Here is a 72,089-nt window from a genome sequence, read left to right on the forward strand (position 1 = left end):
TTGGGCTTCGCTGGGCTCCTCTGGATACCCGGTGTTCCCGGGTTGGGGGTGCTGCTCTACCTCTATTTTTTTCCTAGTGGCCACCCCTCTGCACATCTTCATCATCACAGTAAATTCTGGTGCAGCCATCATACAGCTGTCTCTTTCCATTTTGCCATGAGCCTTTGATTTCCTTTTCCGGTTGTTTATCACTTGTGTCCACTCCTGTGCTTCCTTCACTTCCTCCTCCTCCTCCATTGTCTCTGTGTGTTCAGGTGAAGGTTGGGTTAGTTGCTGTTCCCCAGTGGTGGCTACCTTTCCTCCTCCCTGGCCCGACCCTGCTTCTGGGTCTCCTCGTTTCTGTTTTCTTGCTGGGGCATGGTACCTTACTGACCTTGGGTGGGGTGGGGCGGGGGGGTTCACAGTTCCACATCCATGGAGAGAGAGAGAGAGAGAGAGAGAGAGAGAGAGAGAGAGACTCTTCATCAAAGCTTCAGCTAGACTCAAAATGTTAGCTTGCTCTTTCTCCGTGGATGCTATCTGATCTGCTGTGATCTCCAGCTTTTATTATTTTCAGTACAGATTCCAGCATCGAGGGTGATTTGCTCCTATTACTTATTCTGAAAGACCAACAAGTTTTGGGGAGACTAAAGAACATCTTTCACCAAGTTAATGGTCCTCCAGGTGCAGCTGAATTTTGACTCAGTGCAGTGTCCTGTGGAATAGACTGTGTGTGACTGCACACAGCACGTGTGGTCAGGATGCACCTTCTCAGATGAGACAACCATGTGGCAGGTTCAGCTGCAAGCGAGACCACTGTTCAATGAGGTGCCCTTCAAGTGTTTTCTCTATCCTCCTCAACACCTTTAATTTGTGAAGTGCCCATTGAGTCAGAGTGTGCCACAGGTAGAACTCCAGCCATTCTGTTAGTGCCCACATTGAGTATCGCCCTCCCTTTTCCTGCCCCAGAGTGAAAAGTCCCCAGTGTAACCCTACCCACTGCATGGAAGACCCACCCTCATAACCCATTCTCATAACCCCACCCTGTTCTACTCTTCCACTGCCTGTGGACTCAACCATGACAAGCTCCACCTCTATGACCCACCTTCGCTGAATAGGGCCCACCCAACAGAAGCTCCACCCTTAAAGAGGCAAACCCAATGCAATTCCCACCCCCTTAAGTAGACACAACCAATGGAAGCTCCATTATTTAAATAGACATAAAAGCCTATTGCAGGAGTAGGCCATCTGGCCCTTCGAGCCTGCTCCACCATCCAATAAGATCATGGCTGACCATTTCGTGGCCTCAGCTTCACTTACCCACTCCCTCACCATAACCCTTAATTCCTTTACTGTTCCAAAAATTATGTATTAGCTTTAAAAACAAACATTCAATGAGGAAGCCTCAAACACTTCACTGGGCAGGAAATTCCGTAGATTTATAACCCCCTGGGTGAAGAAGGTCCTTCTCAATTCAGCCCTAAATCTATGCCCCCTAATTTTGAGGCCATACCCTCTTGTCCTAGTTTCAACCACCAATGGAAACCTCCTCTCTATTTCTATCTTGTCTATTCCCTTCATAATTTTATAAGTTTCTACAAGATCCCCCCATCATTCTACTAAATCCCAATGAATATGCAGTAAGAGAGTCATGGGGATGTACAACACTGAAATAGACCCTTCAGTCCCATTCATCCAAGCCAACCACATATCCCAACCTAATCTAGTCCCATCTTCCAGCACCCGGCCCATATCCCTCCAAACCCTTCCTATTCATAAACCCATCCAGATGACTTTTAAATGTTGCAATTGTACCAGCCTCCACCACTTCCTCTGGCAGCTCATTCCACACACGCCCCACTTTCTGTGTGAAAAAGCTGCCCCTTAGGTCTCTTTTATATCTTTATCCTCTCACCCTAAACCTATGCCCTCTAGTTCTGGACTCCACCACCCCAGGGAAAAGACTTTGACTATTTACCCTATCCATGCTCCTCATGATTTTATAAACATCTATAAGGTCACCCCTCAGCCTCTGATGCTCCAGGGAAAACAGCCCCAGCCTATTCAACCTCCCCCTATATCTCAAATCCTCCAATCCTGGCAACATCCTTGTAAATCTTTTCTGAACCCTTTCGAGTTTGACAACATCCTTATGATAAGGAGACCAGAACTGCACGCAATATTCCAAAAGTGACCTAACCAATGTCCTGTACAGCCGCAACATGACCTCCCAATCCCTACACTCAATATCAATAAAGGAAAGCATACCAAATGCTGACCACTATGCTGTCTCCCTGCGACTCCACTTTCAAGGAGCTATGAACCTGCACTCCAAGGTCTATTTGTTCAGCGACACTTCCTAGGTCCTTACCATTAAGTGTTTAAGTCCTGCTAAGATTTGCTTTCCCAAAATGCAGCACCTCACATTTATCTAAATTAAACTCTATCTGCCACTCCGCAGCCCATTGGCCCATCTGATCAAGATCCTATTATAATCAGAGATAACATTCTTCGCTGTCCATTACACATCAAATTTTGGTGTCATCTGCAAACTTACTAACTATATCTCTTAAGCTCACATCCAAATCATTTATATATAAATGACAAAATGACAAATGTAATCCCAATCTACTTAGTCTCTCTGTATAAGCCAACCCCCTCAATGCTGAAATCAACCTAGTGAATCTCCTCTGCATCCCTTCTAGTGCCAGTACATCCTTTCTCAAGTAAGGAGACCAAACATATACGCAATACTCCAACACGTGTGCCTTGCTTTCAAACTCAATCCCTTTAGCAATGAAGGACAAAATTTCATTTGCCTTCTTAATTTCCTGTATACCAATGTTCTGTAATTCATGCACAAGGCCTCACATGTCCCCCTCATTGACACTCCAATTGAAGCCCTGACCCTTAAATACACACACAATAGAAACCCCAACCCTCTCTACGGGGGAGTCCTTTCCCTTTCTCTCAGGGATCTGGGGTAGAGGGTGCTGCACGCAGCGGTCCCCTGCAACCACAGATTGCGGTCGTTCATGCACTTCCAGTCCAACTGCTTGTTCTGTGGTGCTGTGGAGTGCATTAACCATGGGGTGTGGGCGCTTGCACTCCCTCTTTAGTTTTCAAGAGAACATCTCCTCTGCTTTTGGCTGTTCTTAAGTCTCACGCACCTGATCTTTGGGCACCTGGTGCCGAGGGGGGAAGGGTAGGTCAGGGGATCTCCTTGTTGATCTGTTCCTGGCTTTCTAAGTCCAGACAGTGGGCCGTGGTGTGGGTCATTATGGCCAATTGCCTGCCTCTCTTCTGCAGTTATGTTTAAATCTGGGTGTCTCTGGAGAAGGAGCACGTGATGTCTACCAACTGCCTTGAACTGTGGGAGAGGTGGACACCGCAGGGAGTGGAGTGCTTTATTTCTCTCCCCAATTCTATTTTGATTTAATCCTTCCCTCGATCACGCATCATTGCCCTTTGATGTGAAGGGCACTGCTTGCCACTGGCCACATTTCCACTCTGTCTGGTGGTGGAAATTGAATAAAGCTTTGTGCATCTTGTGTGTCTCACCTGCTCAAAGCCCTAACTCTTAGATGGACACACTCAAGGGAAGCCCCGCCCCTCGAATGACACAAGGGAAGCCCCGCCCCTTACACGGACGCATTCAATGGAATCCCGTCTTTTAATCGACACCCGCAAGGGAAGCCACGCCCCTTAAATGAACATCGGCAATTGAAGCCCCACCCTTTTAAGTAGACGCACATGCAAGCTCCGCCCTATAAATGGGCCCACCCAATGGAAGCCACGCCCCTTAAACGGACACGAGCAACCGATGGCTCCCGCCCCTTATTGTAGCCACGCCCCCCCCCCCCGTAGGTACCGCCCACTGTGGGAGCCCCGCCCATCCCCGCGTACGGAGCTGGGCTGCGGATACAGCGATGGGGAAACTCCGGGACAAAGTGTCGGAAAAAGCATCCATGGGTCCGCCGCCGGCTGTGGGCGGGGTGCAGGAGAAGGAACAGCGGGGGCCGGACGGCGAGCCGGTGTCCCGGGCCCTGACCCCAAGCAGCAGCCTGGAGTTGGCGGAAGCCCGGAGGAGGCTGCTGGAGATGGAGCAGCGGCAACGCCGGGTCCGGGAGCTGGAGATCAGCTTGCAGCAGCTGCGCGATATCTTGGTTCGGGCCGAGCAGGAAGCCGTGGAACACGGGGAGCTGGTCAACCGGATCCGGAGCGGTGCCCAGCTGGGAGAAATTGGACTCAGCGCCCGCAGCCAGAGCATTAAAACCCGCCTCAAACTCCGAGGACACCGGGCGCCGCTGATGTTGGCCGCTGCCTTCGGACTCCGCGGCTGCGTCCCCTGGACCAGAAAATGAGCTCGAGGGATAGGATGCAGGAGACGGCCCGATCGGCCAGGAGCCGCAGGTCTGTCGTATAATTTCCCGGGTCCTCGTATTGTCAGAATGTATATGAAATTAAAATAAATATTTATTTAATTCAGACTTGAGGGCTTTACTCTATCTGCCTGGGAATGTTTGTATCGTCTTTGACTTTCGTGGGATGGTAGTTTCAGAGCCTTTACTATCAGTTCCTAACCAGTCCTCTCAGGTAGGAAATCTGATATCTCAAACCAGTGTTTAGTTCACAAAAAAAACAGTTATGGCACCAGCCTGCACCTAAACACCCGGATTTACATCACTGCTGTAGAATTTTACCTAACACAGTGTAGTTGAACATGCGCTATGTTCACTTGCATTCCTGCAAATTGCTAGTCAAATGCCAGTCCCTAAAAAAAACACACATCTGCCTAATGTATTTGAGCATCGTCTGCAGTCCTGACAGCCGTAGAGATCAGCAGGATGCTCGATACAACATCTAACTCTGAATAAAATAGGGCCCTCCTCCCCGTAGGATGCTCTTGGTTTCTTAATTGATCCATGACCACTCCCCTTGCACCTATCCAATCTGTCAACATACTAACAAGTCGCATTCTTCATTGTGCTAAGAGACTAATAAAAGACTGTCTATTTCACCGTTCAATGTGTGTTGTCACTTCGAGATGTTTTCATTTCGTGCAATCTGTTCCACAGAGCAGGTGATATTTGCTCTTTCCCCATGGGATTACACTGCAGGTTGTACTGATGTTATCTGATTAGGTTTCAAGGGCCCAACGCTGGAGCTGACACAGCTGTACATAGTAACTGCTGCCTGTAAAACGAACAAATTAATCACAGGAGACCCTGCCATCAGCACTTGCTAACGCTCAGAAAAACGAGATTTTAAAATCGATGTTTCCGATCAAGTCAAAACATGCTCCATCCTAATTAAAAGTATCAAGTATTTTACAGAATCGACTGATGATTCATTGATCTACGAATTAGTGGTTACTCCTAGCGCTCTACTCAATCATCTGAGCAAAACTTGGGCATAAAGAATTGGGTTTAAAAGTAGAAAAGACAGACTTTCAAATTGAGTGTCCTCAATGCCCAAACACTCCATAGCCTGTAAAGAGCTCTTGAAGAGTCCCAGCTATACTATAAAGGAAATACAGCTACCACTAAAGGTTCAACAAAGGGATAAATAACCTGATTATTCTATTTTAATAACTGTTATGAAAGGCCTCTGGACTTTTGTTCTTCTACTAGGAACCACAGAATTTCTTTTTACATTCAACTGAGGAGGTAAGAGGACCTTCCTGTTAGCATCACATCTGCCTTGGAGTGTCAGCCTGGATTTCATACTCTATAGAGTGGGACTTGAAACCATAACTTCCAGCCAACCTGAGATGTGCGCAGATGTCGTAGTTAGAGAGTGCAGCATATTTAGTATTTAATTTCAAGCATTTTACTGCGGTTTGTGTTTTTATTGCACTGATGTACATTGGGAATAACTACAAACTTAAAGCAGCAGCCCCTATACAAGTATGAATTCTTAGCAACCAAACCAAACAGCATTCTGCTAAACTTGCCATTTAATGCTGGCTTTAAACTCATCGCAACCGTGGATTAACAATTTAATTTTTACAGTTAGCAGCTTCCCACGGATGATTCCTCATCAAATCACAGACGAGGATAGGAGCAACAAACTGAGTGAGGTTTAAACACACAATTGGCATTGAGCTCATGGATTGGGTGGGAGGAGTGGGAAGATGATTACTGCACAGCACTATTTAGTACAGTGACTAAACTCATCCACCTACTCCACCCCACTGATCTACTTTTCCATTTAACACACTGACCATAAGGAGTTAGAGCTTCAGACCAAGGTGCTCAAACAATTGCAAACAAGCAACAATCCCACCAAAACCTAAATTATACTTAGAAATATAATTTAACAATGCAGTCACACAACAGCTGATGATGGGAGTAGCTTGTAATAAAATGGCGTTCTGGCAAAATTTCTATTAAGCCTGCTTCTCCACCACAGCCTCTGATCTGGGTTTCGACCTTCATTCTGCTATTGGTCATCCCCTAGTTGAAATCTAACCCTACAGATGCAAGGCAAGATTTTGGGAAATACCTGCATGCAAATACCCAGCAGCTCACTCTCCCAGAAACTGATCACTAACTAGTTTAGATGATCATTTGGCCATTGATAATAACTGCAAGGGTACTCAGATGAACAGCAACTGAACAAATGACGTTCAGTTTTTACTGAACAGGCAAAGGAATTTTTAAACTGAGCTTTGCATACTGCAGCCAATGATGCTATTGTTTTTTCATGAAATCAGCAAATAATTGGCTAGCAAAATAAAAAGATGATCAAATCATTCCAACTGACTGCTATTACACAAATTTGTCTTCAATTGGACATGCCTTAAAAGAAAAGAACTTGGAGCAGAGGAGCCTCTGTATGCAATCGATCTTTGTCCTGGAAGTGAACTGGTCAATGGTGATTAAAATGGCCTCTATAACAGTGTACACACACTTTAAGAGTATCATTCATCACAAATGTCAATGCACAGCACCTCATCCCCATTTTTACTATACACACCGCAGCCTCTTCATACCATGCCCTTTTAAAACAACACCCCTTTAAGCATCCATGCCACCATAAAACATCCTCCCTTGCCACGTCAATAAAACACTCCACTTCCCACATCTGCCTCTTTGTTGGCACTTCCATTCAGATAACATTTCTGCTCACTGACTGGAATCTTCTGAACCTCAGGATCTGAAGCTATATACTGAGAGGCAGCATGCCCTCTCCATTAGATTTCACTAGGCTCCAGCTGTGGAAATGACCGCTTCCTTACCCATTCTGCCAGTCAGTGTGTGCACCCTGTTTCTGTTTGCTAATATTTCTTGGGTCAGTGCTACAACTGAATAGCTGCAGTTTGGTGTTGGTTTCAATTAGTAGCTACTGCAGCAGCTTCCCCTCTCCAACTTTCACACAATGTTACCCAATTTACCCAGAACTGAAACAAACATTCTCTCCTACACAGGCTACAGTTTCTACCTGAATGTCCAACAAAATCGGATACCATTAACAGTAATGAGAATTAAATCAAACATCCCTTCACAAGCTTTACCCATGACATTCCTATTTCTTCTCAAAGCTGACAGCTGAATACTTAAATTAGATTATACATCAACATACAAATCAAAAAGCAGCAGCCAGCAGAAGAAACAAACAATACTTAAATCATCCCCCCCACCCCACCACCATTCTTTCTAAATTAGGTCTGCAAATGGAATATTTGTTCCCAAGTTCTCAAGGGCCTGCAGCTTGGTACTGCAATACTGAGTTTTGGGGACACCCAAGAAAAGTGCATTCCAGGAGAGGGCTGCATCAGATTTGCAAACACTGGAGGCTGTGAAGAAGTTGTTGACAGAATCAGTGCTTCGAAAGCTCAATTTGAAGCAGTGAAAGAGATAAAGTGAACAGACAGCCAAGACTGGGGGGGCTAGATAGTACAAGAGACAGATGGGTGTAGGCACCTTTCCCCAACAACCAATTGCCAGGCTGTTCACATACAATGTTGGGGTACACTTCTCATACTTCACCATGAACAGTCTCTTTGTTGCACGTACATTGTGAATTCATCTCTCGTGCTCACATTCTTATAACCCTTAAATGATGACGCAGCAATCCCCATGTCATGTACAGCTATATATTCTGTATGCATATTGCAAACTGGGCCAAAAGCAGCAGAGGGACTCAAGTATGATAGTGACTAGCAGTCATGACTCTCTCATGTCTGCAATGAAGGCTGCATCAGATTGCCCTGCAGCTAACTGATGACTTAAGAGCTACAAAGGGAGTGCAGTTTACCTCAATATTATTGGCCTTTGCAGAATCCATTACTACAAAAGGGACTGAATGTGATAGAGCAGGAAGCATTTATACAAACTGAAAGCAGCATCTAGACAATTTACAAAATGATCTGCTTATCAAATGAGTCTTTTTCAATCACCAGAAACGTGAGGCCTCCTGTATGCATCCCAGGCCAAGTTAGGCCCAGTTAGCTGTTCCTGAGAGGGTAGCAGCATCACTCTCAGACTTCTGCAGATGGAATAGGGCTCATCCATAAAGGAGTCTGATAGATGTTAGAAAGAATGCAAACCCTGTCATTGCTTCCTAAACAAAGCATTTGGTGCGTAGCTGAGGACAGTGCAGTGTTTTCAGCCACAGACACACTGAAATGAGAGTTGTTCCCTGGTCTGTCCCAAGTACGCTATTGTTGGGACGCTATTTAACTTGGCCGGCACTGCACCTGGCCTTCAGAGTTTTCCTCATCATCTGAAGCCATCCCACTGTTGGTTAGTCCAGTGATCCTGTATCCCATATTTAAGAGCATAACTTCGAGGGGATCTGCGTTCATTCGCCGCTGATTTGCCTGTGAAGCTCCCTCCATATCTTCAATTACTCGCTCATTTTGATCTTCACTCTGTAGAAGAAGAAAAATAAGCATCAGCTCCTCCACCAGACACTAGATTACATCCTCAGTCTAACACTTAGGTTCAGCACGGGAGCAGGATAGTTCAGCATTGGTGACACAATGCAATGCTCCAAGCAAGGTTAATTTGCTGCCATTTTAAGTTTGTTTTATTTTAAAATTGGTTACTGTGCATGACATTAGTCAGTTTATACAACAGCCCCCTCTTTGTTACAACTTCCTTTTCAGAACTTACTGTCTCTTATCTCAATCCTTGATAGTTTAAGCTGTGTGAGAACAATTATCTTCCTTCATTTACCAATTTGAGTTAAAGAATTCCAACAACAAAACCTGACCAGTGACCCAATCACCCATTAACTGACCTACAGTTACACAAAGTTAAAAATCAAAGCTTAGGCTTTATTTCAACAAAGCATATTTAGTGTACTATCTCCCCACAGTTAAAAATCACATAACACCAGGCTATAATCCAACAGATTTATTTGAAAGCACTAGCTTTCAGAGCACGGTTCCTTCATCACGTGGTTGTCCACCTGACGAAGAAATGGCTATAACCTGACGTTGTGCGATTTTTAACTTTGTCCACCCTAGACCAACACCGGCACCTCCAAGTCATACCTCCTCATGGCTTCTCAGAATCCGTACAATGTGGAAACAGGTCATTTGGCCCATCTTATCCATACTGACCCTCCGAACAGCATTCCATTTAGATCTATTCTGTCCCCATAACTCTGCATTTCCCATGGCTAATCCAACTATCTTGCACATCCCTGGACACTATGGGGAAATTTAGCATGGCTAATTCACCCTAACCTCCACACCTTTAGACTGTGGGAGGAAAGTGGAGCACCCAGAGGAAACCCACGCAGACACAGAGAATGTACAAACTCCACACAAACACAGTCACACAAGGGTGGAATAAACCCAGGTCCCTGGTGTTGGGAGGCAGCAGTGCTAACTACTGAATCAACGTGCTGCTCTGCTCTCCTGTTTGTGGATTCCCAATGACACCAGATCTGTTTGGGAGGTTTTTACTGTTTTCATTTCGCCACATTCCAAATAACGTATTGATATGAAACCATTAACATAATAAAGTGTCTCAGTGTGCTTCACAGGAGCATCTCAATGTTATCAAGCCACATGAGACTTCGCAGCAGATAACCAAAAGTTTGACCAAAGAAGTAGGTTTTAAAGGAGTATCTTAAATAAGAAGGGAACAGAGACAACAAGCTTTTAGGAAGGGAATTTAACAGTTTAGGACCTTGGCACGTGTATTCATAACCACCAACAGTGGAGCAATTAAACTTGAGATGGAGGAGATAACTGAGATAAGAAGAGGTAGACCATGGTGGAATTTGAAACCAAGGATCAGAATTTTAAAATGCAAGTGTTATGTAAGTTAGCAAACACATATAATCTGTGCGTGGATCTTGATGCAAGTTAGGGCACAGGCAATATAATTTTGGATGACCGAAGTTTATGGAGAGTAAAATGGTGGGAGGCTGGCTATGAGTGTGTCAAAGCGGTCAAATTTATAGGTAACAAAGGCATGCAGCAATGATATAAAATGGGTCAGGGACAGGTGACAGTACAGAGATGAAAATCAGCAGTCTTTATAATGGCACAGAGATGTGGTTAGGAACTCACCTCAGGACCAAATACAATATCAAGGTTGTGAATAGCCTGGTTCAGCTTCAGATAATTACCAGGAAGAGAGATGAAGTTATTGTTAGGAAGTACAGTATGTAGTAGGGACCAGAACAAAGGTTTCAGTCTTCCCAAAGTTTAGTTGGAGGATTCTTCTGCTTATCCAGTACAATTTACAAGCCAATTTATATAACGCATTGTACAGCAACTTGGGAAGACCAATCATTTTGAATTTTGTTTCTATATAATATGTAGAAACTATAATAAAGGCACAATAAGCTCAACTAATGTATGCCTGTGATTACACACACACACACACACACATACGTATGTATCTCTGAGATAGCTTCACATTCCTTTCATATTCACATTTATCTAACTCCCTATAATCTATTGATGCTATTTGCCTCAACCATGCAATAGCAAGTTCCACATTTTAACTACTGTGTAAAGGAATTTATTCCTGTCTTATATTTATGATTCATAATTTTGGATTCCCCTTTAATTATAAATTCTATCATAACCATCCAAAGAACTGATTGGTGTTAGTTGGGTTAGTGTTGGATCAGCAGCTAGCTCTTGTTCCCTCCTATTTGGACGATCACTACAGGGTCTATCGTCACACTCAGAGGTCATACTTCTGGTCGTGGACTCCAGAGGCGAACCACAGGATCAATACCACTTGTTGCAAGGAAGCAGTGTTTTGGGTGAGGCTGCAGACAATTTACAATCGACTCATCACCCTGAAGAACACGAACAAGGTTTGTTGTCTCTTTCTCCCAGATGAAGAAGGATCCATCATCAGAACCGCTGACAATGTATTGGCCGTTACTGAAAAGGTAAGAAAAATTCATGCCAGGAACGTGTCACAAAACTCAAACAATTTTAACCAGTTAACTAGACTACCCTTTAAGTATGCTCATCCCTTTTATTCACCAAGGACCATCATATCCCAGGGCGGACTGAGTTTCAGACAGTGAACCAGAGTGTTTACTGTCACTATTCTAGTACTAAGACCAATGAGTGTTTTCAATGACTGAGTCAAAGATGAACAATTAGCAGCCAATGAATTGTGAAGCAAAGTGCAGCCTATAACATCAGAATAATGCTCAATTCAGAGGCCCACCCAGACAACTATGATGTTCATACAAAATCACGAGTACAGTATCAGCAGACTCCATGGAAGGCTGTATGTCTAAAAGGAGATTACAGAGATATAAAGCATTAAAGTTTTGGGGAGCTTATATATAAGATTGAGAATTTTGATCCAATGTATGTCACGTATAGGTGATGAGTAAACAGGATGTGGAGAGTTTGGATACAGAGTTCTGAACGAGTTCAAGTTCGAGTGCAGGGTAGTATGCCAAACAGATTTGGAGGTATCAAAGGCACGAGTTAGAGTACAACAGCATCCTCTGGGAAGGAGGATAAGAATATTACTAAGTAACCTCAGAAATGCATCCCTTCCCTAATATTTACTCAGTTTGGACCTTTACCTACAAGTAGGGATATAGTAGGCTCGGAATACAATTTCAATCCTTTCAAGTCACTTTTTTGCTGCAGTAGATTCAAAACTTGATTTCCGTATACACTCCAAATGGTTTAAGAGTCTGAAACAACACCTTACTGCCTGAGAGTAAATTAGGAAATTACCTCCCGAAGAAGTTGGCTTCTTTAATATCTGTGGTGGTATTACAGTGGCCACAATACCGTGACTTGTAATCATAACCTCGTTCCCTCAGAATCACTTCATCATCGGAGATGGAATCTTTCCTGCTGCTTGATCGGATACGGATTGGGGTGGTTGTTCCTGCCTTCTTCTCATCAGCTGTAAAACCAGGGAAATAAAACAGGAACTCAATTCAAACAATGGTTACATAAGATAAACTTACTAAAATTGAAGTTGCCATTGCCCTCTCTCCAGGGCTGGTACTGTCAAGGTACTTAAGCTAATCAAAATGGACCTTTCATTCATGTTGAAGGTATAGCTAATAACAGGGGGTTAACAGCTACAAACTGCCCATGTCTCCATGAATCCAATTGTACCAGCTCCTATTCAGTATCAATGGAGGAGGGGCTGTGGAGTTAAGTCACTCGCAACAGAGTTTATAGGCTGCTCTCCCAGCCCAGTCTTGTACTTCCCTGGTCTATCCCTATCACCCTTCTTGAATGATGGTGCCACATTTGCTACCCTCCAATCCTCTGGCCAAGTGGAACTTTGCTTTCCAATATTTTAGATTTAAAATCCTGTCCTCCTACCATCGGAGCGCTTCCACTCTCGTACTTCATGCAACTTTTCCCCCTCTGACCCTGGGGTTCATGCAATTTACTGCTGTCTCTGATCCCTCACCCCTTTACTGGTTGATTGAGAAAGGTACTGTTGCACTGTCTGCTGGAACACCTTCCTGTTCTCTAATTCACTATCCATCTTTAAAAATGATCTCAAAACTCATAATTCCAGATTTCTCCTAGCATGTTAGATGACCTCAACTACCTCTTTCTGTGGTGTGGATAGGATATATTAAAGGCTTCATTAAATAAATTGTATTGTTGTCTGGCAAACTCTGATAGATCACGAAAAATCAGAAGCAGTGCAATTTAGAAACACAGGAGGCAATACATTTAGAAAGATAATTTGAGATTTTAAAGGAGCGGAGGAGTCTAGAGGGTAAGATTAGACTAGATGGGATATTAAAGGTTATGGGGTGCAGGCACAGAAGTGAGATTAGAAAAGGCTGAATAAAACACTGAATAAAAATTATGAATGGACTATTTGTATGCTGGAACAGTGCAGTTCCACAAAGTTTAATTACATTTTAGCAATTTCAATAAATTCTAGATGTCTGAGCACCCCATCACACAGCTAGCAGCTGGTAACTGGTGCCAGTAAATCCAAATTAGGAGAGCTTGTGCTGGCACTCCCACTATATCTTTCTCCACACAGGGATTTTATTTTTACAAATACAGTCTTACACTCTTAGTTAGATTATTTTATCCTCTAATGTACACAAATAAAGTTGAAGAACAAAAAGACATTGTCAAAACTCACAGTTGTCAGTCTTTGCAAAGAGCACAGCCTTGATATCTCGGTCCAACGCATCACAGGCGCTGCTGTGGGCTTGTTCAGGAAAGCGGCCCTTAAAGTCATCGAGGCACTCCAGAGCCTCAGTAACATACTTTAACTCAAATAAACAACGTGCTAGACGGAAGTGGGCCTTCAGGTGGGAGGGATTCAAAGAAATTGCTTTCAAGCAATCTCTAAGGGCATCATAATGGTCTCCATCCCTGAAGACAACAGAAATTGGACACTCTAATCAATAAACCAGAGGTCATGCTGTCAAAATTACTGAGCAGCTAGCCTATCTTTATAATGAATAGAAGATCAATATAGATCAGATCTAATAACTGAAAATACCAAACAAACAGAAGTACATTTAAGAGAACACAAGTGATCTTAAATATTTTGCTGTTAAAATTCTCATGCAGTGAATGTGAGATCCGAGTACATCGAATCAACCACAAACGAAGACATTTCAATTTTTAAACTTCTGACTCTAGATGGGTACATGAATAGGAAGGGTTTAGAGGGATATGGGCCAAGTGCTAGCAAATGGGGCTGGATTAGTTTAAGATATCTGGTCAGCCTTGACGAGCTGGACCGAAGGGTCTGTTTCCGTGCCGTACATCTCAACTTGGGTGCTGACTGCCAAATGTCATTAATAAATGGCAGTCTTTAAAAATACCATTCCATTGTTTGCAACTGACTGACTGCAGAGTAGAAATGATTTTCTGACATTATTACATTACCACCAGGCTGTTATGCATTGAACCACATGACTAAAAGTTTTTATTTCACTTTATTTTTCAGAATATTGGGTGATTTGGTAAGATTACATAAATTGCTCAAGTGGTTTGCTAATCAACGGCATTATCAGTCAGCAATGTCGTATGGGATAGAGTTACACATGGGCAAGGCTGGCCAGATTCCCTCTTTTGAGGAATATTGGTGAACAGGTTGGAATTTTACAAACAAAATCCAACAATTTTCCTGACACTAACTCTCAGATTAAAACAGATTTACTAAAAGTAAATTTTAGCTTTTCCATGGTAGGATTTGAACTCTGGCATCATAACCATTATCAATCATCTTAGGCAGCCAGCATCTGCTCACATAAATGTAAGCTACAGGTCTCAGTCAGAGACTATTGTTAACAAATGAACTCAAAAAAAAATTAAACTTCAAATCAAAAGCTTAATGTTGCTTTTTAAACAAAGTGATACGCAATAGTCTAAGGGTTTTAAAATTCACCCCCCAAGGTTAAGAATGTTTTAAATCGTATGAGATGGCAGTTATATTAAATTCTGGGGGATGAGGAGTTATTTTACAAAACAAGACCCAGGCTGTGACTCTGCTGAGGATACTAATGAAATACAGCTTCTACTTGCACTCAGTGTCCATAAATCTCTGGTCTATTTAGCACCTTCTTAACTCTGTCCTTCTGCTCAAGCTTTGTGGAAAGAACCTAGAGGACAGCATGGCCAAGCACGATCATTCATGAACTCTAACACTTCTGTGGCCTTCGACTGTGTCAATTAAGATGGACTACGGACAACCTCCTTAAAATTTGTCCAACTTCAAACTTATCACCAAACTCTGCCTAATCCACGATGAGATTCAAACTGTGATCCTCCCAAATGGAACAAGCTTAAACCCCATCTGAGTGAAGACTGGGGTCAGACAAAGTTGCGTTATCACAGAAATAGAACAATACAGCACAAGAATGAGCCGTTCAGCCCACAACAAGTGTTATAAAGCTGCAACTTGACATCCTGACTCTTGTACTCAATTACCCCGCTAATAAAGGCAAGCATGAAATACATCTTCTTTACCAACTTATATACTTGTGTGGTCACTTTCATGGAGTTATGCACATGACACCCAAGATTCCTCTGTACATCAGTGCTGTTCAGGGTCCTGCCATTAACTGTATGAGAGATCAAATTTTCAGGAAAAGCAAAGCGCAGCACCTCACACTTACACTACCTGCCTTTTCTCTACCCATATCTGCAACAGATCTGTATCCTGCTGTATCTTTTGGCAACCTTCTACTCTATCCACTGATCTTTGTGTCGTCTGCAAACTTACTAACCTACCCATCGACATTTTCATCCAAGTTATTCATATCTATTGCAAACAGCAGAGGTCCCAATATGGATCCCAGCAGAATACCACTAGTCACGGACCTCCAGCCGGAAAGACACCCTTCAACCACTACCCTCTGCCTTCTACCGGCAAGCCAATTCTGAATGCAATCAGCCAAGTCACTGTGGATCCCATGCATGTTAATCTTCTGGATGTGCCTACCATGAAGGAGCTTACTAAAAATCCACATAGACAATGTCCATTGCTCTACTCTCATCGTCACCTCTTGAAAAATTAAATCAAGTTAGTAAGACATGACCTGCCCTGCATGAAGCCATGCTGACTGTCCTAATTAGACCATATTTTTCCAAATGCGCATCAATCCTACCCTAAGAATTCTCTCCAATAGTTTCCCAATCATCGATGTAAGACTCATCAGTCTGTAGTTTCCTGAATTATCCCCATTTCCCTTCTTGAACAGAGGAAACATTAGCTACTTGCCAGTCCTCCAGGACCTCTCCAATGGCCAGTGAGGATACAAAGATCTTGGTCAAGGCCCTAGCAATCTCCTCTCTTGCCTCTCTCAATAACCTGAGTAGATACCATCAGGGTCTGGGTACCTATCCACCTTAATGCTCTTCAAGAGATCCAACACTACTTTTTGCTTGATCCCAAAATGCCCTTGCATATTAGCAGGCTCCACACTAATCTCACTATCCTCTGTATCCTTCTCCTGGGTGAATACCGAAACAAATTACTTATCTAGGATCTCACCCACATTCTCCGCCTCCAAGCACAAGTTCCCTCCTTTATCCTGGAGTAGTACTACATTCTCCCTAGTTATCCTCTTGGTTTTATAATGTATGTATAGAATGCCTTAGGATTCTCTTTCACCTTACTTGCTAAGGTCTTTTCATGGTCCCTTCTTGCTTTCCCAAGACGTTGCTTAAGTTCTTTCCTGTTTTCTTCATATTCCTCATGGCCCAGTCCAATTTTAGCTTCATAAACCTTACATATGCTTCTTTTACCCTTCTGACTAAATGCACAACCTCCCTTGTTATCCAAGGGTCCCTCACCTTGCCATCCTTGTCTTTCATCATTATTGGAAGATGCCAGTCCTGAACTCTCATAACTAGGTCTTTAAACAACTCCCATGTGTCAAATGTAGACTTGCCCAATAACAGGTCCTCCCAATTAACACTCCCTAACCTCTGTCTAATACTGATATAGTTTGCCATTCCCCCAATTTACTACCTCTCCACAAGCTCTTGACTTATTCTTACTCATAGCTTTCTTTAAAAACGTAAGGAGTTGTGATCACTCTTTCCAAAATGCTCTCCCACTGAAAGGTCAGTCACCTAGCCAGACTCGTTAGCCAACACAAGGTCCAGTATGGCCCCTCCTCTAGTTGGATGATCCATGTACTGTGTCATCTTCTTGTATGCACTTAAATTCTGCCCCATCTAAGCCTCTTCCTCTCAGAGGGTCCTAGTCAATATTGGCAAAGTTAAAGTCACCCATTATGGCAACCTTGTTATTGTATCAACCCTCTTCTCTGCCTCCCTCACTATAATCAAAATATTAAACATGAAAAAAAGAGGGCAGACAAAGATGAGCTATTTCCACTGGTTGTGGATTCCAAAACTTAGGGAGCATAGTCGGAGAATTGGGGCAGACCTTTAGGAGAGATGTTAGAAAGCACTTCTGTGCACAAAGAGTGGGAGACGTTTGGAACTCTTTTTCGTAAATGGCAATGAATGCAGGACCAGTTAATTTTAAACCTTTGAAATTTTTTTTTGTTAAACAAAGGTATTAAGGGATACGGTCTGAAGGCAGGTATATGAAGTTACGCCACAGATCAGCCATGATTTCACTGAATAGTGAAACAGGCTTGAACGGTTGAATGGCCTTATTCCGTTCCCGTATAATATTTCAAATCATCTCCAGCAAATAACCAACAAGTCTGGAAATAATCTACACAGCAGATGGGAATCTTTTGAATTCACACTGCCTTCAATCTAAAACTAAAATCATTGCAGCTCCACTAGGCAGGTGACATCTTCTCCAAAGTATGCAAGAAAATAGACCTTTCACTTAAAGCTTAGAAACAGGGCCTCTTCCAACCAGTTCCCATAACACTTTCTCCCATTTATCAAGATCAGAGTTAAAATCCTTGAAAACATGCATTGTTTTCCATATTACTCAGCAAATGCAGACAAAGATGGAGGAGGTGAACTTCATCAATGTGCCAGGTTAGCCTTCAACCAACTTGGGAAAAGGGTATTTGGGGACCAGGATCTTAAGTTTGAGACCAAGCTCACAGTTTATTGGACATCAGTGCTTCCCCCACTTGTACAGGTTTTAGAGACAAGGACAACCAATAGCAGGCACTGCTGGAGACGTACCACTAGCACTGCCTTCACAAGATTCTCCAATTCACATGGCAAGAAAGACAGTCGACAGCCTTATGTGTCCAGTGTCAAGATCATTTAAAACCAGCTCCACAGAGCAGGACATGTGATTTGTATGCCTGACAGCAGACTATTGAAGTAATTGTTCTCCTCCAAATTCAGACATGCAAGATGAGTCTCAGGATGACAACAGTACTTTAAGGATGCCCTCAAAATATCCCTGAAGCAATCAAACATCTCCAGCAACTGGTTTCCTATGTCTCCAAGCACCACCCGACCCAGATGTGGCGAGTCTGCAAAGTGTGAACTGGTCTTATTTGCTGTCTCAGAATTCAAAAAAACTGAAATGGAAATAAATCATCCTCAATCCTGAAGGGCTTCCCAAGAAGATTACATCACTCTCTACCATCCTGCCACATTGATGCCTACCTTCCAAAGTCCAAATAGTTACTCCTTACTTTGACTCATCGCTTGAAATCCTTCCCAAAGGTTACTCCTATTTTCACTTGGGCCCAAAGTTTTGCCAGGTTGAAATTGAACAAAACTCACTTTCATATTTGCAGAATTCCACTTTGTGTAAATATTAAACAGGTAAAAGTGCAGTCATGACAGTTTTAGTAAAAGCATGTCAGAAAAGAAAACACAACAGACGTGTATTGTCAATTTTGCCACTCCAGTTACAAGAGACAGCTCTGTTACTAGCGCAAGAATGATCCTTACCACTTGCGCTTCATGAAGGCTGCTGCTCGGTTGCCATAAAGCATGGGGTTCCCAGGTGCTTGCTGAATGGCTTTGCTGTAAAGTTGGATGGCCTGTGTCCATTGTTGTCGGGAGAAAGCGTCATTTGCTTGTTGTTTCAGCCTCTCTAAGTGAAGTGGCAATTCATAGGGAACACTGCAAGAAGAAAATAAATGAATTGCAGAACTGACAAGTGTTGTGCAAGTGTGTTAAAAAATGTCCACAGTTGGCATTAGTCATACCTGACACACACTTTTCAAAAGTCAGTTGCTTGTTGCTTTAAGGATGTCAGAAACAGATTGACCTTTCCTGAACCTCCCCATCAGGTATAGGCACCAGCAGCTCAGACCAGTCAACCTGAATGCTACATGGGTCCAGTGATCACCAGATTGAGAAGAGTGACAAAATATCAATGTGATGGGGCAGAGCTCTACTGCGGACCGAGACTAGTAGAACAAGTTTTCCTTAAAGGATATGTCTCTTCTACTCAGTATAGCAAGCTGTTGTTCTCTGTGGAATTGAAATGTGACCATATGTACAGCAAAGTGACCCATTGCCCAGAATTAAAAAGGACACCGATGAAACAATTGGTTCATACACACACTGAAACCTACTAGCCCTCCAACTAATAGAATAATCACCATCACAAAATAGCCATAATATCTGTTTTATTGTAGAAAGTAAATAGCAAGAAGTAGGGGACAGCTTTCATTGAGCTGACAAAACTCTATTCCAAAACTCTCTTCATATTGTTTTGGACTATTCTAGACCACTCAAAACATTCTTAAGCAGGCAGCTCAGACCACAACTTTGCAATTTGTTTCAGTTAGTGCACAGTGAAAGTTTCCCCGATTAAGTTAGCTAGGTTGACTACTAGATTTTAAAACAGACAAAAATTTATTCACAAAATTACACAATGAAACACACAAAAAAAAGAACCCTTACAGAACTTAGCCTATCCAGCCAGACTTAAATTATGATGTTCTGAATATACACAACAGTCCCAATAAGCAAACTCCCTTTAAAAACCAATATAAATGGAACACATGTTTACAGGTTGAAGTTAGAAGGAGAGAGAGAGAGAGATATTCCACACAGCTCACTGTTGAACTTCTCACCAGGTCAGACTGAACTAAAACTACTCAGCTCAGCTAGCTAGAGCGCTGACCACTCCCCTTTCATTATACAGGTCACATCTAAAACATGAGCGAATTGGCCTGGAGTCACATCTGTTTACATATAAACAAAAGGCCTCTCAAAATCCTTTTCATTTCTGTACCAAGCCAGACTGATCGGAGCCTGACCCAGTTTATTGCCTCTCTGGGGAAAAGAAAGTCAAGGACAGAGTCTCCTTGAGCCAAGGAACAGCTTTTAGAGAAAAAAAAGGACTAGCTTTGTGACAATGTGATCATGTGCCCCATCCATTATAATAAATCTCTTGTGCAACATCTAAGGCCTTGAAATACTTCCTAAAATGTATAGCCAGAAATGGCCTTAATATAACAAATGTGTCCTAACCAATGTTTTAAAGACTTAGGATATATTTTTATATATTTTAAGACTTTTTGTAGTATCTGTGTCTGCCTAATAAAAAGAAGCAACCCTTTTTAAAGCAACTTGTCCTGTCATCTTCAAAAATAAGCGCCTTTCCACCCTCAAATATCTCTCTCTGCTTCCACCACCTTTGAAACTGCACCATTTAATTCAGTGTTTCTACCAAAACGCATCATTTCACACCTATTTACATTTCATTTACAATGTGTTAACCCATTTCGTCAGTCTATCTACCTTCTCTTAATGGCTGTTATTAACCTCATTGCTTACGACATTTCTGAATTTGGGTTGTCTCTAAATTTAGCCCAGCTCCAGACAATTAACTTACACATCAAAAAAAAATGCACTGCCTCTAGTGCTGATCTCTGTGTAGATCACTGTTCCTTGCACACAATGGAGCCACATCCATTATTTAATCCTATAAAATGTGCCTTTATTTGTCAGTTGATATGAAATAGATTTCAGACTTGCTCTTCAATCAGGCATTAATGCTTGAATTTCCAGAATAATCAGGTTCAAACAGGATAAGTCAGGAAATGAGGAAGATTAAAATACAGCCATTATCAAATGATACTGAAACTGGCAGCAACAGGAGTAGAGTATTCAGTCCCTCCACTGTCCGACTGAGAAACTGTAAGATGGACAACACTGTTGCTATGATTACTCTGCCCCCATCCCATATCACTTCTCCCCATCCAGAAATATTAGATCTGGGATTCACTTGGGAAATGACCACAGCCCTGACAGTATTTCAACGACCAGCATCCTGAAACACAATAACCTGAACACTGCTTCAACAGTCTTTAGATTATAAAACCATGTGCAACTTTAACACATCCTACTTATAAACCTTACTTCCAAGGTCACAATTGATGTATTCTATGTCAAAGTCCAATACTAAAATGCCCAATGACAACATTTATATAAAAGCAAAACACTGCTGATACTGGAAATCTGAAATAAACACAAAATTGCATGGTAAAACTCAGCAGGTCTAGTATCATTTCTGGAGACATAAATAGTGAATATTCCAAGTCTAGGATGACTCTTCTTCAGAACAGTTCTGAAGTAGTCATACTGGTGTCTCCACAGATGTTGCCAGACTTCAAGGTCATACCATGCATTTTCAGTGTTTGACAACATTTACACGGTTGTAAAACCTCCTCACTCTTACTATACCAACTTCTCAGACCCCGCTGAACCATCTGAACTCAAACTTCTTTCAGAAACTGTTTATAAAATCATAATTTCTCTCCCTTAGTAACAAGGTTTTACAGACAAAAATTAAAACTATGTAGAAAAATATTAAAATTTAGTATGACAAAATGAACCTATTGAATTGCCTACATTTGTTGGGTAGTACAGAATGAGAATGGCTGAAAAAATACATTTTGTCAAATTTTTTTTTTATCTTGTGCTCAACAAGACCACGAAGAACCAGCCTGCACTTGCAACATAGCATCCAACATTAGATGCGATTTGGCAATTGGATAATATTTGTTGGATAATCCCAACTGTGCAAAGAACTACACAAATAACCAATTTAGAACTGTCAGTCAGGCTTACAGCATGGCACACAAGTGGTAATTTTCTTCACAAACATATGTATGTACACGCCCTATATTGGTTTTAACTCAACAAAATAAGTGACAGCCAAGCGCGCTGGTTCATTGTCCAGACCAATGTCTTGACTAGAATCAATTTCTGGTTTTAATTTTAAATAAAGCTTGACATTCTCCATGGCAACACTTCTACCAATCAGCATCCACTTACCAATCAACATTCTCCTCATACCATATAAATGTTGGGTTTCCTCTTTTTTGGTATTCTTGCAAATTGTCCTAATGAGTACAAGTCGAAAAGCTTCGAAAAAATGTGAATTGCCTATGTTTTAACTTCATTGATGTTTTGTTTTACTTCATGGTTTCAAGTGTCTTCAAAAGTGTGAATAATAAAGTTCAATAACCGATCTCAGCCTTCAACCGCTTCGAAGATTGGAAAATTCAGCAGTGTGCCTTCTGAAGTAAGGCTATTCCTTGGTGTTCTGGGGAAATATTTATTCATCAAATGAACATCACTAATGACTGCTGTTTCATTTCTCATTCCTGTTTTCCAGAACTTGTCATCCATTACTTTCTGCAAAGTTTCCTACATCACAATAGTGACTTTACTTCAGAAAGTACTCATTATAGGATATCAAGGTTTCAGTCACTACCATATAAATGCAAGTCTTTACTTCTTGCTTTTATGTAAGGAGGTGATTTTTTCCTGCTTATCCAAAAGACCTTAACAATTCAGTCTGCAGTTTGTTTAAGCTGTCCTTCAAGTGTGGCCCATATAAAATACCAACAGCTTCTCTACGGAGAGATGGTTGCCATTTAAAATACCTGGAATTGGAAAGAACTGAGGCCTTCCTGATGAAGGGCTTATGCTCGAAACGTCGAATTCTCTATTCCTGAGATGCTGCCTAACCTGCTGTGCTTTGACCAGCAACACATTTGCAGCTTCTTACTTTATAACATGCCAAAAGTAATTTACTAAGATTGGATTTACTTTCATCACTTTTTCTTGCTTTTCCCGATATAGGTTACCTAAATCTCGGGGTGCTGGGAGCAATTTCAAAGCTTGCAGATAACACAAAAGTTGGAAAAATTGCAATGTGTGAGGACAACAGTGCAGAACTCAAAAGGACACTGACAAACAGGAGTGGGTGGGTAATTGGCAGAGGAGATCAAATGCAGAGATATGTGAAGTGATGTACTTTGTACCTGGGTGTATATTAACACAGATCATTCAAAGTATTTGGGGGGGGCAAATAAAGAAAACAGTAAATAAAGCGCACACTGTCCTCAGCTTTATTAATAGGGGCATAGAGTACAAATGCAAGGAAGTGATATTGAATTTGTACAAGACACTTGTTAAACCTCAGCTGGAGTAATGTGGTGCCCACAAGGGTACACATTATAGAAAAGATGCAAATACATTGGAGAGTGCAAAAGTGATTTACAAAAACAGTTCCAGGAATGAGAGATTTAGTTAGAAGTACAGACTGAAGAAGTTGGGACTGTTTTCCTTTGGAGAACAGATGGCTCACAGGAGGTTTGATAGGTTATCAGAATGGCTTCAAGAGATGTGCAAAAGAAGCAAGGATGAGGTGAGAAAAATGATTTTCACTCTGTCAGTAATTAAGGTATGGAATGTATGACCTGGAAGTGTGGTAAAAGGAGATTCAATTGAAGCATTCAAAAGGACATTGGATGATTATTTGGACAGAAATAGTGTGTAAGGTTACAGGGAGAAAGGAGATTGGCACTTGGTAATATTGCATGTTTAAAGAGCCATTGCAGGCACAATGACCTCCTTCTACATTGTAACAGTCTGTAATTCAATGAAATACCCATAGTCAGAGTTGATGCAGATTAGCCATAACTGGGATTAAACAAAGAAGCAGGTGGAAGGGTTTTATTCCTAAAACCCAAAACTCTAACTGGTGAGCTATGGAGCGTTTAGAGTAAGAAAGTCATAGAGATGTACAGCATGGAAACAGACCCTTCGGTTCAACCTGTCCATTAAATACTATTAAATGTGTGGCAATTTAATCACTTTCATATGAGACAAGCAGTTAAATGCACTCATTGCTTTATTGCAGGACTATAATGTATTTTTAAACAATCTTAAGACATGTCATGGAGCAGGTGGGACTTGAACTCTGGCCTTCTGGTTCTGAGGAACAGACATTACTACTATACTACAAGAGGCCTGGCACATTAATATTGACAGACATTGGCTCCTGTACCTTCTCTACAAGGCTTATAGCCTTACCCCATATCCTGATTATGCCAACTCTGCCTCTTCAAAGCTGTGGAATCTCAATGTCAGCTAGACTTCAGGACTCCATTCCACAATACTCCACTTCTGGATTTAAGGGTCCCTTTTATCAGCATTGTTCAGCTGGTAGCACTCATCTCTAAGTAAGAAGAGTGGGGAATTCAAGTAATTTCTGGCTTCAGATGATATTCCACTACTTCAGTTAGAAGTGCTGTGTTTCAGATGAGAAGTTAAGTCAAAGCAGAATAAAAGTATGAAAATAGATTCTCTCAGGTGGATGCATTACACTGATTTTAAAAGAAGCAAAAGGAACTTGTATGCTGATGACAATATTTATCCATCAAAATGTTAAATACGTCATTATTATCTTACTGTTTTTTTGGGGAGGGGGGTAGGGGTGAGAAAAGAGTGGGAAGAGGAAGGGAAGAGCAAGGGAAGACAGCATGCTTACTGTGTGAAAAAAATAGACATTCCTGTTTCCAATTTTACAACAGTGAACATCATAGTGTCATAGAGATGTACAGCATGGAAACAGACCCTTCGGTCCAACCTGTCCATGCCGACCAGATATCCCAACCCAATCTAGTCCCATCTGCCAGCACCTGGCCCATATCTCTCCAAACCCTTTCTATTCATATACCCATCCAAATGCCTTTTAAATGTTGCAATTGTACCAGCCTCCACCACACCCTTTGGCAGCTCATTCCATACACATACCACCCTCTGTGTGAAAAGGTTGCCCCTTAGGTCTCTTTTATATCTTTCCCCTCTCATCCTAAACCTATGCCCTCTAGTTCTGGACTCCCCGACCCCAGGGAATAGACTTGGTCTAACTATCCTATCCATGCCCCTCAAAGTTCTGTAAATCTCTATAAGGTCACCCCTCAGCCTCAGACGCTCCAGGGAAAACAGGCCCAGCCTTCAGCCTCTCCCTGTAGCTCAGATACTCCAATCCTGGCAACATCCTTGCAAATCTTTTCTGAACCCTTTCAAGTTTCACATCTTTCCTATAGGAAGGAGAGCAGAATTGCACGCAATATTCCAACAGTGGCCTAACCAATGTCCTGTACAGCCGCAACATGACCTCCCAACTCCTGTACTCAATACTCTAACCAATAAAGGAAAGCATACTAAACGCCTTCTTCACTATCCTATCTACCTGCAACTCAACTTTCAAAGAGCTATGAACCTGCACTCTAAGGTCTCTTTGTTCAGCAACACTCCCTAGGACCTTACCATTAAGTGTATAAGTCCTGCTAAGATTTGTTTTCCCAAAATGCAGCACCTCGCATTTATCTGAATTAAACTCCAGCTGCCACTTCTCAGCCCATGGCCCATCTGGTCAAGATCCCGTTGTAATCGGAGGTAACCCTCTTCATTGTCCACTACACCTCCAATTTTGGTGTCATCTGCAAACTTACTAACTGTCCCTCTTATGCTTGCATCCAAATCATTTATGTAAATGACAAAAAGTAGAGGACCCAGCACCGATCCTTGTGGCACTCCACTGGTCACAGGCCTCCAGTCTGAAATACAACCCTCCACCACCACCCTTTGTCTTCTACCTTTGAGCCAGTTCTGTATCCAAATGGCTAGTTCTCCCTGTACTCCGGGAGATCTAACCTTGCTAATCAGTCTCCCATGGGGAACCTTCTTGAACGCCTTACTGAAGTCCATATAGATCACATCTACTGCTCTGCCCTGATCAATCTTCTTTGTTACTTCTTCAAAAATGTATTTGAAAAAAAGCACAATGTTGGCTGTAAACTGTTGCGGGGCACTGAGGAAAGAATAGGGATAGTAAGAACAAAAATGTGGTGTTTTTTTGCATGATTGTTAGATTATATTTCAAGTGTCCTCTAATCCCAGGACTGTTCCACTGGCCCAGATTCAACACTTGCCGGTTTTCAAACCAGGTACAGTGCTGCCAGGATTAGTGTGTATCCAGTCTCAACCCACTGTCCAAGTAGAATGTTCTCTTACCTGCTTTGTGGCCATGCTTCTGACAGCCTGAAGCCATTACTGTGGAGATGGATTCCATTTGTAACTCCATTTGTTATTGATTTTCCGTTCTGTAAATCTGCAAGGTGAAACATCACTATTATTAGATTCCCTACAGTGTGGAAACAGGCCTTTCGGCCCAACAAGGCCACACTAACCTTCCGAAGACTAACCCACCCAAACCCATTTCCCTCTGACTAATCCACCTAACACAATGGGCAATTTAGCATGGCAAATTCACCTGACCTGCACATCTTTGTTGTCTGTGGAAAGAAACCCACGTAGACATTGGGAGAATGTGCAAACTCCACAGGTCGCCCAAGGCTAGAATTGAACCCAGGTCCCTGGTGCTGTGAGGCAGCAGTGCTAGCCACTGTGTCACCCCTGGCTGGACTGTAGTTTCACAGCAAGTGCACAAGTCTATAAATATGGCAACTTAGTAGGATGGTTTCTCCCCACATAGAACCCACTCAGTTCAACATGTTGGAGCAGTCTTTTTTCATTTTCCTGCTCTTTCCTATATGCATTAATGTGCCCCTTCCATGATTTTTCAATTGCCACTTAAATGAAGTTGTAAAATGCTGCAGAAGAGAGTTTCTTTAAGAGGAGTAAAAAACAAAATAAAAATAAACCTCAGCAGGTCTGTTAGCAGCTGTTTGGAGAGGAACGGGGTTAATATTTCAGGTGTGACTTTACATCAGAAGCAGTATTTCAGTGTTTTCTGTTATATTGCTACTTCTAAACAGAAAAAAAATGGCCTTCAATAACTTTGATGTTCCACGCATGAACAGATCAGTGGTTAGTAATGCTAATCCTGCAAAGGGAGGGAGTGATTAAAAGAAATTGTGGAGGGGGGATTCAAGATGGCGGCGACCCAGCAAGTCTGAGTCTACAGTGCTCCTCCCAAGACTTGGGCAAAGTGGGTCACCCACCCCCACCGCACTCACCAAATCATTTAAAATAGCTATTTAATCTAATTAGTTGTTTAGTATTGAATTTAAACAATTTAATCTTCAGTAAAAATGACTAAAGGGAAGGGAGCCCGCAGCTCTCAGCAAGCAGGAACCCCTCCCCCACCCTCTCCAGCTGCAGCAGAGGCATCCGCAGCCGACCTGGGGGACTTACCTATGGTGGCGAGCCTTGTGGAAATCATCTCTAAACTGGATGCGAAGATTGACGCTTTTATTGAAGAATCCCGAAGTCGATGGGACTCACTCTTGGCCCGCGCGGCAAAAGCACGACCGAGACATTAAGGAAATTGAGCGCCGAGTCGGAGGGGCGGAGCTAAAGGCTGTGACCTCCGAGACTACAGCACAATCGGCCGTGGATTGGGTCCGGACTCTTGAACAGCGAGTCCGGACCTTAGAGAACCACATTGACAACATCAAGAATCGAGATCGTCGAAAAAATATTCATTTGCTGGGCCTTCCCGAATGGGAAGAAGGCAGCCAGCTTACAGCGTTTCTCGAACAGTGACTCCACAGCTTTTAAACCTGGAGGCTGGATCAGGCCAGGTAAGGGTAGGGTGGGCCTACTGGGTTGCAAAACGTGGGCCAGGCTCGAACCAGCGTCCCCGCCCGGTCCTGTTCTGACTGCAGAGCTATAAGGAGAGGCAGATACTCCTAGAAGCCTCTAGAAATCTTGGTAAAGATCCCCAAGCCATGATCTATAAAGGTTCCAAGATCATGTTATTCCAGGACTTTTCCCCAGCTCTGGTCCAAAAGAGGAAGGCATTCGATGAGGCGAAGAAGTGCTTAAGGGACTTAAATATTCAGTACTTCTTACACTACCCAGCGACGCTACACTTTAACCATGAAGGATCTGTGTATAACTTCGGATCGCCGGAAAAGGCTAAGGAATTTTTGGACTCTCTCAGATAAATTGTAAGAGATAATTGGTTTGCCTTCCCCCCCCCACACCGGTTTATATCCCCCCCTTTTCTTTTTTTACCTTACTGTTTAATATTATCTTGGGGGGTGGGGACAGGGATTTACTTATTTGTTCTCTACTTAATGATTTTCTCCCCCCCCCTTGGTTTAGGCCGGGGGGTCTAGTTAACGTTGATGGGGGGAGGTGCTTACCTTATTCTATTTTACCTCTGTCTATGGGAACAGGGTTGTTTTCCCTTGTTATTTTGTATTATTATATTTAATTATTACTTGTTGAGGTTGTAATTTTATAGTTATATATGTTTAATCATGGTATTAACATTACCAAATATATCCAGGTGTTGGTCTGGTTGGGAGGGTGGGGGTAGGGTGCTCACTGTTAACTCTAGCTCTGTAGTATATTTGAATATTCCTCATTCTATTGAGGAGCACCTGGGTCAAGGGTGGGGCACTGGTTGGGAGAGGATACGATGAACCTTTGAAAAGGAAGTGTTACCCCCTGGGAACAAGGGGAAAAAAAAATCTCCATTTAAATACGTTTTTTAATTCAGAAATAGTTTTTTTTAGAGAGCCTTTATTTTTGTGAATTTTATATGCGCTATGCTCGGGATGTTCTGGATAGGTTTTCCTCTCCCGAGGGGTCTCGGATTTGCCCGGACGATTATGGTTGATCGGTCGGTTAAGTGGTGCACCTGGAATGTCAAGGGGAGTAATTCGCCAGTCAAAAGGAAGAAAATATTATCAAATCTCAAGAAAGAAAGGGTTGATATAGCTCTCCTACAGCAGACAACGCTTGCTGGATGAACAACGCTTGAAATTGCGACAGGGTGGATTTGATCAGGCCTTTTTTTCTTCTTTTAGCTCAAAAAGCAGGGGAGTTGTTATTCTTATTCGGAAGAATTTCCCTCTGAAAATCCTAAAACAGATAAAAGACGAATCTGGACGATATATTCTGATTAAAGCCCTTATAAATGGAGAGGAATATGGGATTTTAAATTTGTATTGCCTTCCCCCCGGCACACCCTTTAACGGAAGCCTTCTCAAAATTGATGGCTCTCGGTGCCCGTCATACAATTATAGGGGTAGACTTTAGTTGTATTATGGATCCAGAAATAGATAGGATTCCCAAGAGTACTGCAGGAATATCTCCCAAATCTAGACAATTGGTGGATTTGAACAAAGAATTAGGATTAGTAGATGTATGGAGATGTCTTCATCCACAGGGCAGAAATTTTTCTTTTTACTCCAATCCACATAAATGTCACACCAGAATTGATATGTTCTTTGCCCCCTCGATTTTTAAAATTCCATATCATCCTGTAAATAGGTAGTATAGCAATTTCTGAACACGCTGCTGTATATATGGAAATCAAGGCGAGGAACAATGGGACATCCCCTCGGCATTGGCGTATGGACCCCTTCCTGATGAAAGATAGTAAATTTGTAAAGTACTTCTCTCAAGAATTTAAAACTTTTTTCGAAATTAATTTAGGTACGGCTAGCAACCCATCAATGATGTGGGAGACCATCAAAGTTTACATGCGAGGTTTGATCATCTCCTACTCAGCAACCCAGAAAAAATTAAAGGGAGAACAACAGCGTCTGCTCAAAGTTCGCTTAAAAACAGCTGAAACAGCATACGCTGATAGACCTTCTATTATCAAATTGCAAAGGATTACGGCCCTTAGGACAGTTCTAAACACCACGCTTACCCAAACGGCTAAGAGGGAAATATTATTTGCAAAACAAAGGTTATATGAATTTGGTGATAAACTGGGTACATACTTAGCATTTCTTGCAAAGAAATAAAAAGGCCCCTCAAACTATCACATCTATCAAGGGAAGTACGGGTATTTTGACTCATGATCATAAAAGGATTCAGGCAATCTTTAGAAAATTTTATTCTGATTTATATAAATCGCAGGATTGTGAAGACAGGACTAGGAGGATGCAATCATTTTTTAAAAATTTGACCTTTCTGGACCTAACTCCGGAACAGGTATCGGTCTTAAATGCTCCCCTAATAGTCCAAGAAATACTTGACACAATCAGGCAACTTCAGAGCGGTAAGGCACCTGGCCCAGATGGCTTTCAAGCTGAATTCTATAAAGTATTTACAGGAATTTTGGCTGGTCCACTTATGGACATGTATACAGTCAGGGCTTCATTGAAAGAGGCAAATATATCTCTTATCCTTAAAAAAGGAAAGGACCCAGAAGATTGCGCGTCATACAGACCAATATCCTTGCTAAATGTAGATTTTAAAATCCTTTCTAAAACATTAGCATTGATACTAGAAAAGGTATTGCCACATATCATAAAAGAGGAACAGACGGGGTTTATTAAGGGCCATAGATCATCCAATAATATTAGAAGGGTTTTGAATATGATTCAAGCCTGCCGTCCGGGAAAGATACCAGAAGTAGTCGTCTCATTAGAAGCAGAAACGGCGTTCGATAGGGTTGAATGGTCATATTTGTTTTACACATTGGAACGGTTTGGCGTTGGAAAGGTGTTAATCAAATGGGTCTCAACATTGTATCGTGATCCCAAAGCAGTTGTGGTTACCAATGGACTAGGCTTGGATAGCTTCAGTGTGGGTAGGGGCTGCCGTCAGGGATGTCCTCTCTCGCCATTGTTATTTACGCTAATAATTGAACCACTAGCAGAAGCTATACGGGCTGATCCTAATATAACAGCCCCGAGGATTGGTACAGGTAAACATAAAATTACCCTCTATGCAGATTAATCTTTTATTTTCAGACAAGAGGAAAATCATTACCGATCACTGTAAAAACCCTATAATACTAAACACAATTAAAGCTTGGAATATAATGCGGCAAAATGAGGGCAACTCACATAAAACATCCCCCTATGCTCCGATAGTGGGAGCATGGGGATTTCAACCAGGGTTTACAGATGCCACTTTTAAACTCTGGAGATCCAGGGGTATCTCATGTTTAGGGGACTTATTTAAAGAAGGGGTCCTGATATCTTTTGAACAGCTGCATCAGAAATTTGGATTACCTAATGGAGACCTCTTTCCATACTTCCAAATTCGAGATTATATACAGAAGAAGACTATGTTATTAGATACTCTTTATAAATCATATAGAGAATGTAGAGTGCTACAACCAATGGGGGTATCTTCTATCAGTACTATTTATCATTTATTACATGAAGTAGTATTGGGAGATATGGACAATCGGCTTAAAACATGGGATCAGGATTTGGGACTAGAAATCTCTACAGAAACATGGAATGACATTTGGGAAAACGCCAGAAGAATCACCATCTGCAACAGAACTCAGGCTATCCAGCTGAAGATACTTCGTAGGGCCCATATAATACCGGATTGATTGATAAAATTTAAGGCAGGAACATCTCCAATGTGTCCCAAATGTAAAATAGAGGTGGGCACTCTTGTACATTGCTTATGGGCCTGTCATAAGATCCGTAATACTGGACTAAAGTAGCAAGTACCCTGACAGAAATTTTAGGAATGGAAATTAAAGTGGATCCTGTATCTCTCCTTTTGGACTTTTTGAATTTACCCTCCCTGGATATGCACAGGAAGAGATTATTTTCTATTCTCTCTTTCTGTGCAAGGAAAAATACTTTGGTAAACTGGGTGGCTGAGGGCCCCCCTGGACTTTCAAATTGGCACAGATTAATTATGGAATGTATTCCCCTTGACTTCCTTACAAATATGGTGCACCAAAAGACCGAATTATTTCATAAAATATGGCAACCCTTCTTGAATTATATAAATACAGATATTTCGGCTATCTTAACAAGGGCTTTTATTTAATTGAGATTGCGAACCTGGCTGGTCCGGGGCCCCTTGGGAGAGGAATCCTGCATGAATACTGGTTTTGTTACATTTGATGTTAACACATTCCGAGCATGTATCTCACTATTCAATTTCTGTGTTATCTGTTGATTTTTTTCTCTTAGTTGAATAATGTAAGAGACTTAATTATACACTCTGGTTAGTTGTAGGTTAGATTAGTAGTTAGTGGAGTTCTGTGTTTTCCTCTCTCGGTATTTTTCTTTTGTTAAATTTTGGTTATTATTTATTTAAGATTTAATTGTATATCAATGTTTGTACTTGAGATTTGTTTATTTTTGTAAACTTGTAAAAATGTTAAATTTCCAATAAAAATATCTATAAAAAAATTGTGGCCAATTTCAAGAAAATCTGATGAAGTTTCTCTACAAATTGTAAAGTCAATTAAGTCGCAAAATGTTGTAGCTATCCAGATCAGAACTACCTTTCATATTCTAAATGTCCTCTGTCACGATCTCCTAAAGCATATTCAATATTTGTTACATTTGCCAGTATCCTTTTTCAGGCCAGCAAAGTGAAAGGAGATAACTAAATCTTTGGTAGCTAACCCATCTTTTTGCCAATGTTTATAGAGTCAGTCAGTCAGAGATATACAGCACAGAAACAGGCCCTTCGGTCCAACTCTTCCATGCTAACCAGATATCCTAATCTTATCCAGTTCTATTTGCCAGCATTTGACCATACCCCTTTAAACCCTTCCTATTCATATACCTATCAGATGACTTTTAAATGCTGTAATTGTACTGGCTTCCACCACTTCCTCTGACAGCTCATTCCATAAATACATCAGCCTCTGTGTGAAAAGGTTTCCCCTTAGGATCCTTTTAAATCTTTCCCTTCTCACCTTAAACCTATGTCCTCTAGTTTTGGACTCCACTACCCCAGGGAAAAGACATTCACTCTATCCATGCCCCTCATGATTTTCTAAACTTCTATAACCTCACCCCTCAGCCTTTGATGCTCCAGGGAAAATAGCCCCAGTCAATTTAGCCTCTCCCTACACCTTCCAATTCTGGCAATGTCCTTGTAAATCTTTTCTGAATCCTTTCAAGTTTTGCAACATGTTTCTTATAGCAGGGAGAACAGAACTGAATGCAGTATTCCAAAAGTGGCCTAACCAATATCCTGTATAGCCATAACATGACCTTCCAACTCCTACACTCAATGCACTGACCAATAGAGACAAATACACAAAACACCTACTTCACTGTCCTATCTATCCACGACTCCAAGGAACTATGAGCTTGTACACCAAGGTCTCTTTGTTCAGTAACACTGCTCAGGACCTTACCATTAAGTGCATAAGTCCTGCCCTGATTAGCCTTTCCAAAATTTAGCACCTCACGTTTATTTAAATTAAACTCCATCTGCCATTCCTCAGCTCATCTGATCAAGGTCCTTGCTGTATGCCTAGTAGCCTTCCTCGCTGTCCACTACATCACCAATTTTGGTGTCATCTACAAATTTACTAACCATACCTATGTTCATATCCAAATCATTTGTATAAATGTCAAAAAGCAGTGGTCACAGCACCAATCTTGTGGCACACTGCTGATCATAGGCCTCCAATTTGAAAAGCAACCCTCCCCCATCACCCTCTGTCTTCTAACTTTGAACGAGTTCTGTATCCAAATTACTAGTTCTCCCTGCATTCCTTATGACTTAACCTTGTTAACCAATCTACCATGAGGAACTTTGTCGAACACCTTACCAAAGTCCAAATAGATCACATCCACCGCTCTGCCTTCATTGATCCTCTTCATTATTTATTTAAAAACCTTAACCAAGTGAGATTTCCCACACAAAGCCAGGTTGATTTCCCCAATTAGTCCTAGTCTTTCCAAACACATGTAAATCCTGCTCCTCAGGAACCCGTCCAACAACTTGCCCACAACTGATGTCAGGCTCACCACTCTATAGTTCTTGGAGTTTTCCTTGCTACCTTTCTTAAATAGTAGCATCATGTTAATCAATCCCCAGTCTTCTGGAACTCACCTGTGGCAATTGATGATATAAACATCTCAGCAAGGGGCCCAGTAATCACTTCCCGAGCTTCCCACAAAGTTCAAGGGTACAGCTGATCAGGTTTCAGGAATTTATCCACTTTTATGTGTTTTAAGACTAGCACCTCCTCCTTTGTAATGTGGACATTTTTCAAGATGTCGTTATTCATTTTCCGAAGTTCTCTAGCTTCCATATCCTTCTCCACAGTAAACACAGATGCAAACTGCTCATTCAGTATCGTCATCACCTGCAATTCCACACTACACGACCTTGCTGATGTTTAAGGGGCCCTATTCTCTCCCTGGTTACCCTTTTATCCTTAGTGTATTTGTCGAATCACTTTGGAGTCTCCTTAACCGTATTTGCCAAAACTACCTTCTATCCCCTTTTTGCCCGCCTGATCTCCCTCTTCAGTGGACTCCAACTGTAGAACATAGAACAATACATCACAATGTTGTGCCAAGCATTTATCTTTATTTAAGATCAGAGTTGAGAGTGTGTTGCTTGAAAGGAACAGGTCAGGCAGCATTCAAGGAGCAGGAGAATCAACGTTTCGGGCCAGAGCCCTTCAGCAGAAACTATTCCTTAATTTAAGATCAACCTAACCCACACATCCATGAATTTACTGCCGTCCATGTGCTTGCCCAGTAGTCGCTTAATTGTCCCCAATGTCTCGGACTCTACTACCACGGCTGGCAGTGCATTCCATACACCCACCACTTTCTGCGTAACCTCTGACATCTCCCCTAAACCTTCCTCCAATTACCTTAAAATTATGACCCCTAGTGACAGACATTTCTGCCCTGGGGAAAATGCTATCTACTCTATCTATGCCTCTCATTACTTTGCATACCTCTATCAAGTCACCTATCTTCCTTCATTTCTCAAGTGTGAAAAGCCCGAGCTCAACTCCACCGCTCTTCATAAGACAATCCCTCCAATCCAGACAGCATCCTGGTAAATCTCCTCTGCACCCTCTCTAAATCACCTACATCCTTCTTAATAATGAGGTGACCAGAACTGGACACAATATCCCAAGTGTGGTCTAACCAGGATTTTATAGAGCTGAAGCAAAACCAAAGCACCATACGTCATCTTATCAACTCTATCAACTTGGGGGGCAACTTTGAGGGATCTATGTACATGGACTCCAAGATCCCCCTCTTCCTTCACACTGCCAAGAATCCTGTCTTTAACCCTGAATTCAGCATTCAAATTTGACCTTCCAAAATGAATCACTTTACACTTATCAAATTTGAACTCCATCTGCCACTTCTCAGCCCACATTTCTGTTGTGCCTTTCCTGTAGAACAACTGGTCTCAATTTATACTTCACTTACTAACCCACCCTTGCTCTTCTTCATCAAAGTCATTTACAAAAACTACAAACAGCAGAGGCCCAAGAACAGATCCCTGCTGGGCACCACTGGTGACCGAACTCCAGGCGGAATACTTTCCATACCTCTTAACTTTCTGAATGAGCCTACCATAAGGAACCTTATCAAATGCCTTATGAAATCCACATACACCACATCCACTGCTCGACCTTCATCAACTTGTCTCGCCACATCCTCAAAGAACTCAATAAGGCTCGTGAGGCATGATCTGCCTCTCACAAAGCCATGCTGACTATCTTTAATCAAACTATGTTTTTCCAAATAGTCATAAAACCTATCTCTCAGAATCCTTTCCAGTACCTTGTTTACCACTGATGCAAGACTGAGTGGTCTGTAATTCCCAGGGATTTCCCTATTCCCTTTCTTGAACAGGGGAACATTCGGCTCCCTCCAATCAGCCAGTACTACTCAGTGGAGTGAGGATGCAAAGATCATAGCCTGGTCCAGCTCTGCGAATTTATCTATCTTGATGCTTCCCAGAATTTCCAGCACATCCACTTCCTTAATATCAATCTGTACCAGCCTATTAACCTGGTCCACAGTGTTCTCACTATCAACAAGGTCCCTCTCTCTAGTGAATACTGAAGCAAACAAAAACTTATTCAAGGTCTCCCATATCTCTTCAGACTCCAGGCACAAGTTCCCTCCACTATCCCTAATGAGCCCTACTCTCTCTGACCATTCTCTTATTCCTCTTGTATGTGTAGATTGCTTTTGGGTTTTCCCTAATGTTTCCCACCAAGGCTTTTTCATGCTCCCCCCTAGCTCTCCTCAGTCCATTTTTGAGTTCTTTCCGAACTACCTTGTAATCCTCTAAAGCTGTACTAGATCCTTGCTTCCTCAACTTTAAGCAAACTTCCTTTTTCCTCTTGACAAGAAGCTCCTCTTCTCTTGTCATCCTAGGCTCCTTCACCTTACTATTATTTGCCTGATTAACTGGGACAAAGTTATCCAACACAATGCGTGGTCCTTAAAGAGCCTTTACATTTTGTTGTGCCTTTCCCACAGAACAACTGTTCCCAATTTATACTCCACAGCTCCTGTCTAACGGCAGTATAATTTCCCCTTCCCCAATTAAATAACTTCCCATACTGTCTGCTCCAATCCCTCCCCATGGCTATGGTAAAGGTGAGGCAGTTGTGGTCACTGTCACCAAAATGCTCTCCCACCGAGAGATCTGACAGCTGGCCTGGCTTGTTGCCTTGCACCAAATCCAATATGGCCTTCCCTCTAGTCGGTGTTTCTACATATGGAGTCAAGAATCCCTCCTGGACACCTGACAAATCTGTACTCAGGAGGTTCCAATCAATATTGGGGAAGTTGAAGTTACCCATAACAACTCTGAACAGCAGATTTTGGGTGGGGATTTCTATAGAAAACACCCAAAATGACTGCCTCCTTCCTGTTACTGATTTCGACTCACACTGACTCAGTAGACAACCCTCCTCAATAACCTTTTCTGCAGCTGTAATGCACTCTAATTAACAATGCTACTCCCTCTCCTCTTTTACCCATCTTTCTGTTCTTTTTAAAATATCTAAACCCTGGAACTTCCAGCAACCATCCGTGCCTCTGTGAAATCCATGTCTCTGTTATGGCCACAATATCATAGTTCCAAGTATTGATTCATGCTCTAAGTTCATCACTCTTATTCCTGACACCCCTTGCATTGACACAGACACTTTAATCCATCTCTTTATCCGAGCAACAGTGTGTCCTTCCTGACAGACTCTCTGCCCATTCCAACAACTACCCTCTGATCTGCAGCTCTGGTTCGCAACCCCCTGCCAAAATAGTTTAAACTGCCTTTACACTCTTCTAGGGATTCACTCAATCCCTGCTATCTATACCTGACATATGCTACCTTCTTATTCTTGACCAAAACCTCAATTTCTTGAGTCATCCAGCAATCCTTGTACCTAGCCTTGCCCTTCGCCCTAACAGGAACATATTGTCTCTGGACTCACATTATCTCATTTTTGAAGGCTTCCCATTCTCCAGCCATCCCTTTACCTCTGAAACCTTCTCCCAGTCAACATTTGAAAGTTCTTGCCTAATATCTTCCTTCAATTTAGAATTTTAACTTTTAGATCCGGTCTATCCTTTCCCATCACTATTTTAAAACTAAGAGAGTTATGGTCACAGGCCTCAAAGTGCTCTCCCACTGACACCTCAGTCACCTGCCCTGCCTTACTTCCAAATAGGCTACATTTTGCTCCTTCTCGAGTAGGTACATTCACATATCAAATATGTTGACCATATTGTTTAACTGAAAGGAAAATATGCAAGAAAAATCACAACTCTCTGCTTTCTATCCCTTAGATAATTACATATTCAACCAGCTACAGATCTGTTCCATCTACTTTTAATTTTCTGAATAATTCTGCTTTATTTTATCAAATTTCCTAAATTTTCAAATATACAAAATCTTCATTACTATCTTTATTCTTTTTACTCCAAATAATTCAATGTAAATTAGATACAATTTACTTTTAACAAATCACTTTGAACTAAGTTGAAGGCATGTACAATACCTCCAAGACAGTAAATGCTGTTCTGAACTGAGCGCTTACAAGCACTTGTGTATATGACTAGATGGCAGTCCCAGAGTGTACTGGAAAATTGAAAGTATGTAACATTTGGCTGTGAAATGGATACCTGAGCTTTGGTTGCAGTTTGGACAATAATTTGAATTTAACTGATCAGTTTAAATTATGCCCCAGTATACAAAAACTCAATTGAGTTTGAATTTATTGTTTTGCCAACATTGAATCAATGAGACAATCAGATGTTCGGGGTATATATAAAAATGTGGACATTTTAAAAATTGGAGAGAGAGAGAGCAACTGCCATTGAGACGGATCCAAGAAGTTAGGAAACACTTGTTATCAAAAGGTACTTTATCATATGAAACATACTCACAGTAAAAAGACAGATGATGACCCAAGGAATTCAGCAGCCAGAAGAATGAAGTCATAGAAGTCAACAGCGGCTGTGCATTATTGAAATTAAGTTGACGTAATTTTAACAAGTATCTTATTGGAACTGCATATTGTGATGAGTTGGAGGCAGGTAATAAACAGTTAAGAGAAAGGGGGGATTAGCATTGTGAATAGTCGTTGTTTAATGTTCAATTTATTTTCTTTAAATAATGGAATTTGGGAGTTCTCTGTCACTCATATTAAACAGATTATGAGATGAGCTTTTCTGGGTATTTGGTTTAGTCAATAGCAGGGTTCACCGCTGTGTCATAATAATATTCACTTGCATTTAGTCTAATGCTCCTCCAAGTGAGAATTATTTATACAAAGGTAGGAATACAATTATAGAATCTCAGAATCCCTGCAGTGTAGAAGCAGGCCATTCAACCCATTGAATCCACTCCAACCCTCTTTCCTATCCTTGTAACCCTGCATTTCCCATGGCTAATCCAACTAGCCTACATATCCCTAGGCACTACGGCCAAGTCACCTAACTTGCACACCTTTAGACCACGGGAGTAAACCAGAGCACCTGGAGGAAACCACACAGACATTCTCTCCACACCTGCTTAAGAGTTTGCACTGTCGCCTGAGGGTGGAATCAAACCAGGGTCCCTGATGCTGTAAGAGAGCAGTGCTAACTAGTGAGCCATTGTTTCACCCATTATGTCCTTTAAAATGGTCTTCAATAGACTTGCCACTATCTGAAGTTAAACTGAGTGCACTGTAGGCACCAAGTATGTCTGTCTTGCCATTTCTTTGTTGAGGGGGTACAAAATGTGCATTTCCCCAGTTCCCTGCTGCATCAAAGACTGTTTTCTGCCAATCACAAGCATTGCTGCAACACTGCATATCACAGTACAGTACTTCCCAGAATTCTGTGGTCAATGTCATTCCCCTGCCTAATGACAGACAGTTATAAATTACAGATGGTACACTAACAGAACTTAATCCTAGTTCTCTTCTTCTCCATCATCACATGCCACAGCACAGTCTAATCCTGATTCTGTCTATACCAGTATCCCTATACGCTGCTGTGCAGTGCAATTCCTAATTTGACCATGTCCATTATCCAAAATGGACAATACAATACTGTTCCACTGTTTCTTGGAAATCCCTTCAACTATGCTCACTGTGCCACGTGCCTTTCATTAGGCCTCTTTTCTCACTTAATATCACTAATGGTCTCTTGTCTCCACTCAAAAGTTTTTCCCACTTCTTTCCCCACGAATTTTCCTTGCTGTAACCTTTATTTTTAAAAAATGCTGAAAATTTCTAATAGTTCCCAATTTCAAGGCAGGAAACAGACAGACTAATTTCCTCCTTGAACTGGCAGTCTGATAAGCTGTTCATTAACAGCTACTTCTTTTTCCTTTACTTCAGATGCTCTGCATTTGCAGTATTTTAGTTTTTGACTGCATTCAGGAGTAAGAACATTGCTATATCTTTCTGTTGTGGTGCTGAGGCAAACTGTCATGCACAAACTGCTATCCTGATGAGTCAGTATTAATCCTGTACATAAACTGGGATGCTGGCTCCTTGAGCACACCAGTCATTTCCTTCTCTGAGCCAAACACTAGACATCCCTAGTCATGGACAATTCTTTCAGCAGCTTTTGAGTATAAGGTCAAAAGTCACTTGCCGGATAGAAATAGAATTAAATACACAGATGTTCAAGACTCAGAAGTATGCAAAACAATATGCCAGTGTCAATATGCCTCTGGCATATCGATTTCTCAAAACCAATGCAAATTTATTGTATCAAAACTCTTACGTCCCAACAATTAAGTGACTATAACTAAAATGCAACTTGTCTGTTCTCGCCACAGAAAACAGACCAGCTGCTTGGTGTTTCCAGTATTGTGACATTTCTAGCACTTGCAATTTAAAAGAGTTTTAGAGAAGGAAACACCTGCATAGCAGCAGTCAGGTTTGAAATACTTTGTAAATGGCTCTCTCACAACATATGCTGACCCTCTGACAAAATTACTGTCTGCTGTACCAAACTTTGTTCAACTGGAATTTCAGCTTGGCTCGGTGGCTAGCACTCAAACTCTGGGTAGTAAGATTAGAGTTCCAATCCTGACTCCAGGTCTTGAATATATTGTAAGCAACTTGGTGCCATGTTGAGGATGAGAGGCTGTCAGAGCTGCCAAAATAAAGGCTTCGCCTGCCTGTTGAGGGACAGCAGAATTGATACTCTGAATAAATTAGACAAAATGGATTGATGGGCTTTCATCCAAGTTCACTGTCGTGTTTGGTCCCTGGTTTCAGTGCCTGTCACTTAATCCTGGAAAGACCTACATTTTTCTAATATTTTCATCCATTGAAGTTAGCTACTTAGTAAGACATTTTCTAATAAACTAGACAACCATTTGTGATATTGTGCACGGACTGAAGATTGTGTAGAGTTCAAGTTTAGTGGGGATTTGGAATCAAGAGGGCTGATATAAGTCAATCCTATTTTTAAAATCACATATATTGTGCTTATCTGCAAGAAATTTTTTAAAAGAATTTACAATTTACGGCACATTAACTGGCTGCTTGCAAGCACCTCCATCCCAGACTATTCACCACACTTTAAAAGCAAAATACTGCAGACACTGGAAATCTGAAATAAAAACCAAAAACGCTGGAGAAATTCAGATAGCAGCATCTGTGTAGCAAAACAAAGTTAACACCCAGTCCATTAAACCTGCTTTAAAACTGATGGAGGCACAGATTTTTGAGGTTTAATAATTGATCTCTCTTATTACTTCTAAGAAAATATTGTCTCAAATATCCATCTCTGCTCTGCATTTCTTTCATCTACTCTGCCGTTAATGCACTGCCATCTTCTGCATGGAAATTAGGGATGGGTGATAAATGCTGGCCTAGCCAGGTGTGCCCACATCCAATGAACAAACAAAAAAAAAGCCTGCCTTTTCTTTTCTGTCCTCTTGATTCTCTGCCTTTTCTTCCCTTTCATGATGAAAAGGGAATGGGTTGGTGGATATAAAAGATCCAATGGCACTGTTTTCAAGACAATTAGGGGAGCTAGCCCCACTGTCTAGGCCAAAATTTCTCTCTCAACCAAAATAAAAAAAGAAACAGAATCTGTTTATTAACTCATTCGTGTTTGGTGGAGCCTGCTGTGTGCAAAGTAGCCACTACGTTTCGTACACACAGCAAGGCCAGTGGTCACGAAGAGTGCTTTATAAATTCACCTCTTCAAGCCACCAGTTATGACAGAGTCCCAGGAACACTCACTCCTCAGCCTCAGACTTTTTAGGAAATATTTTCAGAGGATATCAGAAATACAGAGAGGATGAAGAAAGCTGGGCCAATACTCTGGCGTATAACATGCACTGTCCCATTAAATTCCACAGATATTACACACACTAATTAACTCACCAGCAGAGGAGTGGCACTTCTTGGGTAGCAGAAATGTATAGGGTTTCTGCTTATTTGTCAGATCAAACAAATAGACCTGTAATACAAGAGAAATTCATTTTCTTGCTGTGAATTAACCTGTACAATTTAGTTACAAAACCAAACTAGTCTAATGCAGTTTCACATGAAATCAACAACAGGCAATCATTGCTTAAAGTTGTGCTGCATTCCTGAAAATTGAGACGTTGTGAAACAACTTCAAATGAAATGTAAGTTTCCATAAGAATCAATGCAAAAGCTGGAGATAAGTTAATTTTCAGTTTGTTGAAAGATTTGGACATTCTCAAGTAAAATTTGTCAATGTTGCACTTAAAAGAAAAATGCAAAACTGCACATACAGTGCCTCCTGTTAATATTTTCAGTATCCTAGCTCCAAAGGAAAATGAAACAAAATTTAAGCCCTTTTCACAAAATTTGGCAAATGCTATGTCATCCTCGTCTTTACCAAACCGTGTGCACTTTTCTTCTTCAATACCTGCCTATTAGGCACTAAGGTCAGTGGAGTTGTGGATAGTGACGAAGGATGTTGTTAGGTTGCAGAGAGACATAGATAAGCTGCAGAGCTGGACCGAGAGGTGGCAAATGGAGTTTAATGTGGACAAGTGTGAGGTGTTTCACTTTGGTCGGAGTAACTGGAATGCAAAGTACTGGGCTAATGGTAAGATTCGTGGTAGTGTAGATGAGCAGAGAGATCTCGGTGTCCAGGTACACAGATCCTTGAAAGTTGCCCCAGGTTGACAGGGTTGTTAAGAAGGCAGACAGTGTTTTAGTTTTTATTAATAGAGGGATCCAGTTCCGGAACCATGAGGTTATGCTGCAGCTGTACAAAACTCTGATGCGGCCGCACTTGGAGTATTGTATACAGTTCTGGTCACCGCATTATAAGGAGGATGTGAAAACTTTGGAAAGGGTGCAGAGGACATTTACTAGGACGTTGCCTGGTATGGAGGGAAGGTCTTACGAGGAAAGGCTGAGGGACTTGAAGCCATTTTTGTTAGAGAGAAGGTTGAGAGGTGACTTAATAGAGACACATAAGATAAACAGAGGGTTAGATAGGGTGGACAGGGAGAGCCTTTTTCCAAGCATGGTGATGGTGAGCACGAGGGGGCATAGCTTAAAATTGAGTGGTGATAGATATAGGACAGATGTAAGAGGTAGTTTCTTCACTCAGAGAGTAGTAAGGGTATGGAATGCTTTGCTTGCATCGGTAGTAGATTTGCCAACTTTAAGTACATTTAAGTCATCATTGGACAAGCATATGGACGTACATGGAATAGTGTAGGTTAGATGGGCTTCAGATTGGTATGAAAGGTCGGTGCAACATCGAGGGCCGAAGGGCCTGCACTGCGTTGTAATTTTCTATGTTCTACGATCAGTGGCTACTCCTTCAGCCAACTTATCACAGTTTGCTGGAACTCCCTTTCTCAGCATCTCCACTCCCATAAAATGTTCCAGGTTCATGAAAGCAACATCTACCAAATCTGTCTTGTCTTATCGTTGATATTCACAATGGAACTCTAACACGGATCAGATAAGGAAAAGGCCTCAAGTCACTGTATAGAGCAAGGAAGGGGCTACACATTGAAGGATTTGAGTGGGAGAGAACCATAGTTGACACAGGAAACTATTTTTAATTCATTCATGGGATGAGGATGCAGTTAAGCATAGTCCAATTTAAGATCTGCAGCAAGCGCTTAATGAATTCCCCTTATAGTAAATATTTCCATTTGTGTCTTAACATTTCTGTTTTAACATTCCCGCAACAACTGCTCTGCTTTGATTAACAAATGGACATAACTAGGAACTAAATTATGTCTGCAAGAGCAGGACAAGGCAAGAGTGGGATGTTGTTTCCTTTCACCAGTTAAAGGTCTTTGGTCCCTCCCAAGAGGCCACTATCTGTTATATCACATGAACATCTTGCAAATGTGACACATTTTGTTTAAACATTTTGCCCAATTTCAATTCATTAGTTAATTGCATTTATTTCTACTTATACCCAAGATACAAGCAGATCCTGGGCTGTTAAACTGACTGGTTTGTCTAGAAATACTCAGTGATATTTTATGGAATATCTGAGCAATTACTCATCACATTCAGTCAACACTGTTACACCCATTAATTACATCAAAGTATTCAAAATCGCAGGTTTAGATTGAGGGGATTGAAAAATAAAGTACATTCTACACCTATGCTTCTACAGTGGGTAGAGTGGGTGGGTGTTAGGTAGCCCAGTGATAAGGGCAGTACCCTGCTCCTCAGAGTCTCAGGTAGATGCAGTAAGGGATCACTTCCCCAGGGACAGAGCCCAAGAAGTACTATCCACCCTATGCACAGAGCTCCAACATAAAGTACATCCATACAGGTTAACCTGTTCCGGGAATACCTTTGCATTAAGATATAATGCCCTCTGTCCTACCTGCTCTCCTCCCATGTTGACTAAAAGCTCAGTCCCATCAGGGTTGAAGGCTACATAGGTGGCTACAAGCACACGGAGGCGATTGTTATAATCAGGCTGTTTCACTGGGAGATGACCTGCAGCAGTGGGGAGGGGGGTGGGGTGGAAAAGAGAGAGAGAGACAGAGAGAGAAACAGAGAGAGAGAGAGAATTAGTCAGAAACTACAGAATACGGAAATGTCTTTATAGCCAGAGAATCTCAATTAAGCTGAATCTAGTCAGTGACAATATTTAACTCCAAGAGAAGCTATTCAACTATAAGAGGATTAAATAGCCTCTTTCAAGATTCAACATGTATTTCTGGCACAAATATTGTTGAAGTGATCACAGAAATGGAGAATTAGGGTCATGGATATTTCTGTTCAGAACAGATAGTTACACATTTCCTCAGTGGTTCAAGTTTCAACCATAACTTTGATATAAATGTGATGAAAAATCTTTAAAGATACATAGCAATAGATCCAAGATGGCGGCGACTCAGCAAGTCTGAGTCTACAGAGCCCTTCCCAAAACCTGGGTAAAGTGGGTTTCCTGCCCCCACCACACTTGCCAAACCACCCAAAAAATTTCTTTAATCTTAATTAGCTGCTGAATATTATATTTAAATAGTCTAATACTGAGTGGATAATGAGTAAATCAAAGGGACCCCACAGCTCTCAGAAAACAAAGACCCCTCCCCCACCCTCCTCTCCTCCGGCTGCAGCTGATGTAAAAACAGGCCTTATAGAGATGATTGCTAGATTGGAATCGACACTCGTCAATTTCATCGCAGAATCCCGACAGCGATGGAATGCATTCGAAGAAAAGCTGCAGAAACAGAATCAAACCATGGAGGAGCTGCAGGGCCGAGTGGAGGGGGCGGAACTAAAGGCCACGACCTCCGAGGCTGCAGCTCAAACAGCTGCAGAACAGGTGCTAGCTCTGGAGCAGAGAGTCCGGGCCTTTGAAATTTACATCGATGATATTGACAACAGAAATCGGAGAAAGAATATTCGGTTGCTGGGCCTTCAAGAACAAGAAGGGAAAGGACAGTTAGCAGCATTTCTGGAGCGATGGCTACCCCAGCTTTTAAACCTGGGGGCTGAAACTGATCGGGTAAGGGTGGAGTGGGCCTACCGGGTCACAGTACGCGGATCTGGCCCAAACCAGCGCCCACGCCCGGTCCTGTTCCGGCTGCAGAGTTATAGGGAGAGGCAGATACTCCTGGATGCCTCCAGAAAGCTTGGAAAGGATCCTAAAGCTATGATTCATGAAGGATCCAAGATTATGTTATTTCAGGACTTCTCCCCGGCTTTGGCACGAAGAAGGAAGGCGTTTGATGAGGTGAAGAAATGTTTAAGGGACTTAGATATTCAATACACCTTACACTACCCAGCGACGTTATGCTTTACCCACGAAGGATCCAAGTATAATTTTAGATCATCGGAAGAGGCTAAGAAACTTTTAGACTCGGTTAAATAAATCGTAAGAGACAATTTATGTTGGCTTGCCTCTCCCACACTCCGTGGGGAGAAATGGATACTTTATTCTACTTTACTTTTGCCTCTGGGAGCGGGATTGTCTTCCTTGCTATGTTATTATACTTAACTGTAATCTGTTGGAGTTGTAATTTTATAGTTATGTGTGTTTGTACGTGGCATTGATGCTATTAGATATACTCAGGTATGGGTGGGGAGGGGTGGGGGTGCGGCGCTCACTGTTAACTCTAGCTCGGTATTATATCTAAATCCTGTTAAGGAGCGCCCGGGTCGAGGGTGGGACACTGTTTGGGAGAGGATATGGTGGAACGTTGGAAAGGTAGTAAGTCCCCCTGAGAACAAGGGGGAAGATCTCCATTCAAACATGTTTAATTTTTTTTTTGTTCTTATTGTTTGGAAATAGCTTCCTTTTTTTTTATCATACTGTTATGAGTGTATTAGAGAACATTTTCTCTTATTTGAAGGATGTAAGCGACTCAACTATACACTCTGGATGATTGTGGATTAGTTGAATTTTGATGACTATATATTTAAGATCTATTTTTATATTAATGTTTGTGCTTGAAAATTCTGCTTATTTTTGTAAATTTGTCAAAATGTTAAATTCCCAATAAAAATATCTATATAAAAGATACATAGCAGAAGAATGTAGTATGATCAAGGACGAAGGGGCATTTCTGTTGGATTAACAGATTAGCTGAAGGCTTTATCTTTTAGTGACACTGGTACACATTGCACATCCTCTCATTTACCTTTCACTGGTACCACTAACAAACCCATGACCACATCCCTGTTCTAATAATAGCCTGTTCAAGAAAACAATTAGCATCCTGTAAAGATGACCTATGCACAATGTTCAGCACAAATGATTGTCTCCTATATTTTCTCACACACAAAAATCCCAATAAATCTCTATCCTTTAAGAATTAAAAACCCATGACTTTTGACTACTCAATCCCTGGCACCTGCTTATCATGTGTTCCTTATACAATCTGAGAAACATCAGGGGAAATATATTCTTAAAGATGTAATCTGAAGTTTTCATTCAAGACTCATTTTAATCAAAATCTAACCATGGAATGAGTTACTGGTAGTGTGTGCGTGTGTTGGACATTGGGGACAGTGATGAGAACAGAAATAGAAACTGTTGGAAAAACTCTGCAGGTCTGGCAACATCTGTAGAGAGAAAAACACAATTAACATTTCATGTCCAGTGATCCTTTCACGTGACAAAGCTTCACATCAGATTTTATGAAGCCAATTCAATCACAAGTGTTGAAACTGCCTGAGTATCACGGACCTCAATTTCTATAATGAAAAACATACCATGTCTCTATTGTCTACACCCTTAATCAGTTCAGTTCAAAGCCAGAAACTTGATTTTGTTCTGGATTAGGTGAGGATTCCACAATGTACATTATCAGAATCCAGCAGATACATGACAAAGGCTGCTAACACAACATGAGCAATTAAGAGAAAAAAAATCACAAACTTGTAAAATAGAAGTGGCCAAATCTTTGAAGCCTGTAAACATACCTGAGCGCATGCATCAAAACAGAACACTGCGTACCTGCCACATAATACTGAACAGCTCCATCCGGCACAGATTTGTACCTGTCACAAAATGTGTGCAATCCAGGGGTTGAGTTCTGCTTTGCTGCTTTTCTACCAAAAAGCAAAGTAATAAATGGTTACACATAACTTAGGCCAAAAACTTCAGGCAATGAGAACAAATTAGTTAAAAGAAACTGCAGCAATCCTCCATTCAGTTGAGAAAAATTGCTTTAACCCGAATCTTACTTTACGCAAATCTACTGATCATGAACTGTGTGATTTGAATACTGTAGTGTGACATGGCCTTATATGCTGATGATAAATAAGAGAGAGCAGATCTGTCCATGATTCCAGAGTGCAATACTCTCTGACAACCAGAACATAGGAGATAGCAATGACGTCAGACACAAAAGAGAGAGAACAAGATGAACTATTTCACGGTTTCTCTTGCTCATGACCCTCTGCCCTCCATGCTTGAAGCCAACCTAGGATAGATTTTCTTTCTCATCAAGTCAGACCTGAAGAACTACCAGTCCAAATGTAATGTGGCATTCATTAATCTCACCATTGTCAAACAGTTTTGGGGCCTCAGTGTGGTAGCTGCAGAATTTTGTTTGTAGCTGTGAATGACAGATTCAACACAAGTTTAAGGATTCACATCCCAAACCAGGACTAAGTAGCTTGCCTGTGAGAACTGGTTTAAATGTTCTGGGTCAAGAAGAACAGAAAATTATTAAAGATCTTCAGTGAGACAAGCACTGGGCTTAAAGTATAAAGTCCGAGTAAGATACTGTGCCAACACTCACCTTCTTGGCATATATACAAATAATTACACTGGAGTGAGGCAAGTACAGCCAATGTCTCAAGAAGCAAAAGCCAAGAAACATTGGTACACATTGCACATCCTCTCATTTACCTTTCTCTGGTATCACAAACAAACCCATAAGCACATCCCTGCTCTAATAATAGCCTGTTCAAGAAAACAATTAGCATCTTATAAAGATGACCTATACATAATGGTCATTAGGAAATTAGAAATAGGGCTGTTACAAATTTAAAGAAAGGAGACAAAGGTAGTCTGCACAACGGGGAATTCAGTTTACATAGTTAATGAGCATAATCCAGAATTTTGTACACCTAAAAACACATAGGCAGACACGCTGCAGTGGTTCTCTGAATATGGCTTGAGGATCAACTGTCAAAGCAACAGACACAGTCTTCTGAGCTTTATAATAGAAGTAATTCAGTCTCCAAACCAGAGAGGCCAAACTTGTGCTGGCTGTCGAAATGAGATTTGAGGCACTGCACTTACAATTACTGCAATAATGGGTTCTCCAATACTCTGCCTGGTGGGACAAATTTATAAAGTGTAAAATTATGACATTTCTAAATTACAATTGCTGGGTGAAAGAGCACTTTCTGAATGGAATATTCTGGACAGCTTGCATACATTGCTGTCACTGTACCAGCAGCTTCCACCCTACCTGTGATTGTGAATCATACGAATGTCATAAACCCGCACAAAGGGACCACTTGCCCCGACAGCAAGATAATTATTGTTCTGAGGATTAATGGCTAGGCATTTAGCTTCCACGTGCTGCCCACAATATTCAGTGAGGTCCACCAGTACCTGTGAGCGCTTACTGCTCTCTCTCAGGTCATACTGCCTGCAACAGGAAAGGAAAGATGATGCATTAACAGAACTGAAGGCAAGTACGCAGAGGATGGTGCATGTGTGGAATGAGCTGCCAGAGGAAGTGGTGGAGGCTGGTACAATTGCAACATTTAAAAGGCATTTGAATGCGTGTATGAATAGGAAGGGTTTGGAGGGATATGGACCAGATGCTGACAGTTGGGACTAGATTGGGTTGGGATATCTGGTTGGCATGGACGAGTTGGACCAAAGGGTGTGTTTCCGTGCTGTGTATCTCTATGACTATGTAAATGGTGGGCATCTGGGCTTGGGGGAGGAACAAATGACCAATAATGAAAGTCTGGTACAAAGACAAACCAAATCTAATACACAGTCTTAAAATTCAAGATGGAGTGATGTGAATATCAAAGACATTGATGACAATTTGAGGGGTGTGGATGTCTCCCCCACACTATAAAGTGTTGCAATGAGTGGCCATTGAGTTACTACTAATAAACTGCAGCTGATCACAGAAGAATAGCCTGCGCTTTGACACATACCTGACAGTTCCGTCCTCTGCTGCACTCCAGAACGTGTTCGGCCACATGGGAGCAGCTGCAATTCGCTTCACACGATTGGTGTGCTCGCCAAACATATGAACAGTTTCCTTTACTGTCAAGTCGTGGACATGAACCTTGGAGTCAGCAGCTCCAGTAATCAATGTGCGGTCGTTTGAGTGAGGCAGGAACTGAAAAAAAAACCGTAGTAGTTAAAAAAAAAGCAGTCTTATCCATCAGTGCCAACATGTAGTAAGCAGTGAAGGGAAGCAGAATTAACAAGTGGATCCAGTAAGAATACGAAGTTTGCTGAATGCAGTAATTGTCAGTAAATACCTTCACTGTGAATATGTTGGCCGTGTGTCCAGTGTGCATGGTCAGCAGTTTCTTGCAGCTGAAAGGATCCCAGAGAATGGCGTGTTGATCATCTGATCCGGAGGCCAACAAACTACAGTTTAAAGAGAGAATAAAATGTCTGTGTGTGGTGACAGAGAGGCTGGAGTTTCAGAGGGGAGCTGGTGGTGTTTGGAGGTACAGGAGGCAGGGAGTGATGGTGGTGACAGAGGGACAGTGTGTGCCTGAAAGAGCTTAGAAGTGGAGGTCATTACTTACTTGCCCTTCTCATTCCATTCCAGACAGTTTACACATCCAGAGTGACCCTACAGAACAGAAAGGAAGAACAGAAATAAGATTCAGATATCAAATCAAAGCCCACAGCTTACAAATGTACATCACAACACATTATTATGGAGTCTAAGAACAGGAGCTGGGTCATTCCAATTAGAACAAATGCCTATTGAAGACTTTAATAGATATACTTGGAGTAATTTTGACAGGGAGAAACAACTTCCAGCAGCAACTGGACAAGACAGATATAAGGCAAGTGGCAAAAGAATTAGACAGGTAATGAGAAATTCATAATAAGTTGCGATCAACACTACACTATACTGTCAGAAAGGGAGATTCAATGGCAAATTTCAAAAGGAAATTAGATAAACATTTATAGATGGAAAACTTACAGCACTCTGGGGGAAAAAAGTGTAGTGGAATAGAACCATTTACATCGCTCTTTCAAAATGCTGGTCACAGTGCACTGAACGTTATAGCAAAGAAAGGAGTCAACAACTTTCACATGCCATGCATTTAATCATCCATGTTTTAGCAGGGCTACCAGCAGTTCAGACATCTCACCTCCAGCTCACACTCCAGGCCCAGCCTCTTGATGAATGGATCAATGACATGATATCGACGCTCGAACTGTAGAGTGTTCCTTTCCTATAGAGGCAAAGGCCAACGTAAGATACAGACAGGGCTCATCACGTTTTTCCAATCACCAGACTTGTCCCACCCTTACCATCTAACTCTCTCAAAGCAGGCTTCATCCTCTCAACAGCAGTAGTTGCAAATCTCTGCCCTCCCTGACACAGCTCACACTGCAGCATGCACAAACAAGACCAGGAACACACTTAGTACCTTTATCTGCCGCTGGATAATGTCCCTGGTTATGTTAAGTGGCTCCATTGCTCTCAGGTCAGACGGTCACAGGACAGATGGGCTCTGCTGTTTCTCACTGTGCTGTAGATTAACACCCGGTTTTACATAGAGTGCAGAAATACAGAAATAGCCCACATTTAATCCTGGCAAGGAACAGCACACAACACAGGAATCTGAAAAAGACAGGAGAGGATTCAAAAAACTCCATGGGCAGTGGAGAACAGCACTCGCCACTAAGATAACAATAACATGCACTTTTACAGCTGAATATTCAGCACTATCTTAAAACAGGAGATGGAAATAATTTGAGGGGATTCCAGAGACTAAGGCCTAGGCAGTCAACAAAATTAGAGCAATAGAAATTAAAAATTGAATGAATGCAGAGATCTCAGGACTGAAAGAGGGGAGAAGGTGGCTTGGCGAGAATGAAGCAAAATAATGAGAATTTTTAAAAATTGACAATACAACATTGCAAGCCAATGGACTGAGGTGTATTCTTTGTTGGGTGAAGGCAGAGGAGCTGAAAATGTGTTGCTGGAAAAGCGCAGGTCAGGCAGCATCCAAGGAGCAGGAGAATCAACGTTTCGGGCTTGAGCCCTTCTTCAGGAATGATGAAAGTGTGCCAAGCAGGCTAAGATAAAAGATAGGGAGGAGGGACTTGTGGGAAGGGCGTTGGAAATGCAATAGGTGGAAGGAGGTTAAGGTGAGGGTGATAAGGTGAGGGTGATAGGCCAGGGTGGGGTGGGGGAGGTCAGGAAGAAGATTGCAGGTTAGGAATCTGGTGATGAGGTCGAGGGTTGGGACTCAGACAAGGTGGGGGGAGGGGAAATGAGGAAACTGGAGAAATCTGAGTTCATCCCTTGTGGTTGGAGGGTTCCTACACGGAAGATGAGGCGCTCTTCCTCCAACCGTCGTGTTGCTATGGTCTGGCGATGGAGGAGTCCAAGGACCTGCATGTCCTTGGTGGAGTGGGAGGGGGAGTTGAAGTGTTGAGCCATGGGGTGGTTGGGTTGGTTGGTCCGGGTGTCCCAGAGGTGTTCTCTGAAACGTTCCGCAAGTGGGCGGCCTGTCTCCCCAACGTAGAGGAGGCCACATCGGGTGCAGCAGATGCAGTAAATGATGTGTGGGGAGGTGCAGGTGGATTTGTGATGGATAGGGAAGGATTCCTTGGGGCCTTGGAGGGAAATGAGGGGGGAGGTGTGGGTGCAAGTTTTGCATTTCTTGCGGTTGCAGGAGAAGGTGCCGGGAGTGGAGGTTGGGTTGGTGGGTGGTGTGGAGTTGCAGAGGGAGTGGTCTTTTCGGAACACTGATAGGGGAGGGGAGAGAAATATATCCCTGGTGGTGGAGTCCGTTTGGAGGTGGTGGAAATGACGATGGATGATACGATGTATATGGAGGTTGGTGGGGTGGTAGGTGAGGACCAGTTGGATTCTGTCCTGGTGGCGATTGGAGGGGCGGGACTCAAGGATGGAGGAGTGGGAAGTGGAGGAGATGTGGTGGAGACCATCGGCGATCACGTCTGGGGGAAAATTGCGGTCTTTGAAGGAGGAGGCCATCTGGGTTGTTTGGTATTGGAACTGGTCCTCCTGGGAGCAGATACGGCAGAGATGAAGGAATTGGGAATATGGGATAGCGTTTTTACAGGGGGCATGGTGGGAGGTGGTGTAGTCTAGGTAGCTGTGGGAGTCGGTCGGTTTATAGTAAATGTCCGTGTTGATTCAGTCGCCCGAGATAGAAATGGAGAGGTCTAGGAAGGGGAGGGAGGAGTCTGAGACGGTCCAGGTAAATTTGAGGTCGGGGTGGAAGGTTTTGATAAAGTGGATGAACTGTTCAACCTCCTCGTGGGAGCACGAGGCAGCGTCGATACGGTCAGACCCAAGAGATGACATCCTAAGGATTTGGGTGGAGGACAGTCAACACAGTGGGGTTTTTGGGTGGCTAAGGGTGGGGGAAGAAAAGGGTGGGGGAGTAGTCTGGATGCACTTCAATCTGGCAGTAAAAACAGGAAGGTAGAATATTATTTAAAGGAGGTGGGAAGGGAGCGGTGGGGAAAAAGAGATTGAAGAACTCTTCAGCATAGAGACCTGGTTGTCCAGCGTATGAACTACAAAGTTAGTTCGCAAGCACAGCAAGTGCTTAGAAATGTGAATGGAATGTTAGATTCATTGCGAGGAATATGAAACAAAGAAGTAGTGAAGTTTTACTGTAGCTGTACAGCACCTTGGTGAGGCTATGTCTGGAGTAAATGTGCGATTTTGGCTCCTTATTCAAAAATTGATATTACATCAGAAGCAGTTAAATTAAGGTTCACTCACTCAATCATTCCTGAGACTAAATGCTAATGGAGAACAGTTGAATGGGTCAGACCTTCATCCACAGGAATTTAGAATAATGAGAGGTAATCTTATTGAAGCACACATGATCCTGTCAGGACAATAAGGTGGTTTCTGAGAGGAGTTTTCCTCTTGGAGGAGACCAGAACTCAGGAACACAGTTAACAACGAGAAGTCTCTTTTGAAAGGTGGAGTTTGTTTTTCTCTCAGAAGAAAGTTTGTCTATGGAATTCTCCCAGCAGCACCAGCCCCAGAAAACAATGAAGGATGGGTCATTTGATTTATTCAAGGATAAGCAAAAAAATTTTTGACAAAGACGACGTTTTGAGATTGTAGACTGGAAAGTCCCAGTTTAGTGGCGATCTTATTGAATGTGGAGTAGGTTCGAAGGGGTGAATAACCTCCTACTGCTCCTCAGCGCTACTTTGTGAGAAGGAAATACGAGGGTGAGAAAGTTGCACGGAAGAGTTTACGCGAGAAAACAATGGTGCCTTCGGAGAGAGTTCGGGAATGAGGAGAGGAAAGGATAGCACAGGGGGCACTCAGCTGAAAAAGATGACAATATGGGGGGGGGGGGGGGGGGGTTGTTAGTGGAATTACGATGCCGTGGGGGGGGGGGGGGGGGAAGAATGATGTCGCTGAGGTCGGGTTCGAGGGGCTTGACACCACCAGTTTTGGGGATAATTGACGACATCTGCAAAGGTGGCCCATTGAAAAGGGAACGATGGCACCAGGCTGGGGTCCAGCGGGGAGGGAAGTGACACTAGAGTGTGGTTTTGGGGGGGTAATGATGACACGAAGGTGGCTGGGTGGGGGTAAACAACGACAGTACAGTGTCACAGGGAGGTGGTACTGGGGGTACAATACTCCAGAAGGGGGGCGTCAGTAATAGGAGGACAACTTGGGGAAAAGAGGAGTTGGGAGTGAATGGTGGTAACGCAGGTGGAAGGAAAACACCAGGTTTGGGGGTGGGGGCGTCGACAGGCGAAGAGATGTGGGAAGGACGGAGGGGGGGGGGGATGTGAACGACATGGAACAAGGAAGACGCGGGCTGTGTTACTGTAACCGGCAACTTCGAGCTGGGCCGCCCGCAGCCAGACAACGCGAGCCCGGGGACGGAACACCGACTCAGGCCCTGTCAAGGGTCACAAGTTGACAGCAGGTCACGCATCAGAGGCCTCCAGCATACCCGCCGCTTCTGTAGGCGACTCCATGTAGGCGCCGAGTGCGCGGTTCCCTGCCCCCGATCACTCCCTCAGGCTGGTCCCCGGTCCCGGCTCCGCTAGGCCCCTTTCCGCGCACAGAAACTGCGTCACCGCGTTATCCCCGCCCACCCCTTCCTGAGTGACAGCAGAGCTGACCAATCACTGCCTTCAACCTACCCCATCCTGCCACCAGCATCCAATCAGAGCAACATCAGCCCGCGGTGTGTTTATGTCATGACAGTGGGCGGGGCCAAGGGCCTCCTGGGAAATGAAGTTTGGAACAGTGGAAACCATGGAAACCGGACTGGATCCCCCAGTGACCGGAGTTGGATCTCAGGGAAACCAAGAAAACCGGACTGGATCACTAAATGACAGGAGTTGGATCTTGGGGAAACCATAGCAATTGGATTGGATCACCATTGACCAGAGTTGGATCCCGGGGAAGCTATGGAAACCGAACTGGATCACTCAGTGACCAGAGTTGGATCTCAGAGAAAGGGGACGAAACATTTGCAACAAAAACTCCCAGCTCGGCGAACAGAACCACAACAACGAGCACCCGAGCTACAAATCTTCTCACAAACTTTGGATCCTCCAGTGACTGCACTTGGATCCTGGGAAAACATGGAAACTGGCACTGAATCCTTCCAGTGAAAGGAGCTGGATCACAGGAAACCAGGGAAAAAAAGCCCTGTATTCTCCAGTGACCAGAACTAGAATCTAGTGAAACCATGGAAAGCTACACTAGATGCTCAGTGACTGGAGCTAGATACCAGAGAAACAATGGAAACTGGCCCTGGATGCCCCAACCTATTCAGCCTCTCCATATAGCTCAAATCCTCCAACTCTGGCAACATCCTTGTAAATCTTTTTTGAACTCTTTTCAAGTTTTACAACATCCCTCCAATAGGAAGGAAACCAGAATTGCACGCAATATTCCAAAAGTGGCCCAATCAATGTTCTGTATAGCCACAACATGATCTTCCAACGCTTACATTCAATACTCTGACCAATAAAGGAAAGCATATCAAATGCGTTCTTCACTATCCTATGTACCTGCGAATCTATTTTCAAGGAGTGTGCACTCCAAGGTCTCTTTCTTCAGCAACATTCTCTAGGACCTTACCATTATATGTACAGCTCCTACTCTGATTTGCTTTTCCAAAGTGTAGCAGCTTGTATTTATCTAAATTAAATTCCATATGCCACTCCTCAGCCCATTGGAACATCTGATTAAGATCCTGTTGTACACCTCCAATTTTGGTGTCATCTGCAAATTTACTAACTATACCTCCTATGTTCATATCCAAATCATTTATATAAATGACAAATGTAGTGGACCAAGCATTGACCTTTGTGGCACTCCATTGGTCATAGGTTTCCAGTCAGAAAAGCAACCCTCCACCACCAATCTCTGTCTTCTACCTTTGAGCCAATTCTGCATCCAAATGGCTAGTTTTCCCTGTATTCTATTAGATCTAACCTTGCTGACTGGTCTCCCACAGGAACCTTGTCGAATGCCTTATTGAAGCCCATATAGATCACGTCCACTACTCTGCTCTCATCAATCCGTTTTGTTACTACTTCAACAAACTCAATCAAGTTCATGAGACATGATTTCCCACACACAAAGCCATGTTGACTATCCCAAATCAGTCCTTGCCTTTCCAAATACACGTAAATCCTGTTCCTCAGGATTCCCTCCAACAACTTGCCCACCACTGACATCTAGTTCACCGGTCTACAGTTCCCTGGCTTGTCCTTACCATCCTTCTTAAACAGTGGCACCAGGTTAGCAAACCTCCAGTCTTCTAGCACCTCACCTGCGACTATCGATGATACAAATATCTCAGCAAGGGGCCCAGCAATCACTTCCCAAGCTTCTCAAGCTTCTCACAGAGTTCTAGGCTATGTTACAACATGGGGTAAACCCTCCTGTTAATTTAAACTAGGAACACTGAAAAGATTTATCCCGTGCAGTGATCTATGAAAATTCAAGAGGCCAAGAACTATTTAAAGTAAAAATTTAGAAATAAAGTTGTTAAGTATAACAGAGAATAATTAATAAGCAATATTTACAACTCCTTCCTCTAACTTAGGTTTTACTTTCCCTTCTATAATAGTAGTCCAATTAAACCCCAAATAAGATTTACCAAAAGTTAAAATTTTCAAAATCAGCCAGCTGTCGAAACTATATCTTCCTCGGTCATTTTCTTTGGGATTTCTGTTTCACAGGTTACTGATCGATAAAGGTACCTTTAACAGAGCTATTCTCTGGGCAGTCTGCAGATACTTGTGGCTCGGCAGTTCTCCTCTCAACTGTTCAACTTTCCCTGGTCTTATACCCCAAAGCATCGGATTGTGTCATTGGCTTTTAGGATTGTCAATATATGAAATTCAATCTTGATTGGAGTTTGGTATTTTTTGGAGTATAATTTAAACTGATTGGCCTAATTCTAATCTGTTTTGTCATTTCCAGGCAATCAGCTACTGGACCAAAAGGTTACATTATATCTTGATCAGAACACTTGGTGCTGACAGGTAGTTCTGTTAGCTTTTAATTTTTTTAAAGGTATAGTACGCTCACATTGTCATAACAGGTACACCTGATCAGGTCCTGGGAATTTGTCTACCTTTATGCGTTTCAAGACATCAGTACCTCCTCCACTGTAATTTGAATATTTTTCCAGATTTCACCATCTATTTTCTCACATTCTGTATCTTCTATGCCCTTCTTCACAGTAAACTCTGATGCAAAATACTCATTAAGTATCTTCCCCATCTTCTGCGGTTCCACATAAAGGCAGATTGGAAAATAGCTAGTGTAACTCCTTTATTCAAAAAAGGAAGGTGGCAGTAAGTAGGAAACTGCAATTTAACATCTGCTAAAGGAAACATTTTAGAAGCATTACTAAAGATGCAGAGACTTGGGTATCTTACTGCATGATTTGCAGAAGAATGCTGTGTTTAATTGCAAGGGAACTGAATGTAAGGCAAGGGAGGTTGTATTTCAGTTATACAGGGCATTGGTGAGACTGCATGTGTTTAGTTTTAGTCACCGTACTTATGGAAGGATGTTAGTGTTTTGGAAGCAGCTCAGAGAAAGTTTCTTCAATTAATATCTGGAATGAGTGGTTGCCTATTGAGGAAAGGCTTTAACAAGCTAAGTTTGTATCCTCTGAATTTTCAGGAATATGTGTTTCAATTGAGTCTCCTGACTCTTCTAAAAGTCAGATGACTTAATTGAAACATATATATTCCTTCGGGAATTTGACCAGCTAGATGTTGAAACATGTTTCTCTAGTTGGAGAATCCAGAACTAGGGGTCATATTTTAAAAGGGTGTGGCCATTTAAGGCAGAGATGAGGAAACATTTTTTTTCCCAGACGGCTGTGACTTTTTGGCATTCCTTTTCTCAAAAGACAGTAGGTGCAGAATCTTTAAATATTTATCAGGCAAAGGCAGATACATTTTTTATTACCAAAGGGATGAAAGATGATCAACGGCAAGCAGGAATGTAAAGTTGAGGTTAAAATCACATCAGCCATGATCGCAGCAAATGGCAGAGCATTTCAGTAGGCTAAATGCTTTACTTTTGCTCCCATGTCTTATAGTCTACATGATGTGGAGGTGCCAGTGTTGGATTGGAGTCACACAACAAAATCAGAAGTCACACAACACCAGGTTATAGTGCAACAGGTCTATTTGAAATCACAAACTTTTACAGCACTATCCCTTCATGAGGTGACTTCACCTGACAAATAGCAGTGTTCCAAAAGCTTATGATTTAAATAAATCTGCTGGAGTATAACTTGGTGTCATGTGAGTTCTAACTTCATGGTCTACATGCAGACTAGGCAGTTTCACACCTGCATGTCAGTCATGTCCCAGCTTTGTGGTTGCTTGTTTTTAAAGAAGCTTGTCCTCCAATTTATGAACTTAGACTGGTGATGGCCTGGCAAGTTTGTCCTACTCTGCCTTCCAAATCTGATTTTTGCTGGTGACACTAAGCCCACATCCAGACGTGTAGCTCTTGGGTATACAAAGCAATATGTTTTGCCACCCCACACTTTGTGATATATGCTTTAAAGGTTCGAGCTGTTAGATTAGATAATGTGGTGAGGCTGTTACATGATTTACACCTGAGTTGTCACTTTTGTTCCTGAAAAGTCTCCCTGTGCATTGTAGGCCATTGACAGATATTATCTTTTCAGGTGTATTGAATAGATGAAATATGACGCTCACTGTTTTCTGACATAGACACAGTTGATGTGTACTTTAACTGTCTGACAACTGAAAATTGAGTAGTTGCTAATTAAGAGAAAATTGTCACCATTCGTGGTGAATGAAGGTGTAGAGGTACTTTGTTAATGACTCATGTGTCCCACTGGAATTGTTGTTCCCAGTCAATAATACATGCGGCTGAGGAGCTGCTGCAGGGGAGAATTGTTCACATTTTTGGATCATTGGAATCTCTTCTGGAGTAGAAGTTATCTGTACAAAAATACAGATTGGGGGGGGGGGGGGGGGGGGTGGGGGGGTGGGGGGAAGGAAACTGAGGGAAATAGTAAGGAAAAAAATCAACCTGAGACTGGTACAGTTGGAAACAGGAGCAAGTCAAACAGTCAGGGCAGGCAGGCACAAAGCAGAGAACAAGATAAATTAAACTGCATTTACTTCAATGCAAGAAGCCTAACAGGGAAGGCAGATGAACTCAGGGCATGGTTAGGAACATGGGACTGGACTATCATAGAGAGACGTGACTCAGGTATGGACAGGACTGGCAGCTTTATGTTTCAGGATACCAATGCTATCGGAAGGAGAGAAAGCAGGGGCAAGAGAGGAGGGGGAGTGGCGTTTTTGATAAGGGATAGCATTATGGCTGTTCTTAGGGAGGACATTCCTGGGAATACATCCAGGAAGTTATTTGGGTGGAACTGAGAAATAAGAAACAGATGATCATCTTGTTGGAATTGTATTATAGGCCCCCTAATACTCAGCAAGAAATTGAGAATCAAACATGTAAGGAGATCTCAGTTGTCTGTAAGAATAATAGGGTGGTCATGGTAGGGGATTTTAACTTTCCAAACATAGACTGGGACTGCCATAGTGTTAAGTGTTTAGATGGAGACGAATTTGTTAAGTGTGTACAAGAACATTTTCTGATTCAGTGTATGGATGTAGCTACTCGAGAAGATGCAAAACCTGACCTAATCTTTGGAAATAAGGCAGGGCAGGTAACAGGTGTCAGTGGGAGAGCATTTTGGGGCCAGCGACCATAATTCTATTATTTTTAAAACAGTGATGGAAAAGGATAGACCGGATCTAAAAGTTGAAGTTCTAAATTGGAGCAAGGCCAATTTTGATGGTATTAGGCAAGAACTTTCAAAAGCTGATCGGGGACAGATATTCGCAGGTAAAGGGACGGCTGGAAAATGGGAAACCTTCAGAAATGAGATAACGAAAATCCAGAGAAAGTATATTCCTGTTAGGGTGAAAGGAAAGGCTGGGTAGGCGTAGGGAATGCTGGATGACTAGAAAAATTGAGGTTTTAGATAAGAAAAAACAAATGAAGCAGGAGTATACTGAAGAAGGAAATCAGGAGAACAAAAAGGGGACACGAGATAGCTTTGGAAAATAGGGTTAAGGAGAATCCAAAGGGATTTTATAAATACATCAAGGAAAAAAGGGTAACAAGGAAGATAATAGGGCCCCTCAAAGATCAGCAAGGCGGCCTATATGTGGAACCGCAGGAGATGGGAGAGACACTAAACGAGTATTTTGCATCAGTATTTATTGTGGAGAAGGACATGGAAGATATAGAATGTGGGGAAATAGATGGTGACATCTTGAAAAACATCCATATTACGGAGGAAGTGCTGGATATCTAGAAACACGTAAAAGTGGATAAATCCCCAGGACCTGTTCAGGTGTACCCTAGAACTCTGTGGGAAGCTAGGGAAGTGATTGCTGGGCCCCTTGCTGAGATATTTGTATCATCAATAGTCACAGATGAGGTGCCGGAAGACTGGAGGTTGGCAAACGTGGTGCCACTAAGAAAAGTGAGAAGGAAAAGCAAGCGAACTATAGACTGGTGAGTCTGACATTGGTGGTGAGCAAGTTGTTGGAGGGAATCCTGAGGCACAGGATTTACATGTATTTGGAAAGGCAAGGACTGATTAGGGATAGTCAGCATGGCTTTGCGTGTGCAAAATCATGTCTCATGAACTTGATTGAGTTTTTTGAAGTATTAACAAAGAGGATTGATGAGGGCAGAGTAGTAGATGTAACCTATATGGACTTCAGTAAGGTGTTAAACATGGGAGACTAGTTAGCAAGGATAGATCTCAATTAAAACAGGGTGAACTGGCCATTTGGATACAGAACTGGCTCAAAGGTAGAAGACAGAGGGTGGTGGTGGAGGGTTGCTTTTCAGACTGGAGGCTTGGGATCAGTGGAGTGCCACAAGGAACGGTGCTAGGTCCACTGCTTTTTGTCATTTATATAAAATGATTTGAATATGAACATAGTAAAAGTTTCCTTCAGTACATAAGAAACAAACGACAGGCAAAAGTAGACATTGGGCCACTTCAGACTGATGTAGGAAGCCTAGTGATGGGAGATAAGGAAATAGCAGGAGAACTTAACAAGTACTTTGCGTCAGTTTTCACAGTGGAAGACATGAGTAATATCCCAACAATTAAAGGGAGTTAGGGGGCTGAGTTGAGTATGGTTGCCATTACAAAAGAGATCGTGCTAGAAAAGTTAAAAGGTTTTAAAATTGATAAATCTCCTGGCCCCAATGGGATACACCCTAGAGTTCTGAGAGAGGTGGCTGAGGAAATAGCGGAGGCATTGGTTGAGATCTTTCAAGAGTCACTGGAGTCAGGAAAGGTCCCAGATGATTGGAAGATCGCTGTTGTAACCCCCCTGTTCAAGAAAGGATCAAGACAAAAGATGGAAAATTATAGGCCAATTAGCTTAACCTCGGTTGTTGGTAAAATTCTAGAATCTATCATTAAGGATGAGGTTTCTAAATTCTTGGAAGAGCAGAGTCGGATTAGAACAAGTCAACATGGATTTAGTAAGGGTAGGTCATGCCTGACAAACCTGTTGGAATTCTTTGAACAGGTGACAAGTAGGTTAGACCAGGGAAACCCAGTGGATGTGGTCTATCTAGACTTTCAAAAGGCCTTTGATAAGGTGCCACACGGGAGGCTGCTGAGCAAGGTGAGGGCCCATGGTGTTCGAGGTGAGCTGCTAGGATGGATTGAGGATTGACTGTCTGACAGAAGGCAGAGAGTTGGGATAAAAGGTTCTTTTTCGGAATGGCAGCTGGTGACGAGCGGTGTCCCGTAGGGTTCAGTGTTGGGGCCACAGCTGTTTGCATTATATATTAATGATTTGGATGAAGGGACTGGGGGAATTCTAGCGAAGTTTGCAGATGATACAAAGTTAGGTGGACAGGCAGATAGTACTGAGGAAGTGGGGAGGCTACAGAAGGATCTAGACAGTTTGGGAGAGTGGCCCAGGAAATGGCTGATGGAATTCAACGTGAGCAAATGCAAGGTCTTTCACTTTGGCAAAAAGAATAAAAGCATAGACTACTTTCTAACTGGTGAGAAAATTCGTAAAGCCAAAGTACAAAGGGATCTGAGAGTGCTAGTCGAGGATTCTCTAAAGGTAAACATGAAGGTTGAGTCCGTGATTAAGAAAGCGAATGCAATGTTGTCACTTATCTCAAGAGGGTTGGAATATAAAAGCAGAGTTTTGCTACTGAGACTTTATAAAGCTCTGGTTAGGCCCCATTTGGAGTACTGTGTCCAGTTTTGGTCCCCACACCTCAGGAAGGACATACTGGCACTGGAGCGTGTCCAGCGGAGATTCACACGGATGATCCCTGGAATGGTAGGTCTAACATATGAGGAACGGCTGAGGATCCTGGGATTGTATTCATTGGAGTTTAGAAGATTAAGGGGAGACTTAATAGAAACGTACAAGATAATACATGGCTTGGAAAGGGTGGATGCTAGGAAATTGTTTCCGTTAGGCAAGGATACTAGGACCCGTGGACACAGCCTTAGAATTAGAGGGGGTCAATTCAGAACAGAAATGCGGAGACATTTCTTCAGCCAGAGGGTGGTGGGCCTGTGGAATTTATTGCCACGGAGTGCAGTGGAGGCCGGGACGCTAAATGTCTTCAAGGCAGAGATTGATAGATTCTTGATGTCACAAGGAATTAAGGGCTACGGGGAGAATGCTGGTAAGTGGAGTTGAAATGCCCATCAGCCATGATTGAATGGCGGAGTGGACTCGATGGGCCGAATGGCCTTACTTCCACTTCTATGTCTTATGGTCTAAAGGAAGTATAGTTAGTAAGTTTGCAGATGACACCAAAATTGGAGGTGTAATGGACAGCGAAGGTTACCTCACAGTACGATGGGATCTTGATCAGATGGCCCAATTGACTGAGGAGTGGCAGAGGGATTTACGCCCAGCATATTCCCCAACTTACCTCTTACCATCAAACCAGAGGATCAATCCTCGTTCAACTGAGCGAATTCAGGAGGCCATGCCAGTAACAGCAGCATGAATACCTAAAAATGAGGTGTTAACCTGATGAAGTTACCAAAGAGGACCACTTGTGTGCCAAACAGCATAAGCAGCAAGTGATAGACAGAGCAAAGCAATCCAGTAAACAACAGAACAGATCTAAGATCTGCAGTCCAGCCACATCATGAGATAGCTTTGGCAAATATAATTAAGGGGAATCCAAAGGGTTTTTACAAATATATTAAGGACAAAAGGGTAACTAGGGAGACAATAGGGCCCCTCAAAGATCATCAAGATGGCATTTGTGTGGAGCCACAGAAAATGGGGGAGATACTAAATGAGTACTTTGCATCAGTATTTACTGTGGAAAAGGACATGGAAGATATAGACTGTAGTGAAGTAGATGGTGACATCTTGCAAAATGTCCGATTACAGAGGTGGAAGTGCTGAATGTCTTGAAACGGTTAAAGGTGGATAAATCCCCAGGATCTGATCAGGTGTACCCGAGAACTCTATGTGAAGCTAGAGAAGTGATTGTTAGGACTCTTGCTAAGATATTTGTATGATTGATAGTCACAGGTGAGATGCTGTAAGACTGGAGGTTGGCAAATGTGGTGCCACTGTTTAAGAAGGGTAGTAAAGACAAGCCAGGGAACTATAGACCGGTGAGCCTGACCTCAGTGGTGGGCAAGTTGTTGGAGGGAATCCTGAGGGACAGGATGTACATGTATTTGGAAAGGCAAGGACTGTTTCGGGATAGTCAACATGGCTTTGTGCGTGGGAAATCATGTCTCACAAACTTGATTGAGTTTTTTGAAGTAACAAAGAAGATTAATGAGGGCAGAGCAGTAGATGTGATCTATATGGACTTCAGTAAGGCATTCGACAAGGTTCACCATAGGAGACTGATTAGCACGGTTAGATCTCATGCAATACAGGGAGAACTAGCCATTTGGATACAGAACTGGCTCAAAGGTAGAAGACAGAAGGTGGTGATGGAGGATTGTTTTTCAAACTGGAGGCCTGTGCCACAAGGATCGGTGCTGGTTTACATAAATGATTTGGATGCGAGCATAACAAGTACAGTTAGTAAGTTTGCAGATGACATTAAAATTAGAGGTGTAGTGGACAGCGAAGAGGGTTACCTCAGATTACAACAGGATCTTGACCAGATGGGCCAATAGGCTGAGACGTGGCAGATGGAGTTAACTTCAGATAAATGTGAGGTGCTGCATTTTGGGAAAGCAAATCTTAGCAGGACTTACACACTTAATGGTAAGGGCTGAAAAATGTGTTGCTGGAAAAGCGCAGCAGGTTAGGCGGCATCCACGGAGCAGGAAAATTGACGTTTCGGTCATAAGCCCTTCTTCAGGGCTTATGCCCGAAACGTCGATTCTCCTGCTCCTTGGATGCTGCCTGACCTGCTGCGCTTTTCCAGCAACACATTTTTCAGCTCTAATCTCCAGCATTTGCAGTTCTCACTTTCTCCTACTTAATGGTAAGGTCCTAGGGAGTGTTGCTGAACAAAGAGACCTTAGAGTGCAGGTTCATAGCTCCTTGAAAGTGGATTCGCAGGTTGATAGGATAGTGAAGAAGGTAACAGAGTCAGAGATGTACAGCATGGATACAGACCCTTTGATCCAACCCGTCCATGCCGATCAGATATCCCAACCCAATCTAGTCCCACCTGCCAGCATCCGGCCTATATCCCTCCAAACTATTCTTATTCATATACCCATCCAGATGCCTTTTAAATGTTGCAATTGTACCAGCCTCCACCACATCCTCTAGCAGCTCATTCCATACACGTACCACCCTCTGCGTGAAAATGTTGCCCCTTAGGTCTCTTTTATATCTTTCCCCTCTCACCCTAAACCTATGCCCTCTAGTTCTGGACTCCCCAACCCCAGGGAAAAGACTTTGCCTATTTATCCTATCCATGCCCCTCATAATTTTGTAAACCTCTATAAGGTCACCCCTCAGCCTCCGAAGCTCTAGGGAAAACAGCCCCAGCCTGTTCAGCCTCTCCCTGTAGCTCAGATCCTCCAACCCTGGAAACATCCTTGTAAATCTTTTTTGAACCCTTTCAAGTTTCACAACATCTTTCAGATAGGAAGGAGACCAGAATTGCACACAATATTCTAACAGTGGCCTAACCAATGTCCTGTGTAGCCGCAACATGACCTCCCAACTCCGTACTCAATACTCTGACCAATAAAGGAGAGCACACCAAACGCCTTCTTCACTATCCTATCTACCTGCGACTCCACTTTCAAGGAGTTATGAACCTGCACCCCAAAGTCTTTTTGTTCAGCAACACTTCCTAGGACCTTACTATTAAGTGTATAAGTCCTGCTAAGATTTGCTTTCCAAAAATGCAGCAGGTGTTTGGTATGCTTTCCTTGATTGGTCAGAGTATTGAGTACAGGAATTGGGAGGTCATGTTGCTGCTGTACAGGATATTGGTTCGGCCACTGTCGTAATATTGCATGCAATTCTCGTCTCCTTCCTATTGGAAAGATGTTGTGAAACTTGAAAGGGTTCAGAAAAGATTTGCAGGGATATTGCCAGAGTTGGAGGATTTGAGCTATGGGGGAGGCTGAACAGGCTAGGGCTGTTTTCCCTGGAGCGTCGGAGGCTGAGGGGTGACCTTATAGAGATTTACAAAATTATGAGGGGTATGGATTGGATAAATAGACAAAGTCTTTTCCCTGGGGTCGGGGAGTCCAGAACTAGAGGGCATAGGTTTAGGGTGAGAGGGGAAAGGTATAAAAGAGACCTAAGGGGCAACTTTTTCACACAGAGGTGGTACGTGCATGGAATGAGCTGCCAGAGAATATGGCAGAAGCTGGTACAATTGCAACATTTAAGAGGCATTTGGATGGGTAAATGAACAGGAAGAGTTTGGAGAGATATGGGCCGGGTGCTGGCAGGTGGGACTAGATGGGGTTGGGATATCTGGTCGGCATGGACAGGTTGGACCGAAGGGTCTGTTTCCATGCTGTACATCTCTATGACTCGAAATGCAAGGTGCTGCATTTTGGAAGGGCAAATTAGAGCAGGACCTATTCACTTAATGGTAAGGTCCTGGGGAGTGTTGCTGAACAAAGAGACCTTGGAGTGCAGATTCATAGTTTCTTGAAAGTAGAGTTGCAGGTAGAAAGGATAGTGAAGAAGGTGTTTGGTATGCTTTCCTTTTTCGGTCAGAGTATTGAGTATCATAGTTGGGAAGTCAAGTTGCGGCTGTACAGGACATTGGTTAGGCCACTGCTGGAATATTGCCTGCAATTCTGGTCTCATTCCTATCGGAAGGATGTTGTGAAACTTGAAAGGGTTCAGAAAAGATTTACAAGCATGTTGCCAGGATTGGAGGATCTGAGCTACAGGGAGAGGCTGAACAGGCTGGGGCTGTTTTCCCTGGAGTGTTGGAGGCTGAGGGGTGACCTTATAGAGGTTTATCAAGTCATGAGGGGCATGGATAGGATAAAAAGACAGGTCTTTTCCCTGGTTTGGGGGAATCCATAACTAGTGGGCATAGGTTTACCTTGAGAGGGGAAAGATATAAAAGGTACCTAAGGGGCAACTTTTTCCCCACAAAGGGTGGTGCATGTATGGAATGAACTGCCAGAGGAAGTGACGGAAGCTGGTACAATTACTGCATTGAAAAGGCTGGATGGGTATACAAATAGGAAGGGTTTAGAGGGATATGGGCCAAGTACAGGCAAATGGGACTAGATTAACATAGAATATCAGGTTGGCATGGACGAGTTGCACCAAAGGATCTGTTTCCATGCTGTATATGTCTATGACTGCATGACACATTATCCCATGCTAGATGGTTTGTTCATCATGTGCTTCCCCTCCAGGCGGTGACAGGGCAGGGCTTGGGAGGGGGAGTTTTCTATGATAACTGAAGAGGCCAATCCTGGAGCTGACTCTGCTGCTGGTACAGCAGGTTCTGTTTGAAGTGAGTGGGTGGGACTCCCTGGATTCTACGCGCTCCTTTTGCTTGGCCTCTATGTGTTCCATTCAGTGATGCTGTAAGTGGTTGGCACCTTCACAAATGCTTCTTCAGTTTGTGTACTTTAGGACAAGTGATTTCCACGAGTTGACAGGGATGTTGTATTTGCTTAGGAAGGCTTTCAGGGCATCATGTCTTGTTTCCTCTCACATGCCACAAGGTCAGATTGGTGTGGATGAGTTTCAGTGCTGTATGACTTTATGAATACATCGACAACGGTCTGTAGTTCATCTTCTAAGTATATGTACATGCAGGCATAAGCTGTATGCTGCAGCATGAAGTTGGGGTGGTCTTGTTTCTGGTCAGGAGGTGAAGGTTGAACAGTTTCCCCACTTATCCTGTAGGTTAGTTCAACTCTGGAGTTTCATGGAATTAGGATGGAGTGTTGTGGTGAGGAGATGGAAAAGAGCATTAGTATGATGACGCAGTCATGCCTGACCCTGGTTTGTACCCATATTGGGTCTGTATGGATCCATTGGAGAGGATCATATCTTGCATGTCATTGTGAAGGGCAGGCAGAGACTAGTGACAAATTTCTATGGGCAGCCAAATTTGATGAGGATATTCCACAATCTCTCATAGATTACAGTTGAAGGCTTTTGTGAGATCGAAGGCGGCCATGTACAGAGGTGTGTGCTGTTCCCTGCACTTTGCTTGGATTTGTTAGGTTTGAAAATCATGTCCATTGTGCCTCTTGATGGGCAGTGGTTGCATTGAGAGTCATTGAGGGAAGAGCCCTTCAGCCACTTATGGAGGCAATTGAGGAGGATTCTCATGACAACCTCTCCCATGGTAGACAGTAGAGAAATCCTCCATAATTTCAATAGTTCAACCCATCTCTTGAGGCTGGCCATAATTACAATCTCTTGAGATCTGCCAGCACACTCTTATTTTCAGACAAGGGTGATAAGGTCATGGATCAATGTCAAGTGTCTCTCCACAGTATTTTTGTACTTCAGAAGAGATTTCATCTGTACCAGAGGCCTTGCTGTTTCTTAGTTTTCTTGACCTCTCAGTGGGTTGAGACGGTAAGGGATGGAGTCAAGAGCACTTGGCATGAAAATTGAATCTTGGTCGAAGAGGTCTTTGAAATGCTCTTTCCAGCAGGCAGTCAGTGCCTCTTGGTCTTTGCTGAGCAACTGTCCATTTTTAGCTGTCAGTGGAGTAGGTCTCTATGTACTTGGCTCATGGATGGCTTTGATTGCTCTGCAGAAACTGCACACATTCTGGAATTGCTGAGTTCCCTGTGCTGTTTCCACACACCATCTATTCTTAGCTCACAAGTTGTTGCATCTTGGCCTTCAGTTGCCTGTGGATATGTTTACTTTCTTGAATTTTGGTGGAGCTGCCAGTTTGTGAATGCCTTGCGTTTGTGGTCTGGGAGATTCTGGATCTCCTGATCATTCTCACTGAACCAGTCTGGTGTATCCTGGTCATGAGGCTGAGTATCTCCATGTAGGTGCTGACTGTGGTGAATTTAGAGTGTGGGCACTCTGCAGCTCTAGTACATTGGTCTTTGCAAGTTGGCTCTGAGGCACCACCTGAGTACATCTTCACAGGTTTTCTTTTTGAGTCCAGCAAATTTAAGTCTCCTGCAGCAGTTTTTTCTGTCTCCTGGTTTGGGGTCAGGTTGATGGAGAGATGATACAGCAGATTAGGCAGTGGTTGGTCTAGCAATTGTTGGCTGCAGTCATGGTGTGGGTGGAAAAGTCATCACTGTGGTCCTTCACTTGAATGATGAAGCAGTCACTTCGCTGCCAGTTCCGGTTCAGGTGTAAACACTTTGTTCTCTTTAAAATGTATACCTCTTGAGATGCCTTGTTCATTGCCATATCATCAAAAGTCCATGTCAATGACTGTTATGTTGTGTCAGGCCATCCTTTATTAGGCCAGCATTTAATACCCATCCCTGATGACCTTGGACAAGAGGTGATGACTGGTCTTCTTGAACCACTAGAGTCTTGGGGGTGTGTGGGGGGTGTGAAAGGACACCCACAATACTGTTAGGAACAGAATTCTGAGATTTTAACCCTATGCTGGTTAAGGAACTACTTCAGGATAATTAGGATGGTGTCTGACTTGGAACTTCAGATGTGGTTGTACACATGCATCTGCTACTGTCTTTCTTGGTAATAGAGACTGCAGGATTACATGGTGCAACTGGACGATCCTTGATGAGTTACTGCAGTGCATCATCTTGCACACACTGTTTCGACTGTGTGATGAAGGGAGTGAATATTGAAAGTTCCAATCTACATGCATCCAGGCACAGGGAGTATTCTATCACTCTCCACCCTGGGCATTGTAGATGGTAAAGAGATATTTAGGTAACAGGAAGTGAATTACTCACTGCATTTGACCGGTTCAGTTTCTGGTTGAAGGTATCATCAGAATGTTGATATTGGGGGATGGTGAGGACATTGAATGTCAAGGGTGACAAGTTGGATTCTCTCTTGCTGCAAACAATCATTCCCTGGCACTTGTGTGGTGCAAGTGTTACTTGTTACTTTTGGCCCCCGCCTGGATAATATCCAGGTCTTGCTGCAAGTCTGGATGCAGAACTGCTTTAGGATCTCAGAGATTGAGAATAGTGCCGCACATTGTGCAAACATCCCCATTTTTGACTTTATAATGGAAGGTAGGTAACTGACGAAGCAGCTGATTGTCTTAGGCTGAACCAATACCCTGTGGAATTCCTGCAGTGATGTCCTGGGGCTGAGACAGTGCTCACCAAACACAACCATATTTTCTTTATAACAGGTTTGTTTCCAAGCAGCAGAAAGTTTTCCCCCTTATTCCAATTGACTCAATTCTTACTTGTGTTCCTTGATGCCACACTCAGTCAAATATTGCCTCAACGTGAAGGGCAGTCACCTCAACTCTGGAGTTCAGCTGGACAAAGGCTTTAATGAGGTCAGGAACTGATTTGCTCTGGCAGAACTTATACTCAGTATTAGTGAGCAAGTCATTCCTTTGCCAATGTCACTTGATAGCACTATCTATGACCCCTATGATAATTGCAAATAGCTGAAAGGGCACTAATTGGCTGCACTGGAATTCTCCTGTTTTTTGTCTTCAGAACATACCTGGACAATTTTCCATATTGTCAGGTAGATGCCAATGTTGTAACTATACTGGAACAGCATGACTGAGGAGTGGCTAGTCTTCAGTACCATTGTTGGAATGATCACAGCCTTTCAAGTTTTCAGTGTTTTCAGCTGTTTCTTGGCATCACATGTAATGAATTGAATGAGCTAAAGATTGGCATTTGTGACACTTGTGACTTCAGGAGGAAGGCGAGATGGCATTTGTGGCTGAAGATCGATGCAAATATTCCAAACTAGGAGAGAGCACTGTTGTTCTGGGCTTCCCTGTTACTGAGGATGGGTTTTAATTGTCCAGTGGTAATCCTCCTATGATAAATTTTCAATCTGCCTTCGGTTAGAGTCATAGATTCGGAAACACACCCTTCGGTCCAAGTCGTCCATGCCGACCAGATAACCCAACCCAATCTAGTCCCACCTGCCAGCACATTGCCCATATCACTCCAAACGTTTCCTATTCATATGCCCAGCCAGATGCCTTTTAAAATGTTGCAATTGTATTAGCCTCCACCACTTCCTCTGGCAGCTCATTCCATACACGTACCATCGTCTGCGTGAAAACATTGCCCCTTAGGTCTCTTTTATATCTTTCCCCTCTCACCCTAAACCTCTGCCCTTTAGTTCTGGACTACCCTACACAGGGGAAAGAGCTCATCTAATTATCTTATCCATGCCCCTCATAATTTTATAAACCTCTATAAGGTCACCCCCCCTCAACCTCAGACAAGGAAAACAGCCCCAGCCTATTCAACTTCTCCCTATAGCTCAAATCCTCCAACCCTGGCAACATCCTGGTCAATCTTTTCTGAACCCTTTCAAGTTTCACAACATCCTTCCAATAGGAAGGAGACCAGGATTGCACGCAATATTCCAAATGTGGCCTAACCAACGTCCTGTACAGCCACAACATGACCTTCCAACTCCTGTACTCAATACTCTGACCAAAAAGGAAAGCATATCCAACACCTTCTTCACTATCCTATCCACCCGCAATTCTCAAGGAGCTATGAACCTGCACTCCAAGGTCTCTCTGTTCAGCAACACTCCCAAGGACATTATCATTAAGTGTATAAGTCCTGCTAAGATTTGTTTTCCCAACCTGACATTTATCTAAATTAAATTCCAACTGCCACTCCTCAGCCCATTGGCTCATCTGATCAAGATCCCATTGCAATCAGAGATAACCCTCTTCGCTGTCCACTACACCTCCAATTTTAGTGTCATTTGAAAACTTCCTAACTATATCTCTTATGCTCACATCCAAATCATTTATATAAATGACGAATCCTTGTGGCACACCACCGGTCAGGGCTCCAATCTGAAAAACACCTCCACCACCATCCTCTGTCTTCTATCTTTGATCTAGTTCTGTATCCAAATGGTGAGTGCTCCCTGTATTCCACGAGATCTAACTTTGCTAACCAGTCTCCCATGGGGAATCTTGTCGAATGCCTTACTAAAGTCCATATGGATCATGTCTATCACTCTACCCTCATCAATCCTCTTTGTTACCTTTTCAAAAAACTCAATCAAGTTTGTGAGACATGATTTCCCGCTGACTATCCATAAATCAGTCCTTGCCTTTCCAAATACATCAGCATTCCCTCCAACAACTTGTCCACCAATGACGTCAGGGTCACTGGTCTGTAGTTTCCTGGCTTGTCCTTACCACCTTTCTTAAATAGTGGTACCACGTTAGCTAACCTCCAGTCTTCCAGCATCTCACCTGTGACTATCGGTAATACAAATATCTCAGCAAGAGGGCCAGCAATCACTTCTCTAGCTTACCACAGAGTTCTAGGGTACACCTGATCAGGCCCTGGGGATTTATCCATTTTTATGTGTCTTCACTAAGCAGGACACAAACAACCTTCCAGAAATGCTCGGATACAGAGGGTAAAGCATGAAGGAGGAAGTGAAGGAAATTCCGATTAGACGGGAAATGGCACTTGGGAAAT

At 42.7% G+C, this 72,089-nt stretch overlaps 1 protein-coding gene across 1 annotated transcript; it reads right to left on the reverse strand.

Annotated features, from left to right (window-relative positions):
• Nucleotides 1-8,295: 8,295 nt before the first annotated feature.
• Nucleotides 8,296-54,564, reverse strand: wdtc1 (WD and tetratricopeptide repeats 1). Its single transcript, XM_060847245.1, has 16 exons — nt 54,438-54,564; nt 50,895-51,088; nt 50,613-50,696; nt 50,034-50,080; nt 49,758-49,869; nt 49,425-49,612; nt 48,716-48,898; nt 47,248-47,342; nt 44,161-44,276; nt 41,703-41,778; nt 26,171-26,267; nt 18,788-18,961; nt 13,563-13,798; nt 12,167-12,341; nt 11,152-11,344; nt 8,296-8,857 (listed from the first exon to the last, which is right to left on the reverse strand). The coding sequence occupies exons 2-16, from the start codon at nt 50,940-50,942 to the stop codon at nt 8,663-8,665; spliced, it is 2,019 nt and encodes a 672-aa protein (XP_060703228.1). The 5' UTR covers nt 50,943-51,088; nt 54,438-54,564; the 3' UTR covers nt 8,296-8,662.
• Nucleotides 54,565-72,089: the final 17,525 nt, after the last annotated feature.

The sequence above is a fragment of the Hemiscyllium ocellatum genome, chromosome 30, assembly GCF_020745735.1.
Source record: "Hemiscyllium ocellatum isolate sHemOce1 chromosome 30, sHemOce1.pat.X.cur, whole genome shotgun sequence".
In the NCBI taxonomy this organism is placed as follows: domain Eukaryota; kingdom Metazoa; phylum Chordata; class Chondrichthyes; order Orectolobiformes; family Hemiscylliidae; genus Hemiscyllium; species Hemiscyllium ocellatum.

What these genes read in the sequence shown, in the direction of transcription:
- wdtc1 (XM_060847245.1), bottom strand. Translation starts at nt 50,942, where the DNA reads ATGGAGCCACTTAACATAACCAGGGACATTATCCAGCGGCAGATAAAG. An exon ending in CGTATGATTCACAATCACAG is followed by an intron (nt 47,343 to 48,715) that starts GTAGGGTGGAAG and finishes GCTTTTTGGTAG; the next exon opens with AAAAGCAGCAAAGCAGAACT. An exon ending in GCCTTCATGAAGCGCAAGTG is followed by an intron (nt 13,799 to 18,787) that starts GTAAGGATCATT and finishes TGTTGTCTTCAG; the next exon opens with GGATGGAGACCATTATGATG.